The sequence below is a fragment of the Lithobates pipiens genome, unplaced genomic scaffold (assembly GCF_037356315.1).
Source record: "Lithobates pipiens isolate NorthernLeopardFrog02 unplaced genomic scaffold, aLitPip1_a1.2 Scaffold_28, whole genome shotgun sequence".
Lineage (NCBI taxonomy): Eukaryota > Metazoa > Chordata > Amphibia > Anura > Ranidae > Lithobates > Lithobates pipiens.
Genome location: NW_027507789.1, coordinates 15731611 through 15792713, shown reverse-complemented (window position 1 = coordinate 15792713; position 61103 = coordinate 15731611). Strand labels below are relative to the sequence as shown.

The 61103-nt window shown below is 45.3% G+C and overlaps 2 protein-coding genes across 3 annotated transcripts; both read right to left on the bottom strand.

Annotated features, from left to right (window-relative positions):
• Window positions 1-3968: 3968 nt before the first annotated feature.
• LOC143935110 (E3 ubiquitin-protein ligase TRIM39-like) lies at window positions 3969-10675 on the bottom strand. Its single transcript, XM_077458744.1, has one exon. The coding sequence runs from the start codon at window positions 10231-10233 to the stop codon at window positions 8683-8685; it is 1551 nt and encodes a 516-aa protein (XP_077314870.1). The 5' UTR covers window positions 10234-10675; the 3' UTR covers window positions 3969-8682.
• Window positions 10676-16850: 6175 nt separating this feature from the next.
• On the bottom strand, window positions 16851-29631 carry LOC143935109 (uncharacterized). 2 transcript variants are annotated; one of them, XM_077458742.1, is made up of 4 exons: window positions 29476-29631; window positions 23944-24261; window positions 19626-19712; window positions 16851-17346 (listed from the first exon to the last, which is right to left on the bottom strand). In XM_077458742.1, exons 1-3 carry the CDS (start codon window positions 29546-29548, stop codon window positions 19630-19632), a joined length of 474 nt encoding a protein of 157 aa, XP_077314868.1. In that variant the 5' UTR covers window positions 29549-29631; the 3' UTR covers window positions 16851-17346; window positions 19626-19629. The 2 variants fall into 2 exon arrangements, with proteins under 2 accessions (XP_077314868.1, XP_077314869.1); XM_077458743.1 differs by having other exon boundaries at window positions 29293-29630.
• Between the last annotated feature and the right edge of the window lie 31472 nt (window positions 29632-61103).

Below are 61103 nucleotides of genomic sequence, written 5' to 3'. Positions count from 1 at the left end.
TCGCTGATCACAGAGCGCGCCGCGCGCGCCCCTCAGGGGGCACGCAGGCCGCTCGTGCACGGGACGACGTCAATAGACGTAGTCCTGGCAAAGCAGGTCCACGCTGTAGCCGTCATTTGGCTATAGCGCGGATTCCTAGTGGCTAGACAGTAAACAATCTACCACACTCAGTGCTCGGTTCACACCAGTGCGTGGTGCGAGATCGCATGTGATTCGCAATGCACTGCAGTGCAACTCACATGCTGCGTCCGTGTGATACGATTCAGTCATACAGATAGTATGGCTGATATCACGTCGCATTCGAACCAAACTCAAACAGGACCCTTTTTTTTGGTCCACATCAGAATCACATCCGATTTATGTCCGAACGGTCATTTCGCAATGCGATATCTGAGCTAAAAAGGGGGGGGGGTGTCATTAACATTGTATTGACACTCCCCGCAGTTCGCATATGGCAGTGTGAACTGCCGCATGAGTTGGGTGCAATGCGGGGATTCGCAGGGTTCCCGCATGGCGCCAGTGTGAACCGTCACTTATCTTCGATCGACTATCAGATTTCAGTTGATTGTGAGGTGGAAAAGTGACAATAAAATGGACGGCTTTAACCACTTCAGCCCCGGAAGGTCTTACCTCCCTTTCATGACCAGGCGACGGGGACCCATATAAAATTGATGTTTTTTTCCCCCACAAATAGAGCTTTCTCTTGCTGGTATTTGATCAGCTCTGCGGTTTGTTTGTTTTTTTGCGCTATAAATGGATGGCTTTAACCACTTCAGCCCCAGAAGGTTTTACCCCCCTTCATGACCTGACATGGACCCATATAAAATTGATGGGTTTTTCTTCCCCCACAAATAGAGCTTTCTCTTGCTGGTATTTGATCACCTCTGTGTTTTTTTTTTTTTTTTTGCGCTATAAACAAACAAAAAAAAAGCAACCATTTTGAAAAAAATAAATTTTTTTACTTTCTGCTATAAAACATATCCAATATTTAAAAAAAAAAAAATCGAATTTTCTCATCAATTTAGGCCAATATGTATTCTGCTACATGTTTTTAGAGAAAAAAAATCCCAATAAAGCGTATATTGATTGGTTTATGTTAAAGTTATAGCGTCTACAAAGTATGGGATATATTTAAGGAATTGTTATTTTTACTAATGGGGGCGATCAGCGACTTATAGCGTGACTACAATATTGAGGCGGACAAATCGGACACCTAACTTACACTTTTTTTTTAGGAACCAGTGACACTAATAAAGTGATCAGTGATAAAAAATATGCACTGTCACTGTACTAATGACACTAGCTGGGAAGGGGTTAGCATCAAGAGCTGACAAAGGGTTAATGTGTGCCTAACCTGTACTTGGTTACTGTGGAACACAGGATCAATACCTTCCCTATTGATAGAATATTGATCTGCCTTGTTTACATAGGAGGACCACCGCACTGCTTGTGTCCTGAACAACTGGGGGGTCCCAGGGGATAACGAGTCCACCGGACCTGCTGATTGGCTCCCGCTGTGTCCAATCACAGCGGGGCTGGGTCGCCAGTGGCACGCATGCGCCCCCTAGACCCGGAAGTGCAGGATCACACACTAGGTACGTGATCCTGCTGTATTTATACAGTATATGGTCGGCAAGCTGTTAAAGGGTAACTCCACTTTCATGGGGAGAAAAATTTGCAAATTAAAAAAATAATAATATAGCATCTACAATTGTGACTCAAGTTGTAATGTAATTGAGTGTTATTAAAAATGACCTTTCCTTTACAATCTGCAGCTCTGAAATTTTTTGTAAAATGCAATTGTGCAATTGGCCACCTGGAGGCAGTCTATACACTGATGGTGTACAGAGCACCCCCAAGACATTTCATTTCCTGCTTGTGTGATTGGCTTACTGATTTTCCCAGAAGTCTGCACCAAGATACAAATTCCATTTTGGCATCCATTGCACCAAAAAATTTATTTTTTTGGTCAGATGCTCCCAAAGGAAATCACGTCTAACGGGATGCAGACCCTACCACTTTCCTCATTAGAGCCCTGCAGGTGCAGCAGGTGACTGATAATTATGAAACCACTCCCATTAGATTCACTCCGCACATGGACACAGATAAATAAACATCTATTATTTCAGAATAACAAAAATTAGGAATCTGCAACAAAGTTTGTTAATATCTTTGCAAACATAGATGACCCAGAGGGAAATGTTTTTTTTTCTTTTTGCAACAAAGTGGAGTTACTCTTTAATAAAGTTTACTGAAAGATCACATTGAAATAGAAACTAGGGGAAAATATGCCATTAATGCATTTTAGATCTTTTATCTTTTTTTTCAGTCGATTGAAACCAAAATTTTACGACTTCTACTGCTTTGTAATTTCATCAAAGGATTAAATAGAAGTGCGATCGTTCCATGTGTTTGGCCATATTTGGTTGGCTTATCAAATGCCTGCTGCTTCCCTGTGCCTAGAGACAGTGGCGTAGCATGGGTTGTCAGCGCCGGGGCCAGGCAAGTAATTTGCACCCCCTAACCCGTGGACTTTTGGCACTCCCTGAGTCCCTTCCCCTAGTTCTGCTGCGACGGATTGTAAAGGGCTCCTCACTATTAGTTGAGTCTGAGTGATAGCCTTTTGACTACGGTAGTCAAATAGCTATCTCTGATTCAACCAATAAAAGGCTGCAGGCAGCCAATCAGAGACTCTGGTTATGAATAACGAGGAGGCGGAGCCCTTACTAATCTCCATTGCAGCGGAGCGGCTAGCCATCAGCCAATAACCCTGACATAAAGGGTGGGGGGGGGGGGCAGCCAGGTGGAGGGGAGAGTGGAGCCAGGGGGACAGAGGAGGGGGGGTGCAGCCAGGTGGAGGGGAGGACAGATACAGGTGGACAGAGGAGGAGGGGATGGTGCAGCCAGGTGGAGGGGAGGACAGAGCCAGGTGGTCAGAGGAGAGGGGGGATGCAGCGAGGTGGAGGGGAGGACAGAGTCAGGTGGACAGAGGAGAGGCCAATGGCTCCGGCTGCTGTTTCAGCCAATGAGGAGGGAGAGTACCCAGAGAGCCGAGACTTACAGAGAGCCTGAGACTTAGCAAGTATCGGGGCCTGCAATACTAAACCATGCATAGCACGATAATTATCTCCCAACATAGAGCAATAACTAACCCTAACATAGCTCAATAATTAACCCCCGGCACCACACAATAATTGACTCCAACTTGTGTGTGCTCTTTACATTGGTGGTCAGGGTGCTCTTTACATTGATGGTCAGTGTGCTTTTTACATTGATGGTCAGTGTGCTTTTTACATTGGTGGTCAGTGTGCTGTTTACATTGATAGTCAGTGTGCTCTTTACATTGATGGTCAGAGTGCCCCTTATGATCTGTTTCAAGCTATGTCTTATGTATGGCCATACCACCACCGTACCACCTTAAAGTGGAGTTCCGCCAAAAAAAAAAAAAATTCAAAGTCAGCAGCTACAAATACTGCATCTGCTGATTTTTAATATATGGACACTTATCTGCCCAGGGTGCCCACGATGTCTTCACCCAAAGCGGATCTGTCCCTCGGCTCCCTTGGTAAGGGAATCAGGAAGTGAAGCCTTGTGGCTTCAGAGTCTGGCTCCCTACTGCGCTTGCGCGAGTCGCGCTGTGCAATCTCACTGGTCCCTGCTGTCTTCTGGGACCTGTGGGTCTCCCAGAAGACAGCAGGGGGGGGGGGGTGGAGGAGGGGGCCGGACATGGCGTAGATAGCCGCGGATACTGTGGCGATCTATACCCAAAAGTGGGAGCAAATACCGGGATTATACAGGTATCTGCTCCCCCCTTCCCACTAAAAGGTGCCAAATGGGAGGAAGCCGAAAAACGGAAGTTAAATTTTTGGGTGGAACTCCGTTTTAAAACCACGGTCCATCCAGCAACCATAATCACATTAAATAAGTTCCTTCCAAAGACAGCTCAACTCTCTAATAAGACACAGCAGTTTAATCCAAAGTGGTTTTACTTGTCATAATGTAATACATGGATGTTAACTGGTCATAGCAAAGTGTAAACAGACGACACTCTTCTATACCTGTGAAAACTGGAAACTAAGGGAACAAGAAGAAGGGGGTGGCCCGGCTAAGGACTAATCAAAACTATTACAGACATGCAGGTAAACTGGATTTTACCATTTTACAGACATTACAAGTTGTAGTTACACAGAAGCTCTGAGGAAGGAGGCATGTTCCCCGAAACGCGCCAGCCTTCCCTTTCCGTGTGATATGTGGTCAGATGGCATCACCTACGGCTGGAGTTGATATGTGATACGCCTGTTGTTCTTCATGTTTGTGAGTATGCAATCTTTTTTTGGATTTAATAAAGTTGTACGGTGGTAATGCACAAGGCGTTTGCACCCTTCTGTGTGTGTTTTTGCAATAGTCCTTAGTGTGCTTTATGGAATCTTCTTGTTTTGCAGAGATAAAACAATCTGGATTGTTGTTTTGCTACAGCAGCTCCTTTTCCATTTGGAGAATCTTTGAGCTCTCCTCTGCTTCTTTTTCTTCCATCTGAGCTTCTGTTTCTGCTTCTTTTGTAGCAAAGGATTTTGCCGCTTTAGTTGCTCCTGCATTTGCGTGGGCCTCCATAAGCTTATCACGTAATGATGACCTCCTGGAACCAGAGGATCTTAGACCCCTTTCCCACTAGGTTGTTTTGCAGGCGCTACAGCGCTAAAAATGGCGCCTGCAAACCGATCTGAAACAACAGCTGCTGTCTCTCCAATGTGAAAGCCCTGAAGGCTTTCACACTGGAGCGGTGCGCTGGCAGGAAGGTAAATATAAGTTCTGCTAGCAGCATCTTTGGAGCGGTGAAGGAACGATGTGTATACACCGCTCCTTCACCACTCCTGCCCATTGAAATCAATGAAGCAGCATGGCTATACCGCCGGCAAAGCGGTGCCTAACAGGGGGGTAAAACCGCCCCACTAGCGGCCAAATACCACCGCTAAAATGACGGTAAAGTGGCGCTAATAATAGTTCAGTTTTACCACCAACGCCGCTCCCGCCCCAGTGTGAAGGGGGCCTAAGAGATTGTGCTCTGAGTTTAGCTGATGCGGATGTATGGGATCTGGTTTCCTGCAGTTGTGCAATATTGTAGTCTGCACATGGATGTTAACTGGTTATATCAAAGTGTAAATGGGCAACGGTCTTCTACGCCTTGTGCCCACTATGAAAGCTGGAAAGTAACTGAGGGAACAAAAAGAAGGCAGAGGTCTAGCTAAGGACTAAACCAACTAATGCAGTTTCAGACATTACAAGTTGTAGTTGCACTAAACTACCACTAGATGTTTGCATGAGTGTATGGCTGAGATCGTAATTAATTAAAGGGGAAATAACAAAAAAAAGGGTTAATTAAATCCACAAGTACTTTTTTTTACCACTACTATTCCTTTATATTGGCTTTTAAAATTGAAAAATACAGCAATTTAGAATTTGGATGAAAGGTTTAGCACTGGGAAACACTTTTTGAAAGATGAAAAGTGCATTTTATATACAACTATATAATCAGGGACAGTTGGGAACTATGACACTACACCCCCAAGTCAGTCTGTCCCCCAGTACATTAATCCACCAGCTCAGTCTGTCCCCCAGTACTATGCACTCCCAGGTCAATCTGACTGATCTGGCGGTTTTACTGGGGGACAGACTGACTGACCTAGGGGGGAGGGTTGTACTGGGGACAGAGGGAGCTGGTGGATTAATGTACTGGTGGACAGACTGACTTTTGTGGGATTTTACTGGGGACAGACTGGCCTGGGGGAGGGGGGGTTGTACTGGGGAATTGGGGACAGACTGACCTGGGGGAGGGGGGATTGTATTGGGGAATTGGGGACAGACTGACCTGGGGGAGTGGGGGTTGTATTGGGGACAGACTGACCTGGGGGGCTATACTGGGGGATAATGTTTAGGAGGAAGGGATTCCTCCAGACATCTAATTTGTGTAGATAGAAGAATCTTGTTTTTTTCATACAGGTCACTGGCTGAACAAAAAAAAACTAACTGTCTACCGTCAACTTAAAGCGGAGTTCCACCCAAAAGTGGAACTTTGGCTTGAAGGACTTTTAACCCCATTTGGCGTGTCATTTTTTTAGGGGGAGTTGACAGGTACACAGCTCTCACTTCGGCTCTCTCGCTGCCTAGGCGACTCGAGCGGAAGTTCTCCTCTCCCCCTCCCTCCCTGCAATCTTCTGGGATATGTCACTGGTCTCAGAAGATTGCCCAGCCATTCAGGATGCACAGCGTGACTCGCAAATGCGAAGTGCGCACCCGGCTCTGAAGCCGCAAGCTGTCACAGGCGGGTGCCCACACTAGCGATGCCGACTCCGGGGAGAGGCAGGGGAGAGAACCAAGGCTTTGGGCAGCCGCCTCTCTGGATCGTGGGACAGGCAAGTGTGTGTTTATTAAAAGTCAGCAACTACATTTTTTGTAGCTACTGACTTTTAAAGTGGTTGTAAGTGCATAGTAGCCCATTATGCTTTGCTTTACCTTTGTAGTTTGTAATGTACCATTGTACATTACAAACTCCTGCACTATATTGTACATTACACACTCCTGCACTATATTGTACATTACACACTCCTGCACTATATTGTACATCACATACTCCTGCACTATAGACACAGTACTGCACATTACACACTCCTGCACTATAGACACTATATTGTAAATTACATACTCCTGCACTATATGCACTATATTGTACATTACACATTCCTGCACTATATACACTTTATTGTACATTACACATTCCTGCACTGTATGCACTATATTGTATATTACACACCCCTGCACTATAGACACTATATTGTACATTACATACTCCTGACTATAGACACAATATTGTACATTACATACTCCTGCACTATAGACACTGTACTGTAAAGTACACACTCCTGCACTATAGACACTATAATGTACATTACACACTCCTGCACTATAGACACAATATTGTAAATGACATACTCCTGCACTATATACACTATATTTTGTACATTACATTACATACTTCTCACCAAAGTGTTCATTGTTTTAACAGTTTCTGGTTGCTAAGCAGTCCCTATTTTAAAGATGGTCTTTTTTAAGGTAGGCTCAGATAAAAAGCTCTCTGACTATTATGTAATTTGTTTATTTATTTTTTATATGGTTGTGCTGAGGTTTATAGGAGTCTGTGAGACTCTTACTTGTGGCACAGCAATCTAAGCATATTTTATGGGTACAAGAATTTAACCATGCCCCTTTAAGCCCCTCCCACAGTTAATGTAATTTGGCCACACCTACTGTTCACCGCGACGAGCTATATGCGCTGCATTACTACAATCCTTGGGGCACCCAAAGGTGTCCCAGGTCTTTTACAATCCTACAGAATATACAAAAAAATTCCCACGCACCAAGTGTTGGCTTGAAGAAAAGATGGCAACCCTAGTGAGTATGCTCCTTACATTGGTGGTCAGTATGCCCTTTGCCCATTACATTGGTGGTCAGCGTGCTCTTCTTCTTACAATTAGCAGAATACCTGCCCTTTGTATAGAAAACATAGTATAGAGCTTTCTATACACTTTCTCAACTAGGATGTAGCGAATCTTCCTAAATGGAAGACTTCAGGGCTGAGATATTTCTGGTTTGCTCCCATCTGCCTTGGTCTCATTCTTCCTGAAACAAAATGGGTACCCTGCTGCTCCTGTTGCAATCCCCATATAAAGGGTACATTGGACACTTATCACAGAATGATGCCCCTTGTAATGGGGCAGACCTGAGAACAGCAGTGCAAGGTTTCTCCACCAGAGTTTTTGATAAAAATAAAATACCATCATGGGCTTTAAAGATAGAGCTTTGGTATGGCTTTATTTTTGCATAGTGACATTGGTTCAGCATGGGCCAATGTAAGTATGCATGCACCATATTTGTCCGATACCTGTGGAAGTAGATAATCACTGTAGTATCTGCTGTTACTACAATGATCCCTGATAGATCCCATGGCCGTGCTAAGCAGCTGCCCTGTTGCATAGTGAACACAGGGGGTTGGTTGCTTGGTATGGGTACAATTCAAAGAACACTTTGCATTTTCTCAATGGATGTAAAGTGTTCTCTGATTGGACGAGTTGGAGAAGCGGGGAGGTGAGATCACAATCTCCATCTCATCCAATCAGAGAATGCTTTGCAAATCAAAGCATCCTGTGAGAGGCACAAAGCCAAAAGCTAGTGGAGATTACTATAATGGGGACTACAGCGATTATCTGTTTCAACAGGGATCAGCCAGGTATGGTATATGCATGCTTACATTGGTCCAAGTAAGACTGATGCAACTATCCAAAAAAAGCCATAGCTAGACTTCAGTTTTCAAGCTGAACTCCATGTATGATCTTCATCTCGTCCAATCAGAGAATGCCTTGTATTCAGTGAAAAAGCGAAGGTATTCTGAGAATGGAGGCAATCCTGAGCAAGTGGCCCCATCTAGTATGAGATATGTATACCTACATTGGTCCAAGCTGGACCATTGCAAGTATGAAACAAAGATCATACTAGGAGCTCAATTGTTTAGCATCCACCAGACATTAACTAATTCACTAATTTAACTAATTAAATTAAATTAACTAATTAAATTAACTAATTCAGAATTGCATGGACTGGACAGAATGAAACATTCAGTAAAATATATCCCTAGGTTATGATGGTTATTGATCCTTTCCAAACAGAAATTGCGGCATGGAGGGGCTCGGTGAAGGTGGTGGTGAAGGTGTGGAGGTGTCTGGTGGGGTCGCTCAGCTCATAAAAGGAGATCCGCCCGGCCTCATAATCCAGATAGATTCTGAATTTATCACTGGTAGGCTTGTATTGAAATGGAATACGTTTACATTCATGCACCTTATTATACTCATCATGGTTACACCTTTGCAAACACCAGGAATCCTTATTGTCCCCAATATACGATTTCCTGTCCATACTGGGATAACACAACCCGACTCTCCAGCTACTTGAATAACTGGTGTCCACCTCCCAGCAATGCCGCCCCGAAGAAAAACTTCTCTTGCTTAGAACCTGATAGTATTTAAATCTTTTGGGAGATTCTGGACGATTTAGTTTTACCGCTACTAAAGATGCAGTTTTTAAATCCCTTGAAACCTTTATATCATTAGCAGCTGTTTCCTCATCGAGTAAAACACCTTCTGGATGTTGTATACAGATGGGAATATCTTTTATTAGGTCAAGTAATTTGTGTAATCGGTCTTTGATGAGATCCTCATGGAAATCACCTTCACTCGGAATCATTGTCTCCATATTATCCTCCTGCTCGGTTTGGCAGATGTCCTCTCCAACTGACTTCCGATCCTTCAGGACGGTCATTGGGTCGTTGGTTCTACACAATTCCTCAATGTGACTTATCTTCCTGGACAACTCGTCCTTTTGTATCTCCAGCTGTTGAATCAGATTGGTGACAAATTGTGAGATCTTCTCTGACTGCATGGAAATCTCACTCAGGACTCTCTTCTCAAGTTCTTCCAGCTCTCTCCGGACATCTCTGACCAGGGCAGCGACTCTCTCTGTTACACCGGCTGCGTTTTCTTGTAAGCCTGTCCTGCGTTCCTGGAGACTCTGGACTTGTTTCTCAGCCCATGCTTTCTTTGAGGCCATCATCTCCAGATCTTTCCTCAACTTCTCCTTCTTCTTCTCAAAGGCTCCATCCAGTGACTCCACCTGGTGCCCTTTATGGATGCCAACGGCAATACAGTAAACGCAGATACAAACCCTTTCCTTGGTGCAGTAATACTCCAAAATCTTTTTATGCATTGAGCATTTTCTGTTCCCCGGAGAGTTGGTGGGATTGGATAAGACGTGTTCTGGTGACTTGACGTGGACTCTCAAATGGTTGCCACACAGAGAACTTTCACAGTGCAGGCAGGATTTTATAGCCGGTACAGGAGAGTCTAAACAGTAAGTACAATAGATTCCCGTATCTTCCGGAACGGGCTGAGAAATTAGGAACTTCTCCGCTATGTTCCGCAGAGTTCTAGCGCTGGACAGCACAGGCCGTTCCTGGAATCTCTGTCTGCACTCTGGACAGGTATAAAGTCCAGACTCCTCCTGAGTATCCAGCAAACAGTCAATACAGACCCGGCAGAAGTTGTGTCCACATTTCAGCGTTACCGGATCCGTATAAATGTTCAGGCAGATGGAGCAGCGTAGCTCGTCTATTAGATCAACAGAAGCCATTGTAGTGAGCAGGAAGAAAAATAAAATGGAGAATTTGGTCTATTTTTGATAAACTCAACGTGTAGAATAATATATGGAAAGAGTCAAAAGCGCTTCTCTTGTCCAGCTCACCTTCCGGAGAAGCAGTCCACATGCGCACTCCAAGATCTCCAATGTTTTAAATACAGTGTGCAGATATCTGATCCTTGTTATTGTTGCAGCTCTGGATGGATTAAACGTTCCAAGGTTGTGAACCTTCCCGGAATGATAATTTCCTTTGCATCAATTCAAGCAATGATCTATCTCACCTCTCTTTGGATCATTCATTTTTGAGTCTCTCTCTTTTATCTACAGATTGTATAGATAGAGCTTCAGCTGCTTTCGGGAAGGTTCCAGCGTTGCATTGCAGTTTACATTTTTATACGTTCCAGCTAGGACTCTCTAGTCATGTGACCTCCGTCCTACCCACAGAAGGAATTAAAGGTACAGAGCTTTAGCTAGGAAATAAAGTGACAGTGACACGGGCGGATGTTATGGCTTTGACCAAGCTTCACAGCAGATGGAGCTGGTAATCCCACACAGGGGCTGATGATTTACTAAAAGGTCACATTGAAATTGAAACAAAGAACATGCCATCTGTGCAATTTATAGCATATCTCTTTTCATTCGATTGAAACTGCTTCGAAAATTCCAACAAAAGATAAAATAAAAAGTGTTTTGTTTCAATAAATTGCAGATGGCTTATTGAATACCTGCTGCCACCCTGTTCATAGAGGAATGTGGTCAGAGTCCTGGTCCTGGAGTATACAGAGCCTAAAGACAGATTGTAGACTTTCTTACCTTTAACCACTTCAGCCCCGGACCATTTTGCTGGCCAAAGACCAGACTACTTTTTTGCGATTCGGCACTGCGTCGCTTTAACTGACAATTGCGCGGTCGTGCGACGTGGCTCCCAAACATGGACTGGCATAGTACCACTGGATTGGTGTAGGGTCAATGTGCTGCCTATATTTAAAAAGGGATAAAAGTCTTTACCAAGTAACTATAGACCGGTTAGTTTAACTTCTATAGTCGGGAAGAAACTGGAGAGTTTAACAAAATACCACATAGATGAGTTCTTGCTGGAAAAAAATATTTTAAGCAACAGACCACATGGCTTCATGAAATACAGAAGTTGTCAAAAAAAGTGAATTTCTTTTTATGAGGTGGTAAGTAAAACCTTGGACAGAGGCGTGGCGGTGGACGTGGTTTACTTGGATTTTGCAAAAGCGTTTGACCGGATCCACTGTGTGGTTGGATCTGGTATGACTCCCCACTTTTACTTTACACATAATTTTACCAACACTCTCATGCCTCCTTGTTGTTGATCCTTCTATGACTTCCCCTGTGTTACTACTATACTCATAATATTACTATCACTATGCTGCCCCCTTGTGGTTCGATCTAGTATGACTCATATGTGTTACTATACACATAATATTATGCATAATATTAAAAGCCAGCAGCTATAAATACTACAGCTGCTGACTTTTAATAAATGGACACTCACCTGTCCCGGGTTCCAGCGATGCCGGCAGCCGAGGCCGATCGACAGCTCGGGCCTCGGCTGCTGCCGCCGCCATTCGAGGTGAGGGAATCAGGAAGTAAAGCAAATCGGCTTCACTTCCCGGTTCCCTACTGCGCATGCGCGAGCTGCGCCGCGCAATAGGAAATATCTGCGCTGTCACTGGGACCCGTGTGTGTCCCAGCAGACAGCGCGGCAGGGCAGGAAATGGCGTAGACTCCCGTGGGAGTCTATCCCCGGAAGTGGGTGAAAATACCTGTCTTTGACAGGTATCTCCACCCCCCCTCCCCCCTGAAAGGTGTCAATTGTGACACCGGAGGGGGGGGGGGGTTCCGATCAGCGGAGGTTCCACTTTAGGGTCTGTTGCTATCTTGTGGTTGATCCTGATAGGACTCGCCAACATAACTATACACACAGCATCAATCTGCTGCCGCCCTGTGGTTGATCCTGGTAGGTCTCGCCCACTGTTACCATACACACATTACAGTCACTCTGTTGCCGTTTTAGGGTTGTAACTGGTACAATTCCGCCAGTGTTGCCAAACAAATACACACAATATTACCATGACTCTGCTGCCACCTTGTGGTTGATCCTGGTATGACCCAAAGTATGTGCAGAGAATGAGGGAGTCATACAAAATGCAGCGCAAGCCTTGTTTTCTCCAAAGTTTTCAAGTTGGTAAGAAAGGTCAGATTTAAATCTCATGTCTGTGCTAGGAGGCCATGGAAGTTGACACATTTTACAGAAAAATGGAAAGGTTGTAAAATAGTCTTGAGAATGGTTTGAACAATACACATCCTGAGTTTGTTTTCTTAACCACCAGAGCCAAATGCCATCTATGTTCCATAATTTCTTCTGTAACAGAGTTGCCTTCATAGCAAGTGGTTACATGAATGTATAAGAAGACACCAATCAGTTAGACACCAAACACACCTATATAACAAGGTATGGAAGGCCAATAAAATACATTGGACCTCATCGGAGAATCTTACTTAAAGGGGTGCTCCGGCCGTTTAAAAAAAAAAAAAAGTCAGCAGTTTCAAACACTGTCCATCCATCGGATTGGCGGCCGGCGCCGCCATCCTAACTAATGGAAACGGGCAGTGGAGTCTTGCGGCTGTGTAGCGCTTTGTGAATGGCCCTGTTGTTTCCTGGGGGACACACATGTCCCAGAAGACAATGGGGCCGCTCGACCGAGTAGGAAGAATTGATGAAACAGCGCCGTGGAATAGGAAGAGGCAGATTAGGAAGACTGCCTAGCAACAGGGGTTTCAGTTTTTTTTGAGAATATCAATGTATTTTTTTTTTTTTTTTTAGGGTGGCCCTCCACTTTAACCACTTACCACTAACCATTTAACCATTAACCACCGGCCCCCCAAGAATGTACCCCCTTCCTGACCAAGCCCTTTTTTACAATACGGCACTGCGTCGCTTTAACTGACAATTGCGCGGTCGTGCGGCGATGTACCCAAACAAAATTGACGTCATTTTTTCCCCACAAACAGAGCTTTCTTTTGGTGGTATTTGATCACCTCTGCGGTTTTTATTTTTTTCCGCTATAAACAAAAAAACAGCGTAAACTTTGAAAAAAAGCAATATTTTTTACTTCTTGCTATAATAAATATCCCCCCAACAAATATCTGAAAAAAAAATTCTTCCTCAGTTTACACCAATATGTATTCTTCTACATATTGTTGGTAAAACAAAAAAATCGCAATAAGCGTATATTGATTGGTTTGCGCAAAAGTTATCGCATCTACAAAATAGGGGATATATTTATAGCATTTTTATTATAATTTTTTTTTTTTTGTAGTAATGGCTGCGATCTGCGTTGTTATCGGGACTGCGGCATTGCAGCAGACAGATCGGACACTTTTGACACTATTTTGGGACCCATTGGCATTTATACAAATGCTATAAAAATGCACTACAGAACTAACACGATTGTCGGCTTTACTGTGTAAATGTCATTGGCAGGGCAGGGGTTAAACACTAGGGGGTGATCAAGGGGTTAAGTGTGTTCTCTCAGTGTGTTCTAACTGTAGGGGGGGTGGGCTCACTAAACATGACAGAGATCACTGGTCCCAAACACTGGGAGCAGTAGATCCCTGTCAAGTTGCTAGGCAGAACAGGGAAATGCCTTGTTTACATCTCCCCATTCTGCCTCTCCATGCCACAATCGCGGGCAGGCTCCTGCGGTGCATGGCGGGCGCGCACGTGCTAGCCACTGATGACACAGGTACGTCGTTTTGCGCACCAGTGCCACTTTGCCGACGTATATTGGCGTGAGCCGGCCAGCAAGTGGTTAAGATCCATATCATGTTTGATGTCTGACAAATTTTAATTTTATTCTCTTAAATAATATGTTGGTTGTCAGCTTATGAAACCTTGGATATACAGTATATACACTCACCAGCCACTTATTAATCAGCCAATCACATGGCAGCAACTCAATGCATTTAGGCATTTAGAGGTGGTGAAGATGACTTTCGGAAGTTCACACCGAGCATCAGAATGGGGAAGAAAGGGGATTTAAGTGACTTTGGACGTGGCATGGTTGTTGGTGGCAGACGGGCTGGTTTGAGTATTTCTGGGATTTTCACACACAGCCATCTCTCAGGTTCACAGAGAATGGTGAGAAAAAGAGAAAATATCCAGTGAGTGGTAGTTGTGTGGAGGAAAATGCCTTGTTGAGGTCAAAGGAGAATGGGCAGACTTGTTCCAGATGATAGAAAGGCAACAGTAACTCAAATAACTACTTGTTACACCCAAGGTATGCAGAATACCATCTCTGAACGCACAATACATCTAACCTTGAAGTAGATGGGCTACAGCAGCAGAAGACCACACCGGGTGCCACTCCTGTCAGCTAGGAACAGGAAACTGAGACTCCAATTCGCACCGGCTCACCAAAATCGGGCAATAGAAGATTGGAAAACGTTGCTTGGTCTGATGAGTCTGGATTTCAGCTGCGACATTCAGATGGTGGGGTCAGAATTTTGACATAAACTACATGAAAGCGTGGATCCATCCTGCCTTGTATTACCGGTTCAGACTGGTGGTGGGGGTGTAATGGGGTATTTTCTTGGCACACTTTGGGCCCCTTAGTACCAATTGCGCATAGTTTAATCACCACGGCCTACCTGAGTATTGTTGCTGACCATGTCACCCCTTTATGACTACAGTGTCCCCATCTTCTGATGGCTCCTTCCAGCAGGATAATGCACCATGTCACAAAGCTCCAATCATCTCACCACTGGACAATGAGGTCACTGTACTCCAATGGCCTCCACACTCACCAGATCTCAATTCAATAGAGCACCTTTGGGATGTGGTGGAACGGGAGATTGGCATCATGGATGTGCAGCCAACAAATCGGCAGCAACTGCGTGCTGCTATCATGTCACTATGGACCAAAATCTCTGAGGAATGTTTCCAACACATTGTTGTATCTATGCCACAAAGAATGAAGGCAAAAGGGAGTCCAACCTACTACTAGCGAGGTGAACCTAATAAGGTGACCGGTGAGTGTATATACACTATATTACCAAAAGTATTGGGACACATGCCTTTACACGCACATAAACTTTAATGGCATCCCGGCCTTCAGCCGTAGGGTTCAATATTGAGTTGACCCCCCCCCCCCATTGCAGCTATAACAGCTTCAACTCTTCTGGGAAGGCCGTCCACAAAGTTTAGGAGAGTGTCTATGGAAATGTTTGACCATTCTTCCAGAAGTGCATTTGTGAGGTCAGGCAGTGATGTTGGACGAGAAGGTCTGGCTCACATTCTCTGCTCGAATTCATCCCGAAGGTGTTTTATCGGTTTGAGGCCAGTCAAGTTCCTCCACCCCAAACTCGCTCACCCATGTCTTTATGGACCTTGCTTGGTGCACTGGTGGGCAGTCATGTTGGAACAGGAAGGGGCCATCCCCAAACATTGAAACTATCAGGGATACTTTAAGAGGGCCAGTGACTCTTGCTCATCAGGTTGGACTTTCTCTGTAAATGAATCAGACTCTACATAGAACCAAAGAGCAGGTGAAGGCAAGTATTTTTTCACTTTTAATCCCTTTTATCTGACTGTTGTGTAATGTCTTTTTAGTAGGGCTGTGGAAATTAAAGATTAATTCCTCAATTAATCGATTAATCTTTTTGATCGATCAAAATTCTTTTGATCGATACTCACCTCTCCGGCTTCCAGGTCTTCAGGGAGCTCCATCGGAGATCCAGTGACGTCACGGACATCGACCTCACTGGACTCCTCCCCCCTTCCCCAAGTGCCTCCGTCCGCTAACGAAGGGAAGAGGGGAGGAGTCCGGCGATGTCACAGGCATCGACGTCACCGGATTCCTCCCCCTTCCCAAGTGCCTCCGTCTGCTAACGAAGGGAAGAGGGGAGGAGTCCGGCGATGTCACACACATCAACGTCACCGGACTCCTCCCCCCTTCCCCAAGTGCCTCTGTCTGATAACGTAGGGAAGGGGGAGGAGTCCGGTGACTTTGACGTTCTGATTGAACGTAACGCGTACGGGGAGGAGCTATGCATGACGCCACCCTCTGCTGCCCTACGAAACTAAAGCGATTGTCGGCTTTACATGCTGTGTTTTTATCATCTTTATGTGAGCAGTTTGTGTTTTGAACACTTCGATCTTTTCTTTCTACCCATGACCCGGCGTCTTTGCTGAGATCTAAGGAGACGTGAGAGAAGTTTATGGTCCGTGTTAACCCTTTTGATACCCGCTTGCATGACCACCTGTTTGCACAGGGGTCCATGCCATAAGGTGAGAGTGATTAGTTAGACCGGAGGTGGAGGGATTGTCACACTACTGTGCGAAAAAAAAATGACTTACGTCAGTGCTACAGTTTGAATTTAAAACGTATTTGTGTGAACTGTGAAGTTAAGTCATGGATTGTGGAAACGAACTAGTGTCGGGTGATTGTATATAGTGTATACCACATTTACCACTGACTAATGCAGAGCTGCAATGCAAGGAGATCAACTAAAAGTAGTTGGATCCGTATGTGCGTTATAATTAATCGAAATTAGTCGATTAATCGATTCGAAAAAAAACGATGAATCGAACACGAAAATTTTAATCAGTAACAGCCCTACTTTTTAGTAAACATTGATTTTCTTTTTAATAAAGCAATATTTACTAATCGTTAAACTCAATTTCTGAATGCTTTAAATGGAAATGAAGAAACACCGGCTCTGTAGAGAACCAGTGCAGTGTAAGCTCTGCTACATTCCTGTCTGAGCGCGGCAGTGAGTGATACTGACATGTTCTTCAAAGGACACCAAATGGTGCGTGTTTCTTGTAAAACACATGGAGGCAGCTACCGTGCGAGTGTGTGTGTGTGAAGGGTTAAGCAGGCTCAGTTACGATCGCTCTCATTCTGCCGGTGCTTAGATCGATGTCCCAGATCTGGATAATCTCTGCACAGCGCGAGGCCTGATGTGTAATACGGCACAGTTTGAGGTATACGGTATATCTTCACGTGTTCTGTACATTTCTTTTTTTTTTTTCTTGTGTCATCCTTTCTTTTAAAGATCCTGTTGTGCCCTTTGCTAAAAAAAAAAAAAAAAATTATAAAAGACATTCAGCTGAGGAAGGATTATCGTCCACACAGGAGCTTCACTGCAGAAAATCCGTGACACCGAAGAGTTAAAATATCAATAATAATGATATAGCAGTAAAGATTTGTTCAACCAGCTTTAACCATGAATAAGTGCCATGACAGGGGGCGTGAAACGCGTCAGTTATTTGTCCTGTGTTGCCTATGCTTATGAGGTGACTGTACTTGCATTTTAATCGTTTACCAATAAAGATGCCTTTTTTTTTTTGACGTGCGGCCATCCAGGAATTCTTTTTCTCCTCAACCTGCTTTAACCACTTGCCCACCGGAAGGTTTACCCCCCCCCCCTTTCATGATGACCAGCCCATTTTTTGCGATACGGCACTTTAATCGCGCAGTTTTGCGACGCTGTAGCAAAATAAAATGGGCATTGTTTTTTTCCCACTAATATAGATTTCTTTTGGTGGTATTCGATCATCTCTGCGGTTTTTATTTTTTGCGCTATAAATAAAAAAAGAGCGTCAATTTTGAGAAAAAAAAAACAATATTTTTTTACTTTCTGCCATAAAATACACCCAATTAAAAAAAATGTAAAAAATCAAATTTCTTCATATATTTAGGCCAATATGCATTCTGCTATATGTTTTTGGTAAAAAAGAAATCCCAATAAGCGTATATCGATTGGTTTGCGCAAAAGTTATTGCATCTACAAACTATGGGATATTTTTATGGAATTTTTTTATTTATTTTTTAATTTTTTTTACTATCCGTGACATATACCGGGACTGCCCCATTGCGGTGGACAAATCAGACATTAGCTGACACATTTGGGGACCAGTGACACCAATACACTAATCAGTGCTAAAAAATATGCACTGTCACTGTACTAATGACATTGTCAGGGAAGGGTTTAACATCAGGGGCGATCAAAGGGATTAAATATGTGTCTATGGCACAGGTGTCAAGCTGGTGGCCCTCCAGTTGTGAAACTACAAGCCCCATGAGGCATTGCAAGGCTGACAGTGACAAGCATGACACCGTCAGACAGAGGCATGATGGGATTTGTAGTTCTGCAACAGCTGGAGGGCCACTAGTTTGACACCCCTGCATAGCTCCCAACATTTTGAGATGGGAATAAGGGACACCTACTAACAAACGTATGTAGGCATAGGACACACCCCCTGCCACACCCCCTGTCACACCCCCTTAAAGGAGAATTTAAAAAAAAAGGTTAATTAAATCCACAAGGACTTTTTTTAACCACTACTATTCCTTTATATTGGCCTTTAAAATGTACAAATGCAGCAATTTAAAAATTGGATGAAAGGTTTAGCACAGGGAAACACTTTTTGAAAGATAAAAAGTGCATTTTACATACAATTATATGGATCAGACCAAAATGAGGGGGGGAAGAGGAACAGAGGGACATTGCTCCAAATCAGGGACAGCCCCTCGAAATCAGGGACAGTTGGGAGCTATGCCCCTGGCATTAGTAGCAGCACTTCACACTGAGATATTGGGACACAGCACGGGACTAAAACCTTGAGGGACGAGGGAATTTAAACCAAGATAGTTGGCAAGTATGAGGCACCTGCTTTGGGCCCCACAACAATGACAGGGCCCAGGGCAGCTGCCCCTTTTGCCCTGCCTTAAAGACGGCCCTGGACACGAGCCGTACTCTATCGTGGCTCAGTGGGCCATAATTTTGTATGGTTATGCTATAGTTCCCATGTACGCAGATCTGTTTGCTTGGAGTGTTAATGCAATCGCCATGAGGTGGCCAGTCTCCTGGTGAGGAATACACAAACATCCCTAAAAGAGAAAACAGATCTGCCGTGTCCACGGGAAGGTTTCTGCAGCCAATGGTCTCCCACCAATGTCTGTATGTGCGAATACGCTCGTATGAGCGTATTACAGCAAAACTGACACTGGGGGACATCCGACAAAATACATTAATAAAAATTTTGAGACAAGCAGTATCACCATAATTTCCAAACCATTGTGGAACCCCCCAGAGGACCAGTGGAGCTGGCAGCCAGCAGCAATGGGGACAAAGATGTGCTTTTAATGTACAATACAGCAGAAGAATAGAACGAAAGGGATTGCACAATAAAGTAGAAAACATAGTGACACTTCTTCTTTAAAGCATTTTCCACATTTTCTCTGACGGCAATAAAAACTTTAGAGGCTCCAACTCTTCCCCCCCTCCTTCCAAGGCAGGAAACATTACTGCTTCTTAAAAGTATAAAAGAGCAATAATTCAATACTCACATGCTTACAATAGTCTATTCATCATGCCAATACAAGCGCATAAGATGGAGAACACTATTCCAGTATTTGTCCCAAAAGAATGGCCGCCTGAAAAGTAGAAGACGGCTGACTGAGAATTTGAGAATTGTTGAAACATAATGATGACTTATATTTATAAATTAATTCACAAGGAATTATTCTGCAGCTTTGAGATCTCGAATGGTGCTCATCACATATTCTCCTACTTTCTTTTGTTAAAATATTATGATTTCTGGTACTTTGCCAATAAATTTGTTGAGTCCAATCAACTTCCCAAAAAGATATGCAGTATCAGCACAGGAGGAGAATGAATACTTACCTGCTGCCAGTACCCTGCTCTTTTCAAGAGAAAGCCGCAAAACCAACATTTCCAGATGTGTCTCCTGGGGCCCCCCCCGCTGCCTTCAGTGGTTCCTCCCACCAACCTCCACATCATTAGATGACGGAGGAGACAAGGAGCCCAAGGAGCCATGTATTGTAAAACCATGGATGAGAACCTTCTTCACTCAGCCAGAACACTGAAGATGGGTCGCGGATGGGTCTTCCAGCATGACAATGACCCAAAATATACCACCAAGGCAACAAAGAAGTGGCTCAAGACAAAGCACATTAGGGTCACGGAGTGGCCTAGCCAATCTCCAGACCTTAATTTTATAGAAAATTTATGGAGAGAGCTGAAACTTCAAATTGTTAAGAGACAGCCAAGAAACCTTAAGGATTTAGAGAAGATCTGTAAAGAAGAGTGGACCAAAATCCCTCCTGAGCAGGGGCGGACTGACCATTGGGCCACTCGGGCACTGCCCGAGGGCCCCATGCCACTAGGGGGCCCCCATCAGGGTTGCCAGCCTCAATAAAACCAGGGACAGTATGTAAAAATTTGAAATGTCCCTTACCGACATCCTTTTGGTCTAAAAACCCCGAGATTATAGCTGCCCCACCTCTCCAGTACCTTCTCAGCCAATAGAAACATGTCTGTGTATACTGTGTGATTGTATACTGTGTGTGTGTGTTTGTGTCTATTGTGTGTCTACTGTGTGGCCCCATAATCTCTAATTGCCCAGGGGCCCCATGAGTTGTCAGTCCGCCCCTGCTCCTGAGATGTGTGCAAACCTGGTTACCAATTGCAAGGAACGTCTGACCTCTGTGTTTGCCAACAAGGGTTTTTCCTAAGTCATGTTTTGCTTGGGGATCAACTACTTATTTTACTCACTGAACCGCAACTCCATTTAGAACATTTGTATCGTGTTTTTTTCTGGATTTTTTTGGTTGATATTCTGTCTCCATCATATAATATACACCTATGATAAAAATTATAGACCCTTCATTTCTTTGTAAGTGGGCAAACTTACAAAATCTGCAGGGGCTCAAATCATTATTTTCCCCACTGTAAGTGGAGGATGGAAGGGTGCGAACAAATGGAGTTTGCCCTTTTGGGTGAAGTTCTGCTTTAAATTTAGATGCATGCACAGTAAGGTCTACTGACACTATGTGGCCAGCACTTGAAGAGGAGGGCTCCTGTCTTTCTGAACTAGGGCTGTGACCAACAGACATGTGTAGTAGAGGCCCATTGACACTCTGCCCTACCAGTCTCGTAGGGGCCCATTGACACTCTGCACAGCCCGGCACATATGTAGTAGGGATCCATTGACACTCTGCCCCACCAGCACATGTGTAACAGAGGCCCATTGACACTCTACCCTGCCAGCACATGTGTAGTAGGGACCAATTGACACTCTGCCCCACCAGTACATGTGTTGTAGGGGCCAAATGACACTCTACCCTGCCAGTACATGTGTAGTAGGGGCCAATTGACACTCTGCCCTGCCAGCACATGTGTAGTAGGGGCCCATTGACAGTCTACTCAGCCAGCACATGTGTAGTAGGGGCCAGCTGACACTCTGCCCCACCAGTACATGTATAGTAGGGTCCAATTGACACTCTGCTCAACCAGTTCATCATCTGTAGTAGGGGCCAATTGACACTCTGCCCCACCAGTACATGTGTAGTATTGGCCAGTTGACACTCTGCCCCACCAATACATGAGTAGTAGGGGCCAGTTGACACTCTGCCTCACCAGTACATGTATAGAAGGGCCATTTGACACTCTGCCCCACCAGTCCATGAGTAGTAGGGGCCAAATGACACTCTGCCCCACCAGTCCATGAGTAGTAGGGTCCAAATGACACTCTGCCCCACCAGTACATGTGTAGTATTGGCCAGTTGACACTCTGCCCCACCAGTACATGAGTATGAGGGGCCAGTTGACACTCTGCCCCACTAGTACATGAGTATGAGGGGCCAGTTGACACTCTGCCCCACCAGTACATGTATAGTAGGGGCCAGTTGACACTCTGCCCCACCAGTACATGAGTAGTAGGGGCCAGTTGACACTCTGCCCCACCAGTATATTAGTAGGGGCCAGTTGACACTCTGCCCCACCACTACATGAGTAGTAGGGGCCAATTGACACTCTGCCCCACCAGTACATGAGTAGTAAGGGCCAATAGACACCCTACCCCACCAGTACATGTGAAGTAGGGGCCAGTTGACACTTTGCCCCACCAGTACATGTGTAACAGAGGCCCATTGACACTCTACCCTGCCAGCACATGTGTAGTAGGGACCAATTGACACTCTGCCCCACCAGTACATGTGTTGTAGGGGCCAAATGACACTCTACCCTGCCAGTACATGTGTAGTAGGGGCCAATTGACACTCTGCCCTGCCAGCACATGTGTAGTAGGGGCCCATTGACAGTCTACTCAGCCAGCACATGTGTAGTAGGGGCCAGCTGACACTCTGCCCCACCAGTACATGTATAGTAGGGTCCAATTGACACTCTGCTCAACCAGTTCATCATCTGTAGTAGGGGCCAATTGACACTCTGCCCCACCAGTACATGTGTAGTATTGGCCAGTTGACACTCTGCCCCACCAATACATGAGTAGTAGGGGCCAGTTGACACTCTGCCTCACCAGTACATGTATAGAAGGGCCATTTGACACTCTGCCCCACCAGTCCATGAGTAGTAGGGGCCAAATGACACTCTGCCCCACCAGTCCATGAGTAGTAGGGTCCAAATGACACTCTGCCCCACCAGTACATGTGTAGTATTGGCCAGTTGACACTCTGCCCCACCAGTACATGAGTATGAGGGGCCAGTTGACACTCTGCCCCACTAGTACATGAGTATGAGGGGCCAGTTGACACTCTGCCCCACCAGTACATGTATAGTAGGGGCCAGTTGACACTCTGCCCCACCAGTACATGAGTAGTAGGGGCCAGTTGACACTCTGCCCCACCAGTACATGAGTAGTAGGGGCCAGTTGACACTCTGCCCCACCACTACATGAGTAGTAGGGGCCAATTGACACTCTGCCCCACCAGTACATGAGTAGTAAGGGCCAATAGACACCCTACCCCACCAGTACATGTGAAGTAGGGGCCAGTTGACACTTTGCCCCACCAGTACATGTGTAGTAGAGGCCCACTGACACTCCACGCAGCCAGCATATGCACAGTACTTCGGTTTGCAATCTCCAGATCTCAGAACAAGACTGGAGACTTACTGTGTATGTGCTGGCCAGGCCGTGCTGTGCTGGGTGACAGCAGCGGGCATGCTCTCAACACAGAAAGCTCTGCCACCCACTGGACGCATATGTGTTACATAGGGTGACCACGTGTCCCAGATTGCCCCGGACAGTCCTGCATGCTGCAGGTCTGTCCCGGGTCCCCGGCACCTTTATTCCAGGACAATACAGTGTCCTGGAATAAAACTGACACAGCCACCCCCCCTCCCCCCGGGCCAGTCTGACACCCCCATAAAATACCACCCCCATTGCTGCTTTACTCACTGACAGTACTTGGCCTGGCCAGAAATGTCTGCAGAGGCACAATCCCCGCCCCCTGCTTGTGATTGGAGAAATGATAAATTCCGCTTGAGTCTAATCACTGCAGGGCAGTGTAGACTCAGCGCTGGAACTAGGTAAAACGGGTCTCGGCCGGCCAGGACAAGTTCAGTGAGTAAAGTGGCGCTGCGGCGGCCATTTTTGGGGGGCGTGATCAGTTCTTCTGGGTAGACCACACACCCACCGCCCCGGCTGTGCTGTGATTCGTTACAGCACAAGCTGATTTTTGGGAAGAGGGGGAGTGTCCCTGAATGGCAGTTTGGAAATGTAGTCACCCAAGGGTTACATGGGCAGCAATAGGGTAAACTATACATCTACTGTTGTGGTGGGAAGGTTGTTGGATGACGTAATAACCATAAAAGGTCTCTTGACTTCTATTCATTGTGGTTTACCTGAGTAGATATGAGTTCCGCATCCTAAAAATTTCACGTTTTGGTTTCCGATAGTGATGATGGCCCCACAGTAATAGACGCCCAGGTGGGTTTTTTCTTTCATTTTGACAGTCACTGTGAAGGCAGAAGGTGTTATATATATGATATTGATGTTTGGATCGGGAATAATTCCGTTGGGGGGGATCTGAGCCAGAATTGTGGAATCTTTTTCCAGGTAGCTGCTGAAATTACAACTAGTGGTCACTGTGCAGGTGAACTCCATCGCTGGTGATTCTCGCAGCTCATGAGGATTCTGGTCAATTGAGATGGTACCACACGCTGAAAAATAACACGAGGAAATGTTCATTTTTATCATTAGACACGAATACAGAGGAATCAAGATTACCCATTAGCACAACAAGGGAGTCGGATTCACCATACATACAGAAGTTGTTCACCTGAACATTTTGACCACTTAAAAATGTAAATAATACGTAACAGCCCAACAAAAGTGAAAGTAAAAAATTTTTTTTGCTGAAGAAAAATAACAGGTTCACAGATATGCGATGCAGGAATCAGCGCGATTCCTGTGCGGGTTCCCGTATCGCAGGTCTCTCACAAGCAGTTCACACTGCCCTATGCGAGCCGCTGCGGGTGTCAATACAAAGCTAATGACACCCCCAGATAGGTTTTGCAGATCGCAGTGCCTACTGTGAAATTGTGCAGTAATCGGATCGCATGGGTGTGAATACCCATGCGATCCGATTCCAGTGCGGACCAAAAAAAAAGGGTCCTGCACCATTCTGGTGCGAATGCGATGCAAATTCAGCCATACAATCTGTATGGCTGAATTTGCATCACACAGACATTGTATGTGATGTGCACAACAATGTAGCCTGAATCACATGTGATGTCGCATTTGCATACCTCCCAACATTTTGAGATGGGAATGAGGGACACCTACTAGCAAATGTATGTAGGCATAGGGCACGCCCCCCTGCCACACCCCCTAAAGGAGAATTAACCCCAAAAGAAAGGTTAATTAAATCTACAATGGCTTTTTTTTTACCACTACTATTCCTTTATATTGGCTTTTAAAATGTACAAATGCAGCAATTTAGAAATTGGACAACAGGTTTAGCACTGGGGAGCACTTTTTGAAAGAGGGACAGAGGGACATTGCTCCAGATCAGAGACAGTCCCTCGAAATCGGGGACAGTTCGTTGGGAGGTGTGGCATTAGTGTGCAAAGTGGATGTGGGTTTCCCTGAATCCAAATCGCATGACAGGAGAGTGTGCCCGGCTCGCAATGGAGCTGGTTCACGCGCCTCCGGGGCAGCCGCTGTCTGCATTCGGAAAGGGTCCCGTGTTCGTCTTTGGTTATGATTCAGGTGTGCGAATTCAGGCAAAAATTCAGACCTCAATCGCTGAACAGGGAAGCACCGGACCCCCCGCTGTGAGCCGCGGCCGCACACATATGTGAACCCGGCCTAACTCCTTTTTGATGGTGGGAACTGGCCCTTTAAGTGGGTTGTGATGGCCGAGACCAGTACGAGGGGCGCATGATCATGTGGCACTGTGATTGGATACACAGAGATGACACCATTAGCTCATCCTAACAGCTCCTGATTATCAGTAGCTGATTGGTGTGATCAGTAACAGCTCAGTCACATACAGTATTTGGAGTAGCTAAGCCCCCACCCCCTCCCATCATGCTGCTTCATATATGTATTTGGTTGTTTTACAAAGGGTTAAATCTGGACCTCCTCTGCTCCACCACACCCACCAGCAATCATATGTCCCACCGGATGTCACCAGTCTTCCAGGTTGAATAGCATCCAGTGTCCTTGCTTGTGATAGGCTGACAACACTGCACAATTTGGAGTCAGTTGTCACCCCATCACAGGAAGCTCCTGGAAAAAAAAACCTTCATGATTGGGTCTAGATCTCTTGTGACCACTTGTTTTCTCATGTGACCTCCTATAACCTCTTGTGACCTCCTATAATCGCCTGTGACCTCCTGTGACCTGTGATCACCTGTGACTTCCTGTTATCTCCTATGACCTCTTGTGACCTCCTGTAATGGCCTGTGACCTCCTGTATTCTCCTATGACCTCCAATGACCTCTTGCGACCTCCTGTGACCTGTGTGATATCGCCTGTAACCTGTGATCTCCTATGACCTCTTGTGACTTCCTGTGGTCGCCTGTGACCTCCAATGACCTCTTGTGACCTCCTGTGATCACCTGTGATCTCCTGTGGGTCTGTTCTGCTTGAGTCCATGTGTATAGTTGTAGGAACCTGATGTCAGTGCGAGGTCCCGGTCCTGTGTATCGGAGATGCCATTAGCAGCTATTGTAAGGACTGTCTATGTCTCATCAGTGTTTGTAAACAATCCATTGATACATTGTAGCTGGTTGAATGAGCAACACAACATAACATCTGCAGGAGAGAACCCAGGGACAGGGACAGACCCCAGATACAGGGACAGTGGCAGGGACAGAGCCCTTACCCCAGGAACAGGGACAGACCCCAGGGACAGCCCCCAGGAACAGGGACAGACCCCATAGTCAGCCCCCAGGAACAGGGACAGACCCCAGGGGCAGCAGCAGGGATAGACCCCAGGAACAGGGGCAGAGACAGTCCTGAGGGACGGGCAGAGACAGACCTCAGGGACAGCCCCCAGGAACAGGGACAGACCCCAGGGACAACCCCCAGGAACAGGGACAGACCCCAGGGGCAGCAGCAGGGATAGACCCCAGGAACAGGGGCAGACACAGTCCTCAGGACGGGCAGGGACAGACCCCATGGACAGGGGCAGATACAGACCTGAGGGAAAGGGGCAGGGACCCCAGGAACAGGGACAGACCCCAGAGGCAGGTGCAGAACCCCTGGGCAGCAGCAGGGACAGACCCCAGGAACAGGCGCAGGGACAGACCCCAGGAACAGGCAAAGGGACAGACCCCAGGAACAGGCGAAGGGACAGACCCCAGGAACAGGCGAAGGGACAGACCCCAGGAACAGGCACAGGGATAGACCCCAGGAACAGGCACAGGGACAGACCCCAGGAACAGGCACAGGGACAGACCCCAGGAACAGGCGAAGGGACAGACCCCAGGAACAGGCGAAGGGCAGACCCCAGGAACAGGCGAAGGGACAGACCCCAGGAACAGGCACAGGGACAGACCCCAGGAACAGGCACAGGGACAGACCCCAGGAACAGGCACAGGGACAGACCCCAGGAACAGGCGAAGGGACAGACCCCAGGAACAGGTGAAGGGACAGACCCCAGGAACAGGCGAAGGGACAGACTCCAGGGACAGTGGCAGGTACAGACCCCAGGGGCAGGTGCAGACTCCAGGGATAGATCTCAGGGGCAGCGGCAGGGACAAACCCCATGGACAGGGGCAGGTACAGACCCCAGGGACAGCGACAGGAATAGACCACAGGGGCAGGTACAGACTCCAGGGACAGTGGCAGGGACAGACCTTAGGGGCAGGGACAGAGCCCAGGGGCAGGTACGGACACCAGGGACTGTTCACAACTGTTGTTTGTGAAACGCGTCTGGATTTTAGGATGCATTCTCATACCTACTATCAATGGCTCTAAGGACATTGAACGTCTTCAGTTCCAAAGGTGTCAGTGCTCTGCAGTATCAGACAGAAAGTATTTTCAGCGCTGAACGATCGTTTCCACCATCACATATTCATTTATGGTAGTGGAGTTGTTCATGTGGAATGTAGAGATATATATACGTGATGCATGTATATGCAGCCAATGTTTATACGGATTCCTGGCCGTGGATGTTTGGCATCGGTCCCATCTATATACAAACATAGTACAGCTTTCTGTACACTAGTGGTGCCCTCTGAAGAGACGGAACGTTTTTCAGATGGTTTTTGTGACAAGTGGCGTGGTGGCATTATTTTGTGTCCCCGCTGCCTGAACACCTAAAAACCCGAACCATTGCACCACAACCAGTTGTGGGATGATGGTTGACATCATAGTTGGTCAATGATATCAGCGGCCCCTTTGTCTATATTCAGCTCTTGGCCAGCAGCTGGGGCAACATCATTGGTTCCTAGAGTGGCTGCAGCCACTAGTGTCCCAGCAAAGGGTATGAATGAGGTCCTGGAGAGGACAGTCTTCCCCCTGACCACTAATGTAAGGAACATTCTTCCCACTGACCGCCAGTGTAAGGAGCATTCTTCTCAAGGATCACCAATGCAATGGACATTCTTCCCACTGATCGCCAATGTAAGGTGCATTCTACCCACTGACCACCAATTTAAGGGACATTTTTCCCACTGATCACCAATGTAAGAGGCATTCTACCCACTGATCATCAATGTAAGAAACATTCTTCCTACTGACCACCAATGTAAGGGACATTCTTCCCAATGACCACCAATGTAAGGAGCATTCTTCCCACTGATCACCAATGTAAGGGACATTCTTCCCACTGATCACCAATGTAAGGGACATTCTTCCCAATGACCACCAATTTAAGGGACATTTTTCCCACTGATCACCAATGTAAGAGGCATGCTACCCACTGATCATCAATGTAAGTGAACATTCTTCCCACTGATCACCAATGTAAGGGACATTCTTCCCAATGACCACCAATGTAAGGAGCATTCTTCCCACTGATCACCAATGTAAGGGACATTCTTCCCACTGATCACCAATGTAAGGGACATTCTTCCCAATGACCACCAATTTAAGGGACATTTTTCCCACTGATCACCAATGTAAGAGGCATGCTACCCACTGATCATCAATGTAAGTGAACATTCTTCCCACTGATCACCAATGTAAGGGATATTCTTCCCAATGACCACCAATGTAAGGGACATTCTTCCCACTGACCACCAATGTAAGTGAATATTCTTCCCAATGACCACCAATGTAAGGGACATTCTTCCCACTGACCACCAATTTAAGGGACATTTTCCCCACTGATCATCAATGTAAGAGGCATTCTACCCACTGATCCCCAATGTAAGGGATATTCTTCCCAATGACCACCAATGTAAGGGACATTCTTCACACTGATCACCAATGTAAGGAACATTCTTCCCACTGACCACCAATTTAAGGGACATTTTCCCCACTGATCATCAATGTAAGAGGCATTCTACCCACTGATCACCAATGTAAGGAACATTCTTCCCACTGACCACCAATTTAAGGGACATTTTCCCCACTGATCATCAATGTAAGAGGCATTCTACCCACTGATCACCAATGTAAGGAACATTCTTCTCACTGATCACCAATGTATGGAACATAAAACCATTACCTAGACCCAAACCATAAGATAGATTAAGCCTAGAACCTTATTGCAGTGTAGATATTATCCCTCTTACCGTTTACACAGATCTGAGTCATTGATAGAAGCAGACATTGTATGTAGAATGCAGCGTACATGGTGGTCCTCTCAGGGTGAGCTGCCACCTCCGTCCTGGCAATAGTCTGACTGTGATAATATAAACTCAGCAAAGTGAGCTGCCTGGGGAGTTATAAATATAAAAAGAATCTGCGGCACTCACGGCAGGATGAGGGGGGCAGAGGATGGATGGCGCTGCAACCAAACAAGGATCCAGCTGAAGGGTTCATGTCCATCACGTAATGTCTGAGTGCCCCTTCAAGGAATAACAATTTGAAGTAGATGAGATCCCGGAGCTCCGATGGCAACGAATAGAAGATAGGTTATCCGGCAATTCGCTATTTCCCATTGTACAGGAAATAGACGGAAATGATCAGGAAATGCTTGTTGGCCGTAGAAACGTCTTCATTGTTTTTGGCCTTTTCTGTTGCCACAAAGAAAGACTCAACATCCCGGAGCACTCAGGGAGCGGCTGCGGAAGACTGTTGAAGAGTTCATTTGTTTAATGGAAAACTGAATGTTCTACAAAAATAAACCAATTGGAAGGCCTGATGAAGTCTATGCAGGGCTGCTGTTAGAAATCATGGAGCCCTGTACCACCTACCTAAAAGAGACCCATGAACCTCCCCCATAAACGTTTCGTGTAAAGACACTTCATCAGGAGTGGATGCATCTGTTACTCTGTGGGCAATATTAATATAAAGATACCGATAAGCTCTGGTAAGAACTCCAGCATCAAAGGAAATGAAGAGTAGTATAATAAGATTACTTACATAAGGCTAGAAAAATGGGTGTGTGTGATGCTGTACTTGAAAGGAACCACTAGAGTGGGTCGTCTGTCACGGGAGCTGGGAGAGCTAAACCACGCATGGGGCGAACGCTCAAGCACAAAATTCCCAAGAGATTAGATTCTCCATAAAGTGTATGTGGTAACACACGACCCACTCCAGCGGTTCCAGCAAGTACAGCATCACACACCCATGTTTTTCTAGTCTTATGTAAGTAATCTTATTATACTACTCTTCATTTCCTTTGATGCTGGAGTTCTTCCCAGAACTTATCGGGATCTTTATATTAATATTTCCCACAGAGTAATGGATGCATCCACTTCTGATGAAGTGTCTTTATATGAAATGCGTTGAGACAGGATGCAACTTTGCTTCAGTTAGTCATCATTGTATCAACTCATTATCCCTCTCATTACCCCCTTTTTTACTGTTTAATTACCCCATATACTGGTAACTGCAATGTGCTGCCACATCAATTTCAAAGGTTTCATTTACATGAATGATTTGCTTTATGTAGCTCTATTCTGAGGGGGAGAGAGTGGCTGGAAAGGAGAACAAGGTATAAAATATGTGGAGTGATCGTGGGGTTAGGAGGATATGTGCTTGGGGGGCTTTGGCAGGGGGAAGATATGCTAGAAGTGTGGATTGGATTTGAAATCTGACAACCCTCCTAGCACTATCTCACTTCCTTCCCAAAGGATTCCTGCAGCCAGGGCCGTCTTTAAGGCAGGGCAAAAGGGGCAGCTGCCCTGGGCCCTGTCATTGTTGTGGGGCCCAAAGTAGCTGCCTTATACTTTCCAACTATCCCAGTTTAAATTCCATTGTCCCTTGAAGTTTTTGTACCATGCTGTGTCCCGATATCTCAGTGTGAAGTGCTGGTACTAATGCTGCCCTGCTCTGCCCTATTGTTGTGTACAGATGACTCACCGGCAGACCTGTGTTTACATGTAAATAACCAGCATTCATATGTAAATAGTGGCGGAATTCATAAGTAAACAGCTGCGGCTGGTGGCATTGACATGTAAATAAAGGTGGCATTCATATGTATATCATGACCCCCTGCACTGAAGCAATGATGTGCTATAACCTCTAGCAACCAAACAGTGAGCAGTATTACTGTACAGTAATCTCTATCAACCAATTGCAAGCAGAAATCATGTGCTGTAACCTCTAGCAACCAGTCAGTAAGCAGTAATGATATACTGTAACAGCTGGCAACCAATCGCAATTTCTGCCTGATCTGATACAGTAAACTGATGTTAATTCTAGCTGCTATTTATTGTATGTCTCAGAGCAGGTGGGGGGGCCCCCAAGAAAATTTTTGCCCAGGGTCCAATCAATATTAAAGACGGCCCTGCCTCCAGCACATATCCTACCCCCCACCCCTTCCCCTTTCACTGGCCCTCTTTGCTCACAAAGCGCCCCTCCAAGCGCCCCTAGCACATATGGGCACAGGCTTCATATGATGGGCTCAGAGGCTGTATGATTGGCACAGAGGCTGTATATTATGTGCACAGTGGCAGTATGATGGGCACAGAGGCTGCATATGATGGGCACAGTGGCTGTATGATTGGCACAGAGGCTGCATATGATGGGCACAGTGGCTATATGAGGAGCACAGTGGCTGAATGATTGGCACAGAGGCTGCATATGATGGGCACAGTGGCTGTATGATGGGCACAGGCTGCATATGATGGGCACAGAGGCTGTATGATTGGCACAGAGGCTGTATGATGGGCACAGAGGCTGCATATAATGGGCATAGTCTGCATATGATGGGCACAGATGCTGCATATGATGGGCACAGTGGCTGCATATGATGGGCACAGAGACTGCGTTTTATGGGCACAGAGGCTGCGTTTTATGGGCACAGAGGCTGCATTTTATGGGCACAGTGGCTGCTTATGATGGGCACAGTGGCTGCAATTGATGGGCACAGTGGGTGGATTTTATGGGGCACAGTGATGCTGCAATTGATATTTTTTTTCCAGAATTATTTGCACCCCTAAAAAAGAATTTGAGCACCAGCCGCTACTACTGCCCCCCCCCCCAGCAAATATCTAATTCTCCCCACCCCCCTGCCAGCACTAGCCCTCTCCCTAGGATATATCTGACCCCTGCATTCCATGCAGAACAGTCACAATTCAGCCATGCGCACTGTTTGCTGCGGCGAGCTACGCGCCACATTACTACTCTCTTTCAGGCTACCAAAAGTGTCCCAGGTCTTTTACAATCTTATAGCGTATACCCCCCCCCCCCCCCAAAAAAAAATGCCGGCCCTAAGTTGTTCGGGTTTGTCTTGAAGTAAAGGTGGCGACCCTACAGGTGAATGAACAAGAAGTGCTCTGTGCACCTGCTCCGCTCCTCTTCATTCACAAACTGAAGAATAAACACAGTGATGAATGAACACAGTGAATGATCAGTACCAAAATCTCACTGTGTTCATTTACCAAAGGAAAGGTATAGTATATATGAAATACATTATTTCTCTGAGCCCAGGTTATCCTGAACCTGCCCCCAGCTTGTTGCTGCATAGTGATATCCTCCACTCCTATCCACATGCTTCTTGACAGCACATTGGCTCCTTGACAGATCGAGCCCCCTGTGATGGCTCCCCGGTGGCTTGATTGGAATCCTGCCCCGGCTTTGCTGCGCTCCTATCAGCGGCTCTGGTGTGGACTGGATTGGGAACAGATGACTTTTATATGGAGCTTATCTCAATGCTTAATACCAGATGGTTTCTTCATTTGTATGTACATATGTTTCGGTTCACATGCTGATGATTTTAAGTCAATATTAATCCCCCCATACATCATTCATCTCAGGTTGTATGAGATCTTTCCTATGGATCTAGCAGGTGCAGCACAGAGTGATGATGTCTTCTCTTGTATTGTCTCCCCAGCCTAATGCTGGTTACACTTGGTAATTATTTTTTTTTTTTTTCAAACCAGCGGACTGAGCGACAAAAAAAACATACAGTTCACCATTCTAACATGTAAGGGCAGGTGTGCGGATGTCGGTCATGTCCTCCATGTTTCCCTCCTTGTTGGGTGCCAAGCAAGGATCCCATGAGAAACCTACCCCAAGGTGGGTTCTTCTGGGCTATGTTGGGCACTTTGTTACAGGGTCACTTTGTATACATGGGGTAGCTTCACTTTGTGTTGTTTTCCTCGATGCCTTGTGACAAGGCTGAGGCTGCCATGGGGAACACCCAACCTTAGGACGGGCCTCTACTCTGAGTGTTGAATGTACGCCATGTACACTGCACACCAGCTGTTCTCCAGTTAACTCTCACTTTCTCATTTCAATGCACAACGTCCATGCCAACTTGCATTTTAGAGGGACTTGCTAAGCCAATTTCCACAATCACCTGTCCAACATTTTCCACTACAACCCCAGTAGAGGAGTGGAACCTGCCATGCACTCTGCGTGGGCTCCACACATGCACTCAACTTGACTCTTGGACAGGGGCGGACTGACCATTCAGCCACTCGGGCAGTGCCAGAGGGCCCCCGGGCCACTAGGGGGCCCCATCAGGGTTGCCAGCCTCAGTAAAACCAGGGACAGCATGTAAAAATCTGTGTTTTTTTTTACATCTGCCTCTGAAATGTCCCTTACCGACATCCTTTTGGTCTAAAAATCCAGAGATTATAGCTGCCCCACCTCAGTCTCCAGTACCTTCTCAGCCAATAGAAACATATCTGTGTATATTGTGTGTACATGTATGTGTAACCTGTGTGATTGTATACTGTGTGTGTGTTTGTGTATACTGTGTGGCCCCATAATCTGCTATTGCCCGGGGGCCCCATGAGTTGTCTGTCCGCTCCTGCTCTTGGACTTCCATACCACTGTACAGGATGGAGAACCTCTGCAGTGCCATCTGCTCCCATTGCTTTGGGGGACAAACCACTGGTCATCTCCTTTTCTGCCAGAGGCTGTGCCACCTATACCAGATACACGCTGCTGAAAGGCTGCTTGTTACACTTACATTACTCTCGACAACTACTTATGACATCACGTTATTTAATTTTACGCTGATGTCTTCATACCCCAATGTGTTAAGACCCACTGGATGATTGTGTGCTGGCTACTTACAATACACCTCTTTAATAACTTTAGACCAGGCAAGGACAACGTTTTAAATTCTTTACTTAATAAAGGTGCAAAGGTAGACATTTTACAGTCCAACAGGCAAGACACAATACTGTCCTAATTCCCTAACTATAACGGCAGGCTTGGGTGCTGCCCCAGCATACATGAAAAAGTGTCCATAGTCCTTTACAGGCTCTCTCACAAGTGAAGATCCTTCTGAGGCATAATCCAGTGCTGGCATCTTCAGGGCGAACCGAAGTTAAAAGTCTCAGGCCATAACAGACGACATTCTTCTACTCTACCCCTGCGGGTCTAACACTTAAGGCTGAACCGTGCTCACTCAATTTCTCTTGTGGGGCCAAGGAAGACTCCCTGGGACCCCTTAGGGGAACTCTCTTGAACCAGACCACTGTCACAATTTATATCTCACAGGGCAAGTGGGGTGGACCCAAACAGGAGAACTCGCCAAAACGACAAGGAGAGTGGGCAGAATTTAACCCCAGCCCTCCCAGCCGGGATAGCACCCACCAACTGCTTCATCCTGCTCACACATCCATCTGATGTGGCGTTCTCCCCCGCTGAGCTATTGGTGTCTGACTGCACCCCCAGAACACAGTGATCGGCGACTATAGCCATTGGTTGTGAGTGCCCGTGTGTACCCAGCTTAATACTGAGAGGTCCCCGTACTAACTGAGTAATGTTCTTGTGGCGACCTCCTCCACGGAGCTATTGTGTTCTGGCAGGGGGACCGCAGAAGCCAAAATATAAGAAGTATTAAACCTAAAAAGCTTATTGCAGCATAATCATTTCACATCTTACCTTGAATGCCAACGTGAGTCATTGATAGAATCAGAACATAGTACAATATGGCATAATGGACCATTTTATCAAGACAGGTCCGTCCGGGTAACATATAAAATAAATGCGAAAATGCGTATCGTTTTTAAGAAGTAGGTGTTGTTTTAGCTGCAACAGGATGTGTCAATATTTAACAGGTGTCAGGGCTGGGCTCAGCTCCTCCTTCTCTGAGCTGGCAGCTCAGCTGTCGGCTAATTGCCAGCTCCCATCTCTCTCCACAGTCACCCCAGCTGTTATGATTCTGCTAGTCAGTCCTGCCTACTTAAAGCCATCTAGCTCACTTGTTCTCTGCCTTCGCCTTGGTCACATCACAAGAAACCATCTCCTGTGTTCCTGTTTAAAGACTGTTTTTTCTGACATCCCTTCTGGCTCCTTATCCTGCTTGCTGTTCCTCTACTGTCCCTCTACCTGGATCCCTGACTTCTGGCCTGGCTGATTACCCGATCTGGTTACTGAACTCTGGCTTGGCTGACTACCCGATCCGGTTACTGAACTCTGGCTTGGCTGACTACCCGATCCGGTTACTGGACTCTGGCTTTGCTTGACTACGCTTACTCTTTTTACCTTTTTATTTTTATTAACCACTTGGCATCCACGCTATAGCCGAAAGACGGCTATATCGCCGACTCCAATTGCGGAGAGGGAGTTCCTGGACGTCCTCCTGCTTACTTCCGTGATGCACTTGCCCGCAGGCGTGCCTCTGGGAAGTTCTGTGTTGGCCGTGTCCCGTGTCATTAGTGCCATCTGTCATCAGTGCCACGTATTAGTGCCATCTGTCATCAGTGCCACGTATTAGTGCCATCTGTCATCAGTGCCACATCAGTGTCACGGTGTCATCAGTGCCACATATTAGTGCCATCTGTCATCAATGACACGTGTCATCAGTGCCACGTATTAGTGACATCTATCATTAGTGCCACATCAGTGTCATGTGTCATCAGTGCCACGTCTCAGTGCCAACTGTCATCAGTGCCACGTCAGTGTCACGTGTCATTGTCCTGGTGCTCCAGGGCCTTCAAAAGTGTAATAGGTAGTCAACAAGTTAGATGTGTAGTTTGTGCTCCTAGAACACCTGTTGGTGCTCCCTGCATGTTGGGCCTCTTTGTGTTATCGTAATACTCAGGAGTAGCAGAATGCGTTTTAGCGTGTCATTTGTGGTATACACATACCATGTGAGAGAAGTAACCTATTACAATGACAATTTTGTGGGGAAAAAAAAATAAAATCTTCATTTTGCAAAGAATTGTGGTAAAAAAATGACAGCAAAAATGACAACATCAAAAAGCTCACCATGCATCTTACTAAATACCTTGGCATGTCTACTTTCAAAAAAGGGGTCATTTGGGAGTTTTTTTTTGTGTCCTGGCTTGTTCGGGTCGCAAGTACATCAGGTGTGATCAATTTTTTATGATCTGCACCACAGCTTGTAGACTCTCTAAATTTCACAAAGACCAAATAATATCCACTAATTTGGGTTATTTTTTACCAAAGATATATAGCAGTATAAATTGTGGCCAAAATTTACGAAGAAAAATTAATAATTTGCAAAATTTTATCACAGAAACTAAGAAAATGTTGTTTGTTTTTTCAAAAATTTCGGTCTTTTTTCATTTATAGCGCAAAAAATAAAAAACCCAGAGGCGATCAAATACAACCAAAAGAAAGCTCTATTTGTATGAAAAAAAGGACAAAAATCATTTGGGTACAGTATTACATGACTGAGTAATTGTCATTCAAATTGTGAGAGCACCGAAAGCTGAAAATTGGTCTGGTCACGAGGAGGGTTTAAGTGCCCAGTTATCAAGTGGTTATTAAACAAGTGTGATTTCACTGTACTTCTGTCTCGGTCTGGTTCATGGTTTCTGTCAGTAGGCGAAGGCCATGAATTCAGAAGATACAGTCAATGCACTTGTTGGTAATATTTTTTCCAGACTGGATGAGCAAGATCACTGCATGGATCAGTTTGCCATGGCGTTACAAATGCTCCTGAGTCGCACGGCTCACCTGGAATCCCCCACTGTGGCTGCTCCAGTACAACCTGGGTTTCTCAACCAGGTTGAGATTTACTTTGAGATGCTGCCCCAGGCGTTTCCCACGGACAGAAGCAAAGTAGGTTTCATGATATCTTTGCTTTCTGAGAGAGCCTTGGCCTGGGCAAACCCTCTATGGGAGACGCAAAAACCTGTTGTCTTGAGTTACCCTGACTTTGTGACCTCCTTTAAAAGGGTATTTGACGTTCCCGCACGCTCCGCTTCTGCTGCCAAGTGCCTCATGTCCATCAAACAGAGTACGAGAACTGTTGCCGACTACGCCAATGAGTTCCGTACTGTGGCAGCAGAGGTTGCTTGAAACAATAAGGCCCTCATGACTGCTTTTTCTCATGGTGTCTCGGATTCCATCAAGGATGAGATAGCAGCCCAAGATATCCATCTCCGTGGTCTTCGTTCCACTTGGGCACAAGTTCAGGAGGCTTTGCAACATGCTGATGATAAGTACAGACTCCATGCTGACCACAGACGCCTGCCTGCACCTTCCTACCAGGTTGGGGACAGAGTCTAGCTGTCATCTCACAACCTCCGTCTTCATGTTCCTTCTTTGAAGTTCGCACCTCGGGTTTATTGGGCCTTTCCCTATCCTTTGCAGGATTAACCCAGTGGCTTACGCCTTGGACCTTCCTCCTAGTATGCGCATCTCAAATGTGTTTCATGTCTCCTTATTGAAAACTTTGGTCTGCAATCGCTTTACCACCTCGGTGCCACCTCCTCACCCTATACAGATTGAGAACCATGAGGAGTATGAAGTACAATCCATTGTTGACTCCCGTAGGTTCCGTGGGCACGTGCAGTACATGGTGCATTGGAAGGGGTACGGGCCGGAGGAACGCTCCTGGGTCTCATCCACGGACATACATGCCCCTGTCCTCCTCCGTGATTTCCATAGACGTTTTCCCCTCAAGCCCGGTGGTCCTCCGAGGGGGAGGGGTTATTGAGGAGGGGGTACTGTCAGGGCTGGGCTCAGCCCTTCCTTCTCTGAGCTGGCCACTCAGCTGTCGGCTAATTGCCAGCTCCTATCTCTCTCCACAGTCACCCAGCTGTTGTGATTCTGCTCATCAGTCCTGCCTACTTAAAGCCATCCAGCTCACTTGTTCTCTGCCTTCGTCTTGGTCACATCACAAGAAACCATCTCCTGCGTTCCTGTTTAAAGACTGGCTTTGCTGACATCCCTTCTTGCTCCTTATCCTGCTTGCTGTTCCTCTACCTGGATCCCCGACTTCTGACTTGGCTGATTACCCTATCTGGTTACTGAACTCTGGCTTGGCTGACTACCCGATCTGGTTACTGGACTCTGGCTATGCTTACTCTATTTACCTTTTTATTTTTATTAATAAACAAGTGTGATTTTACCATACTTCTGTCTTGGTCTGGTTCATGGTTTCTGACAACAGGTTAGATAGCAAGAGCTCAGAGCAGAAAACCTCAAGGAAATATTTCAAATCTTGTACTTCTTGGGCAACCTTTTAATGTACTACATGTCTGTACTTATCAGGAGATAACGAAGGTATGTAGTATGTACAGTCTGGAGGAAAAAAAGGAATGGGGGGAGGGCATCCCTCAAACATTTAAATACATGAAGGAGGGGAATAAAGGTCAGGGGGCAGGATTTTCAACTAGAACAAAGAGACATTAACTTATACTGGAACACAGAAAAATGACGCCCAACTAGAACACGGAGACATGACCTCCAACTAGAACACGGGGACATGACCTTATACTAGAATACAGGGATATGATCTCAAACTAGAACACAGGGAACTCAAATCTCACCTGACTATAGGGCCACCATCTGCATTCTTGTTCAGACGTTCCCTCTATCTTTGATTTCTTTCAACCTCCCATCTAAAAATGTGCAACAATGGCAAAAAGAATATTGGGACTTTATATGAAGCACAGCTAAGAACAAAAAAATTTCAATCACATGATCATGGGCTCCAAAAATATAAACATTGAATCAGAAAAATAACATGATAATATGATTCAATAAGATCTGAGCAATTTATTGCTACACGATAATGACATATTTCATAACAAGAAATAAAAAATAATAATAAAAAAAATTATAATTATCTTAATACAAAATAGTAAAGTAACAATAATTCATGAACAACATGATTAAGTTAATAATAGTAAAATATAAAACCAATCTATGGGTAATAGAGACATTGGTACACGGTAATGTAATTATACTAATTCATAAACAACAATCATGTAATCAATAGAAAAAAATATAAAGTTAAATAAATAAATAAAATAAAGATAAATAAATAAGAATAAAAATGATAACTTAATATCACTAATTACGGAGTCTCAAGATCACATGATGTTAAAGATGTAGCATAAGGCTAAGGCTCTACGCGTTTCGTGGGGACTCCCACTCATCAAGAGCAATAAACAGGTGCAACGATCTATGATAAAAAGTAGAGAATTACAAAGTGAACAGTTGCTGGACAAAAAGGAAGAGAAGGCAAGAATATGCTATACGCTCTTACCTATAATTACATAAAAGTATAAAGATAATATTGTTCAAGGTGGAGGATGCCATAAGGGAATCAGAGCCTCCCCCCGCAGCTGAGGCCGCACAGATGGGGCCACATCGAGGCACAGAGCAGCAGCATGAGGAACCTCCCATCTAGAATGCCGAATTTGGGAGATGTAGATTTTTCTCTTTGCACAGACAACAAACACTTTAGGCTGGGTTCACACTATTGCGAATTGGATGTGGGTTCTCCGCATCCAATTCACAATAGCAGTAGATTTTGACCAGCTCTCTATGGAGCCGGTTCATATATCTCCGCTTCGTCTCGGAATTTGCACAGGAACCCTGTTTGTCTTTTGGTCCATTTCAGGTCTGAATTCAGCTAAAAATTAAGCCTAAAATTGGACCTGAAGCGGTGAACGAAGACGCAGCAGACCCCTGCTGTGAGCCGCATGCGAAGATAGTGTGAACCCAGCCTCAAACATCTCAGGAATACCGGTAACTTTAGACACCTCCATTTTTCTACCCCCCTCAGGCTGAATACTTGAGGTGATAGGAAAACCCAAAATCTGATATCCAAAATGTGATATTTCTACCACTTGATGGTATACGGCAGGGGTCTCCAAGCTATTGCCCTCCAGTTGTTCGGGATCTACAATTCCCATCATGCTTAGTCATGTCTGTGAATGGAGTTTCACAATGCCTCATGGGACATGTAGTTCGGCAACAGCTGAAGGCCCGTAGTTTGTAGATCCCTGGTATACGGGATATAAACTTCAGCACTTTCCAAAAGATTTACCAGGACATTCCCTACTTTCCAGGCCCACCACCCCCTTTTAGGACCTATGTTATGATCAGTCCCCAGTGTCCCACTTGCCCTCTTATTTATACAAGCTCCTTATCGCCCTGCAACTCACCATGTGACCCCCAACATACACCCCGATATAGACAAATAGATGAAGCAATGTATAAGCCCTTGTACACACGGTCGGACATTCCGACAACCAAATCTGTCGGATTTTGTCCGATGGATCTTGTCCGAAACTGTTGCATACACACGGTCGGACAAAGTTGACGGAAAAACTGAACTTTCAGAACGTGATGACGTAATTTCGTTACGACGGGACTATGTTCACGCTAGTAGCCAATAGCTTTGATGTAGGAATTTGATTTGAGCATGCGTGGCACTTTGTCCGATCGGAATTCTTTACACATGATCGGAATATGTCCGATCGGAGCAGTTTGTCGGAAAATATTTCCGGCAAGTTGGAAAATTTGGTCCGACGGATATTCCGACGGAATCAGTCCGATGCATACCACACACAGTCGGCATATCCGACAAAACGTTCCGATCGGACACATTCCGAAGGAATCTCCAACCGTGTGTACAAGGGCTTAGAGTAATTCCTCAGGGCTTCAAAAGACTATCTTGTTGGTACGAGGTACAGACAAGCCTACACAAAATCTGTCAGTGAGTCCCTCTTATATGTTGGCACTCCCAATCTGCACCCAGCATGCTCCTCCATATTTTTGGGAACTGTGCCTTTATCAGCCCATTCTGGGAAGAAGTCCAAAGACGAATCCTCTGCCTCAACCAAGTTGGCGAGGAAATAATCCAGCCAGCTATTTAGTTCATATCTTATCCTGATAAGTAAAAAGTATAAACGGTCTCTAATCGCACATTTATCTGTCACACCCAGAGCAAGTATTCCCTACCTATGGAGGCCACCCATAACCCCTCCTGTGAAGGTTTGGTTTCCCAAAATCTGTGAAGATGTGGGCATGGCAGAACCAAGAATCCCCTGAAGTCAAAACAACTGTGATTACATTCATCTGTTCTGAATATACTGGCCAACTCAACCTCACAGGCCCCCCTATCCTAATGCCTCGTACACACGATCGGACTTTCCGACAGCAAAACCGTGGAATTTTGTCCGAAGGGCGTTGGCTCAAACTTGTCTTGCATACACGCGGTCACACAAATGTTGGCCAACAATTACAAACGTAGTGACGTACTAGACGTACTACGTCGTTTTTCAGCTCTATAGCGCCACCCTTTGGGCTCCTTCTGCTAATTTTGTGTTAGTAGAAGTTTGGTGAGTGTTGATTCGCGCTTTTCTTTTTGCGTTTTTCATTTAACACTTTTCAGTTCGTGCTTTTCAGTTTGTTTCTGCCGTTCGTCAACCAGACATGTTGTGGAATTAGAGGAGATAACGTGTTATTTATTAACCTCCCTGGCGGTATGATTCAGTCTGGAATTAGGTGCTGAAAGCGGTACAATTATTTTGCACGGAAATCTGTCTTTTATTTTTTAGTCCTGTAATTCTTAGGAATAACGCTCTTAAATCTGTTCAAACCAGAGTCTAGCAGACATCCCGGGTATGATAAAGTTTATAATATAATAAATATATATTTGTTTATTAATTTATTTTATTATTATAAATTAATTTATATAAATTTATAATATAATAAAGAATAATAAAAATTATTCAATAATGTAATAAAATCCTAAAACACTGAAAAATTTACACTTTTTGGTTGCTATGGACAATCTCCAAATTCCAGGCAGTAAAAAACAGTATTTATAATATAAAAGTGCATGCAGGGCATTGCACAGACCACTAGGGACAAAGGAGGTGTGTATTTTTTAATACAGCACTGCAATCTGTAAGATTACAGTGCTGTGTGTGTTTAGTGTGTTTTAACTTATTTGAATTTGCCGCTGTTCTCCGCTCCCGTGCGCCGTAACGTCGCAGGGAACGGAGCTCGGCGGCATTCGGCACTGTGAATCGAGCGGAGGACAGCTCGATCGCACAGCGCGGCGGACATCGCTGGATCCAGGGGACAAGGTGAGTAACGCTCCCTGTGTCCTCCCCTGTATCGAGCGAAGCCATCCCGAGTCTGGCTCGGGGGTTACCGCTCCTGTCAGTATATTCCTACCCCGAGCCAGACTCGGGATTACCGCTAGGGGGGTTAATGGCCTTGGACTTATTGCTTTGACATTATTCTTTTTTGGTTGAATAATAATGATTTGATTTGGTATATTTTCTATATTTTTGGATGCATAGAATGCACTTTTTGGTTAAGTTCTATTGGCAGATAGCATGTCTAATTTAAAAAAAACATTTTTATAATGCACAATAAAAAAATTGTGGAGAATAATACTTGGCTTTGTGTTTTACTTCAAATGACAGTTTGGGAATAGGCAGTTACATTTTAAAAAATACATTGTAAAATTGACAAGGGACACCAGTAGTTGTATCTTTGTTCTTAAAAACTACGTCATAATGGTGTTGTGGTAACTTGCACAAATAAAAAGAAAAAAAGCATAATAATATTATTCTTGATATCACTAGAAAAAAAAGCCTTTGAAAATTTGTTTTCCATAACTCCATCAGTATCACCAGAAAAGCAGCTTTATTATTATCCCATTAAAGAAGAAGAGAATGTGCGCTGCGTTTGGAGATTTTATAATTTGCCGCGTCACGAATGTTAATTCTCCATTATGAACGCTAGTTTACAAGACCGACCGTCTCCGGCTCGTCCTTACTTCCGAGCATGCGTGTTTGTACTTTGGACTTTTGTCCGAAGGACTTGTGTACACACGCTTGGAAAATCTGACAAGACACATTTGTTGGCGGAAAATCTGAGAGCATGCTAGCCAACGTGTATAACGTCACCTCGTTCCGAACGATCAGATTTTCCGACAACTTTGTGCGACCACGTGCATGCAAGACAAATTTCGGCCAAAATCAGTCTGAAAGAATCCGTGTGTATGGGACATTACCGCGAACAAGCTCACATCCATCATTTCCCGTCGGAAAATCCAATCGCGTGTACGCGGCATGAGTAGGCCTTTGTAGACATGTTACTGATTCATCCCCTCCCACCTCCCCTTCCTGGTCCTCCCCTTTCTCCTAACATACTGAGGTTTGTCCTAAATAAAGAATTAAATAATAATATAATTGCTCAGTGACTTTCTATCTCTGTTTGATTTTTTTTTTGTGGGAACTTGCAACAATGTATTAAGTTACTTATGTATAGGATACAAGATTCAGATGCAAAATACTTTAATAATCCCAAAGGGAAAGATGCACGTAAAGAAATCTATTTATAAAAACATTGCTGCCCAAACATCACAGCCCTTCATCCAGATATGAAGATTTCTCACCGTATTTAAAGCGGAGGTCCACCCTAAAGTGGACCTTCCGCTCATCGGAACCCTCCCCCCCTCCGGCGCCACAATTGGCACCTTTCAGGGGGGAGGGGGGTGCAGATACCTGTACAGTACAGGTATCTGCACCCACTTCCGGGATAGCTCTCTGCGGAAAGGGGCGTAGATTACGCCCCTTTACGCAAGTGCCCGCCCCTTTCCGCAAGTGCCCCGCTGCCTGCTGGGAAACACACGGATCCCAGAGGCAGCAGGGACCGTCCTTATTGCATAGCGCGACTCACGCATGCGCAGTAGGGAACCGGGAAATGAAGCCGAAAGGCTCCATTTCCTGATTCCCATACCCAAGATGGCGGCGGCAGCACCCGACAGACGATCTAGAGATCGGCTTCGGGTGCCGACATCGCGGGCGCGCTGGACAGGTAAGTGTCACTATTTTAAAAGTCAGCAGCTGCAGTATTTGTAGCTGCTGGCTTTTAAAAAAAAAAAAAACGCGGAGTCCCGGTGGACTCCCGCTTTAACCTAATGTATTTATTTTCTATGCTCATCAGCTACAATTAGTGGCCTTTTTGCAGTATTTTCCTGGTTGAGGTATTTCAGGAAAGCATCATATTTTGGCCACTAGATGGAGCTGACAGTCATAAGAAATAAACTATTTAGACAAAACGAATTGATAATTTGTGACGGCTGGGGAAAAGCTTGTGACATTTGTCTAATTTATTTAAAATGTATCCCAAAAAAGTCTGCACTATTTTATTTATGCTTTATATTGATCCTTAAAAAGTTTTTTTGGAAAGTTTTTTGTACCAATGATCCTGGAGCTCAGAAAACAATAAACTCTTTATTTAAGGAGAGAGGGGAGGGGACTTTATTTTAACCACTTAAAGACCAAGCCTATTTTTCAAACTTGGTGTTTACAAATTAAAATCATTTTTTTTAAGTAAATTACTGAGAACCCCCTATGAAATAGCCCTGGGGTCATCATCCAAAAAAAAAAAAAAAATACAGAATTCTGAGTTTGAAACTCAGAATTCTGACTTTTGAATCTCAGAATTCTAAAAATTTTTTTTTTTTTTTTTTACAAAATTCTGAGATTGAAAGTCAGAATTCTGACTTTCAAACTCTTAATTCTAACTTTCAAGTCTGAGATTTAAAAAAAAAAAAATATTCTACACAATTCTGAGATTCCAAGTCAGAATTCTGAGTTTCAAAGTCAGAATTCTGAGATTCAAAAGTCAGAATTCTGAGATTCAAAAGTCAGAATTCTGAGTTTCAAAGTCAGAATTCTGACTTTCAAACTCTTAATTCTAACTTTCAAGTCTGAGATTTAAAAAAAAAAATTCTACACAATTCTGAGTTTTAAAGTCAGAATTTTGAGATTAAAAGTCAGAATTCTGAGATTCAAAAGTCAGAATTCTGAGTTTCAAAGTCAGAATTCTGAGATTCCAAGTCAGAATTCTGAGATTAAAAGTCAGAATTCTGAGATTCAAAAGTCAGAATTCTGAGTTTCAAAGTAAGAATTCTGAGATTCCAAGTCAGAATTCTGAGTTTCGAAGTCAGAATTCTGAGATTCCAAGTCAGAATTCTGAGTTTCAAAGTCAGAATTCTTAGTTTCAAAGTCAGAATTCTGAGATTCAAAGTCAGAAATCTGAGTTTATAAATATAGTAGTCTCTATTAGGAAGATTTTAGGATCAATGAGCAATAAGGTAGTAACACTGTGAAGGTTTTTTTTTTATCCATTTCTGGATCGAGGATTATTTGCACATAGCACTTTATTTGCCATTGATGAATTAGTTATTTGGTTATCATTACATTTATGATTTAATTTACTACATTAGTATTATTTTTGATCACTGAGAAAGTGCCACATTTATTAATTTTTATTATTGGTAACATATTTCGTGTTGGCAGCTACTCACTATTTATTTATTAGCTATTGGTTTGCGCATTAGTATATTCTTTTACTAAATATAATAGAACTGACTCCGGGAGATTTCAGAACATGTTGCAGTTCATGGGAATATCAGGATTTTAGGTTTTATCCACACTAAAGAAAAAGCGCCTGACATTTCCCCGGTGACCATGTTAGTTTATGGATTGGCTGTAGAGTTTCATCAGAACCTGAAGTTGATCAGGATGTGAACAAACACCAGGGGGCAGCACAGGACAAAAAATGCAACCCTCATTGTGCTAATCATGTGATAATAATAAAGCAAACAAAAATTGGGGGAATGAAAAAAAAATCCACTTGGCTGTACATGGACCTTTTTTATCCTCTATCCGCCTCTCAGCCTTTTTAACCCTACACATTAGAGCTGCACGATTCTGGCTAAAATAAGAATTACAATTTATTTTTTTGCTTAGAATAAAGATCAAGATTCTCTTACGATTCTCGCGTAACATCTTCTTTCACATTATACAAAAAAAAAAAGGCTAACTTTACTGTTTCTTTTTTATTATTAATTAAAGTGTATTAAAAAAAAATATTGCGTTTGAAAAACCGCTGCGCAAATACAATGTGACATAAAATATTGCAACAACCACCATTTTATTCTCTAGGGTCTCTGCTAAAAAAAAAAAAAAAAATCTATCATGTTTGGGTGCTCTAAGTGATTTTCCAGCAGAAAATAATGATTTTTACTTGTAAGCAACAAATGTCAGAAAAGGTTTGGTCTTTTACTTCCTCCATTTACACGCGGGAGTTCTTGCCTTTGATAAAAGAACAAAAAGATACTTTCCTGAAAGGCTCCATGGCAGCATACGTGTGGGTAGCCCCGCCTCCACGATTACCCAATAGGACCCAACTCCCATAAATCTTTGCTCCTGGCTACTATCAGTGTTCCTTTTTTGTCCTCCCCAGTAGGACCAGATGGTTTCTTTCCTGGAAATAAAACTTCACGACGATCGATTGGCTGATTGACTGAGAATTTTTCCTCCGATAGGCCCTGACTGTTAAGCAGGGTATGGAGAGTATTTGCAGAGTAGCGCTGAAGAAAGGATTTCCTACCTGAGTGCGCACGGTCTGTGTCCCGTTGCTATGGGTGACCATTATCTGCTGGAGGTATGGCGTGTGTGTTCCAGTCCGTTCGGCCAGGTGATCGTTGGTGGAGTGGTGAGCCTTTTATCTATCCATGGCAGCATTGTATTTGTGTGTATTTCCTTTGTTTGTCTTGCGGTCTCCTCCATGCCGTTTGCGTTCGCTTCCGCGTTCCAGCAAACCTCTCTCCTACTTCCGGGTTATGCAGGCGTTCTGCGCATGTGCGAACCCGGTATGAGACCGAGGCTTGGTTCCCGCGCATGCGCGCGAGCGCCTCGCGTCTGACGTCGGCGATGACGTCACGGGCGCCAAATTTAAAAGGCTTTGGAAGCTGTCAGAACCCTGGGAATGTTTGCAGTGGTCGCAGCGACTTCCCGGGGCTGTCAGCGCGGCGGTTTAAGGTAAGAGCATGTCCCTTAGGCTGGGGAAATGCTTTTAAAAAAAAAAAAAAAAAAAAATGTGTGTTTTATTTTTCTCTTTGGTTGCAGTGTTTCTTAAACTGTGGGTTTATTGTGAATATGGACGCCTTACTGCCTCCTAGTGGCCAGCCCGCTCATGTTAGGTAGGTCTTTAGTATTTATGCTTTTTATATATTGGAGAGAGTGTTTGGCATAGGTAGGATTGACTGTTTATCCTTTTCTCTCTCTGTCTGTTTTACCCTTACAGCCCTTCTGGGTCTGATCCACAACCTATCACTTCTAGACGCAGTGGATCATCAAGATCACACCGCCATAAATCCTCCTCAAGATCTAGCCAGCATAGGTCAAGATCTGAACAGCATAATTATTCTCACCCCCCTGCTACTCACTCCAGCAAGCGTACGGAAAAATCATGCTGGGGGTGCAGGATGCCTGTTCCTTCGGACGTATCCTTATGCGATCATTGCTTCTCCAAAGCTGCAGATGAAAGGGATGATGCAGACCAGCGTTTGGAGTCAATAGTAAGACGGGTTGTGAAGGAGTCTCTGCAGGAGAGGGATGCTCTACAGCTGTGTGAATCCCCGTCAGAATTATTGGCTCCTCCACCTGGAGAGAACCCATTGCAGGAGACATGGGAATCCTCTCAGCCAAGCCGCCTATCTGCTCCCATCTCAGATAGTGAATCTGACTGTGAGGATCCTGGTTTAGGTTTTGACTATGGACTGGTGCCTTCATTGGTCAAAGCAGTGAGAGAGGCTCTGAAGTGGGAAGACCCTATTACTTCCCCACCAAAGCAGAGAAAGTTCTTTAAACAGCTCAATAAGGAGCGACAATTTTTTCCCTTCCTTTCAGAGTTGGGTGACATTATTACCGAGGAATGGAGCAAGGTGGATAAAAAGGGTTCCATGCAGTCAAAAATCCTGAAATTATATCCCTTTAAAGAAGAGGATGTGAAGCACCTGGAGTCAGCACCACTGGTGGATGCAGCACTCATGCGTTTGGTGAGATATGTAACCCTACCCTTAGAGGATACGGTATCCTTTAAAGATCCTTTGGAAAGGCGGATCGATTCAGACCTTAAGAGGATATATCTGACTTCTGGAATGGCTTGCAAACCAGTGCTTGCAATGGCAGCGGTATCCAAGGCCATAGAATCATGGGCTGACTCTGTAGAGGAATTCCTGAGGGGTATTTCTATTGAGTCAGCAAAAGACTCCCCTATTCAAGAAATCAGGATGGCGTCTGCCTTTTTGGGGGAGGCATCTATTGATGTTATCCGCCTGATATCTCGGGATATGTTAGCAGCAGTCTCAGCTCGCCGTGCGTTATGGCTCCGTCCATGGCTGGCGGATCCAGCATCCAAACAGGCCTGGTGCCGTATTCCCTTTGAGGGGTCATCTTTGTTTGGTAACAAGCTGGATACTGCCATATCCCGGGCTACAGGTGGGAAATCTGGGTTTCTTCCCCAGGACAGACGTCTTCAAAATCAAAGGCGTCCATTTCCTAGAAGACAAGGCCCTGATCGTGCCAGGGAGGCGCGGAGCTATAGACCTGGTCGAGAATTCTCAAGGTCATGGAGATCCAGGCAATCTTCTTTCAAAAATACCTCAAAAGGGGGTTCGTCCGGCAAGCAGGATTCCGCGAAATCCTTTTGAAATTGGGCCCGCTCAAACTTGTCAGGTGGGGGCTCGTCTTCTCCACTTCAGGCATGTTTGGGCGGCCTCAATTCGGGATTTTTGGACTGTAAAAACAATTTCCTCAGGTCACAAGTGGGGTTTTATCAGCACCCCAAAGCTAAGATTTATTCCCACAAATCTTCCAGAATCAAAAGAGAAGAAACAAGTCCTATTGACCTACGTGAACTCTTTACTGGATCAAGGCGCAGCCGTTCCCGTTCCAGAAGAAGAACGTGGAGAGGGCATGTATTCCCCTTTGTTTCTGGTTCAAAAGAAAAACGGCACATGGAGGCCGGTAATAGATTTGACCCATCTCAATTCCTTCATTCGCAAAGAGAAGTTCAAGATGGAATCTCTGCTTACCATCCAGCAGTCCGTGTATCTGGGGGACTGGATGATATCAGTCGATTTGAAGGACGCTTACTTCCATGTTCCCGTGGCAAAGGAGTTTCAACAATACCTCCGCTTTGCAGTAGGCATTCAACATCTTCAATTTACATGTCTTCCCTTTGGGTTAACAACGTCCCCACGGGTCTTCTCCAAAGTTCTTTTGGCAGTTGTGGCCTTTCTCAGAGTCAAAGGTGTTCGTCTCCATCACTATCTCGACGACCTTCTTCTGCTATCCCAGAACAAAGATCAGCTCTTGGAGCCCAAAGACCTAGTCATCTCCACTCTACAGGAGTTCGGGTGGCTTCTGAACTTAGAAAAGAGTCACCTAGATCCAACTCAGTCTCTTGTTTTCCTAGGGGCGCAGTTCAACACAGCAGAAGGTACTATCGCCCTTCCAGAAGAGAAGGTTGGAGTCATACGAGACAGGATTCATGCAGCCCTTGCAGCATCCCATCTCTCGGCTCTCCAATGTCTGAGGGTGATTGGCACAATGTCAGCCACCATTCCCATGGTAAAGTGGGCCCAGTGGCACACTCGTCCCTTTCAGAAGGGGTTTCTACAACAGTGGGACTTATCCAGCCAGATACAGCGCATATTCCTCACTCCAGCCATGAGGACGTCTCTTCTTTGGTGGCTACAGGGGAAGAACCTGCGCAACCACCATTCAATCATTCCCATCTCATGGGTCACGGTAACTTCAGATGCCAGCAACCGAGGATGGGGCGCTCACTGCCTTTCGGAGGTCGCTCAGGGCAGGTGGACGTTTCCATCACAGAGAGTCGTCTCCAATGTTCTGGAGCTAAGAGCGGCCTTCCAGGCGCTTCGGTCATTCCATCATCTGACAGCGAATGCCTCGGTCATGCTAAGGTTGGACAACACAACCGCGGTGGCATACGTAAAGAAGCAAGGGGGAACTCGCAGCTGGTCCCTGTTACAGGAGACGGAGCCAATAATGAATTGGGCTCAGAAGAATTTGTCCAACCTTTCTGCAGTCTACATCCCAGGGGTGCAGAATGTTCAGGCGGACTTCCTATCGCGTGTCGAGTTGGACAACAACGAGTGGTCTCTACACCGGGAAGTATTCGATTGGCTCCTGACCTTAGGATTGTCCCTGGAAGTCGACTTGTTCGCTTCCCCGTGCAATCGGAAGCTTCCGAAATATTACTCAAGGTTCAGGGATCCCCAGGCATATGGGATAGATGCCCTCACAGAACATTGGAAGTTTCAGACAGCTTACGCCTTCCCTCCAGTTCCGGTGATCCTGCAATTCCTTCGGAGACTCAGGTCAGAGAAGGCGGAGATTCTCGCAGTGATTCCTTTCTGGCCCAACAGACCTTGGTTCCCTCTACTGCTGCTCCTCAGTTTTCAAGAGCCAGTTCCCCTGCCTCTCAGGTCGGATTTGCTATCTCAAGGCACAAGGTTACATCCATGCCCATCATGTCTGAACCTCAAGGTATGGTTTTTGAGAGGGAAAGGCTAGAAGCTCTTGGTTGTCCGGAAGAGGTCATCCCAACCCTTCTCAATTCCAGACGTGGGAGTACTAATAGGGTATATGAGCGTATATGGTCCAAGTTTTCGGCCCATATGTCCACCAGAGAAAATTCTTGCAGTTCTCCAACAATACAAGACATACTAAGCTTTCTTCAAACAGGCCTTGATTTACCTCTAGCTATCAGTTCATTGAGAGTCCAAGTATCGGCTATTTCAGCCTTTACGGGTATTTCCTGGGCAAACCATGCACTGGTACAACAATTCTTCAAGGGAGCTACCAGGCTCAGACCCCAAAGAAAACCAAGGTTTCCTAAATGGGACCTCCCTTTAGTGCTGGATTTTCTCTCAAACCTTGGAAAGGATTCTACGGAACCTCTGTCCATAAGGGATCTCACTCTCAAGACCATCTTCTTGGTAGCTATAACCTCAGCCAAGAGAGTTTCTGAGATTAGGAATCTAGGTTCGGAAGAACCCTTTCTGACTTTCTTTCCAGATAGGGCAGTATTGATTCCCATGTTGGGATCGCATCCCAAAGTAACCTCGGTCTTCCATGAGAATCAGGAAGTTGTGCTTCCCACTTTCAAAAACTCAGAGAGTCAGGATGTTCATCCTCTGGACGTAGGACACGCGCTTAAACAATATTTGGAAGTCACAGCTCCCTTTAGACAAACGAAATTTCTTTCTGTTCTCCCTCATGGCAAGAATAAAGGATTGCGAGCTTCGGCTAGATCTATCTCTACCTGGATCGTTCAGATCATTCAGAGGGCGTACAGAGCAAAGGGCTTGGCTCCTCCTGAGGCATTAACGGCTCATTCAACACGGAGTATTTCAACATCGTGGGCAGCTTCTCGCCATGTGGCGCCTGAAGTTATTTGCAGAGCGGCCTCTTGGTCTTCTATTAATACCTTTGTTTCTCATTACTGTGTAGAGCCAGCGGCTCTGTCTTCTGTTAATTTTGGTTTGCAAGTTTTGTCGGTTGACAATGCTAAATAAACTTTTGTTCTTTGCTCGACATTTTGCCCACCCGGGTGTGTTTGGCGAGTTATTTCCCACACGTATGCTGCCATGGAGCCTTTCAGGAAAACGGAAAATTTATATCAAATACTTACCGTAATTTTCCTTTCCTGATAGGCTCCATGGCAGCAGGAGTTCCCTCCCAAATGTCTGGAGTCGGCTAGTTACGGAACACTGATAGTAGCCAGGAGCAAAGATTTATGGGAGTTGGGTCCTATTGGGTAATCGTGGAGGCGGGGCTACCCACACGTATGCTGCCATGGAGCCTATCAGGAAAGGAAAATTACGGTAAGTATTTGATATAAATTTTCCGTTTTGTTTCTACTTATTCCTGTGTTGTAATAAAACTTGGCAGCCTGCCTGGATTTTTTTTTTTCCAGCTGTGAGAACTCTCTGCACTTGTTAGAAAAGATCGTGACCTGCTGTTTTGAAGATCGGGAAGGGAAAAAGATTGCGAATTTGATTCTTAAAGCGGGAGTCCGCCGGGACTCTGCGTTTTTTTTTTTTTTAAAAGCCAGCAGCTACAAATACTGCAGCTGCTGACTTTTAAAATAGTGACACTTACCTGTCCAGCGCGCCCGCGATGTCGGCACCCGAAGCCGATCTCTAGATCGTCTGTCGGGTGCTGCCACCGCCATCTTGGGTATGGGAATCAGGAAATGGAGCCTTTCGGCTTCATTTCCCGGTTCCCTACTGCGCATGCGCGAATCGCGCTGCGCAATAAGGACGGTCCCCGCTGCCTCTGGGATCTGTGTGTTTCCCAGCAAGCAGCGGGGCACTTGCGGAAAGGGGCGGGCACTTGCGGAAAGGGGCGTAATCTACGCCCCTTTCCGCAGAGAGCTATCCCGGAAGTGGGTGCAGATACCAGAAAGGTGCCAATTGTGGCGCCGGAGGGGGGGAGGGTTCCGATGAGCGGAGGTCCACTTTAGGGTGGACCTCCGCTTTAACGATTAATCGTGCAGCTCTACTACACACGTGACACTAGCAAAATATAGTGTAACCAATAAAGATTTTTGCTGGTGTCAATCTGTAGGGAATCTGAGCACACTGTGGAGTTGTGCAGCGACAGTTGGTTTCACCGGCAGCATACCCAACAACTGCTCAAAACACCATCAGCTGCCATTGATTTGCATAGGACCTGAACCCAACCAATGGAGACCAGAACCAGGCATGGAAGGCCCAAGGTCTTATCTAAAGTTCAGGCATGTTGACTGCAAAATTAAAGAAAAGGTTGAAGAGGAAGGACGTCTGGGGGCTCCCCTGCTAGGAAGGGGTTTGCTGGGGGGGGGGGGGGGTTCAGAGTTCCTATTCAAAACATTTTATAGGTTTTACAAAGTTCCAAAAAACTTCAATCACAATCTGCACCAGACCAACGGCAGCTGGATCTCAGATACTCGCTGTAAATGATTATTCCGACATTTTCATACATCAGTCCTAATTACAGGTGACAAAGATTATGCAAAGGGTCCAGCTTGTCCACTCTGAGGCCCGAGACTCCCATTCTCTGAGGCTATAGATAAGTCTCAGTTGCACATACTTACTATACAGTGCCTTGAAAAAGTATTCATACCCCTTGACATTTTCCACATTTTGTCATGTGATAGACCAACACAAAAGTGGCAAATAATTGTGAAGTAGAAGGAAAATGATAAATGGTTTTCAGTTATTTTACAAATAAATATCTGAAAAGTTTGGCGTGCTTTTGTGTTCAGCCCCCTTTACTCTGATACCCCTAACTAAAGTCTAGTGCAGGGATATGTAATTAGCGGACCTCCAGCTGTTGCAGAACTACAAGTCCCATGAGGCATAGCAAGACTCTGGCAGCCACAAGCATGACACCCAGAGGCAGAGGCATGATGGGACTTGTAGTTTTGCAACAGCTGGAGGTCCACTAATTGCATATCCCTGGTCTAGTGGAACCAATTGCCTTTAGAAGTGACCTAATTAGTAAATAGAGTCCACCTGTGTGTAATTTAATCTCAGTATAAATACAGCTGTTCTGGGAAGCCCTCAGATGTTTATTAGAGAACCTTAATGAACAAACAGCCAAGGAACACACAAGACAGGAAAGGGATAAAGTTGTGGAGAAGTATAAAGCAGGGTTAGGTTATAAAAAAATCTCCCAAGCTTAGAACATCTCACGGAGCTCTGTTCAATCCATCATCCAAAAATGGAAAGAGTATGGCACAACTGCAAACCTACCAAGACATGGCCGTCCACCTAAACTGACCGGCCAGGCAAGGAGAGCGTTCATCAGAGAAGAGCCAAGAGGTCCATGGTAACTCTAGAGGAGCTGCAGAGATCCACAGCTCAGGGGGGAGAATCTGTCCACAGGACAACTATTAGTCGTCTCTCCACAAATCTGCCCTTTATGGAAGAGTGACAAGAAGAAAGACATTGGTGAAAGAAAGTCATAAGAAGTCCTGTTTGTAGTTTGTGAGAAGCCATGTGGGGGAGGGGGCAGCAAACATGTGGAAGAAGGTGCTCTGGTCAGAGGAGACCAACATTGAACTTTTTAGCCTAAAAGCAAAACGCTATGTGTGGCAAAAAACTAACACCGTACATCACCCTGAACACACCATCCCCACCGTGAAACATGGTGGTGGCAGCATCATGTGGTGGGGATGCTTTTCTTCAGCAGGGACAGGGAAGCTGGTCAGAGTTGATGGGAAGATGGATGGAGCCAAATACAGGACAATCTTAGAAGAAAACCTGTTAGAGTCTGCAAAAGACTTGAGACCGGGGCGGAGGTTCACCTTCCAGCAGGACAATGACCCAAAACATCCAGCCAGAGCTACAATGGAATGGTTTACGTCAAAGCATATTCATGTGTTAGAATGGCCCAGTCACAGTCCAGACCTAAATCCAATTGAGAATCTGTGGCAAGACTTGAAAATTGCTGTTCACAGACGCTCTCCATCCAATATGACAGAGCTTGAGATATTTTGCAAAGAAGAATAGACAAAAATGTCACTCTCTAGATCTGCAAAGCTGGTAGAGACATCCCCAAAAAGACTTGCAGCTGTAATTGCAGTGAAAGGCGGTTCTACAAAGTATTGACTCCGGGGGGCGCCATACAAGTACCCCCCACACCTTTCACATATTTATTTGTAAAAAATTTCGAAAACCATTTATCATTTTCCTTCCACTTCACAATTATGTGCCACTTGGTGTTGGTCTATCACATTAGTTGTAACATGACAAATTCATTCATAAAAAGAGTCCCACAATGTAAATCAGCGATACAGATGAACAACTCCTGTTGATGGACGGATATGTCAAATCCCATCACTGGGCTCACTGCCAATGACAGCTCTTGTCTCCACCACAAAATACAAACAAAGGGGCGGGGTATACCCAGTGATCTCATAGACCAAATACCCAGGGGTGGGGTATACCCAGTGATCTCATAGACCAAATACCCAGGGGTGGGGTATACCCAGTGATCTCATAGACCAAATACCCAGGGGTGGGGTATACCCAGTGATCTCATTGACCAAATATAGCCACGGCCAAATCTTTGCCCCTTTGACTACATGGCCAGGAATTCCTGGCCAGCAAATGAACACGACCAGGTGGATCGTGGTGGGTGCCATCACCTACTGTTCCTTTAATGACCATTGAGGAAACTGTGATATATGGTATAGTAGCGGTAGAGAAAACTTTATAAGAGGAAGAAAAGGAAAGGGAAGGTAAGGTAAGGGTGAAGAGGAAGGTAAAGGGAAAGAGCTTATAATAAATTAAATCCTTTTCTCTCTCTAATTTTATAATCTTTTGTCTGTATTCTGGACAGCTCAGCGTCCGTCGGTGACATATTGCAGTTTGTCTGATCTTACGCTGTAAATGGCATCGTTGGTACAGGATGAGTGGTGTGACCTCTTGCTTTGTGCCCAGGGCAGTAGAACATTTAGTTGTGTCCCTGTGTTGGGATTTATTGCACTCGGTGAATAATAAAAAGCCGGAGAGCGATATTCCATCCAGCAGCCGGGACATGTTGGGAGATGAACTTCCTTCTGTCTGCCAGGAAATCACTGAATCTGATGGATCTGCCCGGCAGCCAAACATGCTGGAAGTTCTCTTGTAACACTGGCAGATAGGACTCTGGTGGTGCGTAAATCTGAGCTCACAATTTACTGATGTGCATGAAAGTAAATGGTGCAAAGCTTTTCCATGTCATATCAATTGCTGCACTCGTAATACACCTAATACAAATTAAAGGGGACCCGTACCCCCCAAATACATTATATTGTCAAAAGTATTGGGACACCTGCCTTTACACACACACATGAACTTTAACGGCATCCCAGTCTTAGTCTGTAGGGTTCAATAATGAGATGGCCCACCCTTTGCAGCTATAACAGCTTCAACCCTTTTGGAAAGGCTGTCCACAAGGTTTAGGAGGGTGTCTATGGGAATGTTTGACCATTCTGACCAGAAGCGCATTTGTGAGGTCAGGCACTGACGTTGGACGAGAAGGCCTGGCTCGCAGTCTCAGCTCTAATTTATCCCAAAGGTGTTTTATCGGGTTGAGGTCAGGACTCTGTGCAGGCCAGTTTAGTTCCTCCACCCCAAACTCGCTCATCCATGTCTTTATGGACCTTGCTTTGTGCACTGGTGCGCAGTCATGTTGGAACAGGAAGGGGCCATCCCCAAACTGTTCCCACAAAGTTGGGAGCATGAAACTGTCCAAAATGTCTTGGTATGCTGACGCCTTAAGAGTTCCCTTCACTGGAACTAAGGGGCCAATCCCAACCTCTGAAAAACAACCCCACATCATAATCCCCCCTCCACCAAATGATTTGGGCCAGTGCAATTACTTACTCCACCTTAATATTACTTTGCTTGCCATTTGATGGACTAGGTCCTTTTGTGCTTTCAAAAGGGCGGTGTAGCACCCTGTCCATTTTGTGCCTGTTGTTTATTGCTACCTGTAGCAGATTTTAGGCATTGGAAATCTTGGGCTGTTTCCGTGAGGTTCATATATGTCCCTGTTGACTTCTGTTTTTCATCTTAGTTTCATAGTTAGTAAGGTGGAATAAACACACCAGTCCAAGTGAGTGAGTGAGTATCTACAATTGTCCCTATCCCTGTACATTGCACACTCACATTGGTCCCTACCCTCAAGGAGCCCACAATCCAAGGTCCACATTCATATACCGGGGCCAATTTTGGACAGAAGCCAATTAACCTACCTGCATGTCTTTGGAATGTGGGAGGAAACCGGAGTACCCGGAGGAAACCCACCCAGGCACAGGGAGAAGATGCAAACTCCAGGCAGGTAGTGTCATGGTTGGGATTTGAACCAGCAACCCTTCTTACTGCTAGGTGAGAGTGCTAACCACTACACCACTGTGCTGCCCTGTAAAAAAAAATCTTTTTTCCGTTGTGTTCCCCATTCAAGGGTTATCTCACTCTTTGGGATGACAAGTCAACATATATTGTACAATATAAGTTCATACTATGTTTATTTTATTTATTTCAGGTACTTATATAGTGTCGCCAATTTACGCAGCGCTTTACATATATATTGTACGTTCACATCAGTCCCTACCCTCTAGGAGCTTACAATCTAAGGTAATATATGCTTCCTTTCATCTGTGTCTCGCCTGCGTTGAGAGCTTCCTTTGCAACCACCATCAAAGGCCTACAGTTGTATTTTATGGTATTTGTCTGTTAGCTTTCCATAAAAACAGTAAAACTGAAAAAAAAAATTGCATAGAAATTCACCCATTGAAACTGCATGTAAATTCTCTGGCTATATTCTCTGCAATTCAGGTGTGTGAATGTGGAAAATGCATCATTATGTCCATTAGATGGCACTGGGGAGCTCACTTAATTTCTATGATTTTGTGACAATAATGCATTATGGCCTGAGAACCCCTGATTTTGTTCCATTCAGATGGAATGGATTTACATCCATCACAGGGATTCTGCTGAAGTGGCTCGGGAGACTCATGTTCTGTCATCACAGTAGAAATGGAAATTCCTGAGAGCGAAACGTCAGTAATTGTTCTGATTTGTTGAACCCCAAGTTCTCTGTAGGCTCGTATTTCAGTTCTGCCACTGTAACCCGCCCTTTTCATGCTTTTGCCAGATGCGATCTGGTTGGCTATTCCCTCAGCTCGCTCTAGCTCTAGTCAGTTTGGAGAATGAGGAGGAAGCATATATTAGTGATTTGATCCTGTAGTAAGAAGAGCCGGCAAAACTGTGATCCTTGAAGTGTCGTTTATTGGTACATCAGAGTGACAATAAATCAATAAAGCTGACGCGTTTCGGCAATAGCCTTAGTCGTAGCTAGTTTGAAACAGATATGGCAAAATATATATATATATATACTCACATACACATATGCAAACTCCATCTCTACATAATTGGCCTATCAGGTTAGTGTCACAGAAAATTAACATAATTGATACCACCAATTATTCAGGTGGTTAGTAACTACACCTGTTTTTAGCCAGCATGAGAAGGGGGAGAGGAAAGAAAGGAGATTTGATCTGCCGCCCGCCAAGTGAATGGTATGGCTGCGGCGGCCGCTTGGGCTGCTGTGGGCTTCAGGCTGAGTGACAGTGCAGGCTCAGCCAGGAGAAAATGCCACACTCACGGGTGTCCGTGAGCCTGCTGCCAAGTGCGGGAGTATCCCGCTAGTCGTGGGAGACTTGAGATATCTGAGTACAGAGCAAAGCGGATTCCAGAATCCTCCCACTCTGTCCCCTGTATTCCACTTGCTTCCACCCACAGTGTCAGGAGTATACAGCTCAGCATCACAGGACAGAGTATACCGCTCAGCCTCACAGATCAGGATATATAGCCCAGCATTACAGATAGGGTATATAGCTCAGCCTCACAGATCATGGTATATACAACTCAGCCTCACAGATCAGCATGAGAAGGGGGAGAGGAAAGAAAGGAGATTTGATCCGCCACCCACCAAGTGAATGGTATGGCTGCGGCAGCCACTTGGGCTTCTGTGTGGCTCCAGGATGAGTGACAGCGCAGGCTCAGCCAGGAGAAAATGCCACACTCACGGGGGTCCGGGAGCCCGCTGTCAAGTGCGGGAGTATCCCGCTAGTCGTGGGAGACTTGAGATATCTGAGTACAGAGCAAAGCGGATTCCAGAATCCTCCCACTCTGTCCCCTGTATTCCACTTGCTTCCACCCATAGTGTCAGGAGCATACAGCTCAGCATCACAGGACAGAGTATACAGCTCAGCCTCTCAGGTCAGAATATATAGCCCAGTATTACAAATAGGGTATATAGCTCAGCCTCACAGATCAGGATATATAGCCCAACATTACAGATAGGGTATATAGCTCAGCCTCACAGATCAGGATATATAGCCCAGCATTACAGATAGGGTATATAGCTCAGCCTCACAAATCAGGGTATATACAACTCAGCCTCACAGACCAGCATGACAAGGGGGAGAGGAAAGAAAGGAGATTTGATCCGCCACCCGCTAAGTGAATGGTATGGCTGCGGCAGCCGCTTGGGCTGCTGTGTGTATCCAGGCTGAGTGACAGTACAGGCTCAGCCAGGAGAACATGCCGCACTCATGGGTATCCGTGAGCCCGCCGTCAATTATGGGAGTATCCCGCGAGTCGCGGGAGACTTGAGATGTCTGAGTATAGAGCAAAGCGGGGTCAAAAGCTGGGTTCAGTAACAGCTGGGCAGGAAAGCACCAAATCATGAGCAGGATGAAGGTCAGAGACTAGCAGAGCAGGCAGTGAGGTACAGAATTAAATCTTGGTCAACTGTTCAGGCCAAGGTCAGTAACACAGGCAGAGGTAATCCAGAAGCAGGTCAGACAGCAGGCCACATCACAGAGTCAGGCAGGATTCAGGATCAAGGACAAAAGAGACACAAGCTGAAAGACCATCCAACAATGACCCCATGAAGGCTCCAGGTTTAAAATAGTCCACTATGCACCAGAATCTGTAGTGGATGTGCCCATGTGTCCACATGCATGTCGTTGTGTGTTCTGGCCTAAGTGACATCTGAGTGGTCAGAGAACTCTCCCCTCCACCAAGCCTGTGGTAGTCAGCGGTGCCTTTTCAGACAACTGGAGAAGTCTACAATGATGCCCCCGTTGCCAGAATTGCAGTTTAGATCACCAGGGACACGTAGGGGTGCGTAATTCAGACTCTCCGCTCATTCCTCCCCCCGCCCTCGATGATCGCTGGTACATTTCCTAAAGGTGTCCTTTAAGTTAGCGCAATGAACGCAGTTTACTGTGAACATGTGTGGGAGACCAGACAGCCCCACACAGACTCGCCTTTATAATCCAGTTTTATTCTTCAATAAAAACCTTGTTTGGCTGCGAAGGAGATTAGAGAATAGAAAACGCACACAGCATATTTCAGAAGTAAAAACTTTATTGAATCATAAAATGTCAGTCTGGAGAATGGAAGGGTCTAGTGAGGATTCTCACCTTTCAGGCTAAAAAAACTCTTCCTTTCATAAAAAGACATCTGTTTCATCTTCCTCGCACACAAACAACGCACAATGGAGAGTTGCTCTTAATGCCTGACATTGTGTACCGCCGCCGAGAATGAATTGTTGCCGTCATGCCATGATAGGTAAATGACAATGTATGTTTTTGAGTTCCGCATTCATGTATTGTTTATAAAAGATTTCTAAAGATTCTACTCACAATTTAGAACATAGATAAAGGATGGTTTGGGTGTTGGGGAGTACATTTACTCTTTAATCTATTCCAGAATCCACCCACTCTGACCCCTGTATTCCACTTGCTTCCACCCATAGTGTCAGGCGTAAACAGCTCAGCATTACAGGACAGAGTATACAGCTCAGCATCACAGGACAGAATATATAGCTCAGCCTCACAGATCAGAATATATAGCTCAGCATTACAGATAGGGTATATAGCTCAGCCTCACAGATCAGGGTATATACAATACAACTCAGCCTCACAGTTCAAGGTATATAGCTTAGCATTACAGATTGAGGCTGAGCTATATAACCTCTGTAATGCTAAGCTATATACCTTGATCTGTGAGGCTGAGTTGTATATAGACATGTGCATTTCGTTTCGTTACGAATCGAAATTCAGACGAATTTTCATTATTTGGACGCATCAGAATTACCAAATTACAATGCTAACGAATTCAACCAAATTCGGACGAAATTCGAATCAAATTCGAAAAATGACCCGAATTTGGGGCCAAGTATCTTGGGGTCACTTGTAGCTAGAAACCCCAAATTTGGTATGCAAACACAGTAGAATTAGCACTACAACATCTCCAAAAGGGTTTCTAGCTCCAAGTTATGGGGCCCCAAAGTTGGGTCGCAAAATGTCA

Coding starts and splice junctions, on each gene's coding strand:
- LOC143935110 (XM_077458744.1), bottom strand. CDS start 10,233: ATGGCTTCTGTTGATCTAATAGACGAGCTACGCTGCTCCATCTGCCTG.
- LOC143935109 (XM_077458742.1), bottom strand. CDS start 29,548: ATGGACATGAACCCTTCAGCTGGATCCTTGTTTGGTTGCAGCGCCATC. Junction 24,262..29,475: donor TCTGCCCCCCTCATCCTGCC/GTGAGTGCCGCA, acceptor GTTATTTTTCAG/CGTGTGGTACCATCTCAATT. Junction 19,713..23,943: donor CGGAACTCATATCTACTCAG/GTAAACCACAAT, acceptor TCTACTTTTCAG/GCGGCCATTCTTTTGGGACA.